Consider the following 72,089-nt stretch of genomic DNA (forward strand, 5'->3'; position numbering starts at 1 on the left):
AACTAGTCGTTTTTTCGAGTAATTATTAACCGAAATAATAATGTAAATAAATAAAGAATAAAGGACAAATCAAATTAACAAATAAAATAAAATAATTTTCAAATAATTAATTAGACGGAAAATATAGACAAAATTGCATAAAATTAAGTTTATAAAAAAATAAAAAATAAATAAATGAAAGTGTGAAGGCTCGTCTGCAAGAGGGAAAGTTAATCCTCCAAGAAACATCATAGACGATCTTTGTGGAGCAGTGGGCGTTCAGTTCCTCCCTCCCTCCCTGGGTCAGCGTGGGCGGCCCCGTGTGGCAGGAGGAGAGCGAAACACGACACCCCGACGGAGGAAGAGGGGGGCCGATAGAACACGAAGTGACTGAGTGAGTGGAAAAAGAAAAAGTGCGAGCCGGAGACGGAGCAGGGACGGACAGAGAGAGAGAGAGAAGAGCCCAGTTCGGTTCCTTTGTGCGGCGCCGCTGCTGTTGTTGTGACCGTCGGTGAGCCGCAGGGAGACGGACGACGATTAGGATGAAGACGTGGAGGAGGTCTCGACCATGCGACATCGTTCCAACGCGCCGGACGGACATTTAGGCTCGCCGCATTCCGTCGCTCCAGCACCGACCAACGGCAGCGCGACTCCTCCAAACTTTGACCTGCGCCATTCAGACCCGGCCGCCTGGATTTCCCCCCTCAACAGGCTTCGGGGCAACTTTTTTAAAACTCCCCCAGTAGAAGCCCCGCAGCTGAAAAACGGAGAAAAAAGTTTTTGTCACGATAGTTTTGTTAAAAAACGAACTCCGTTGAAAGTTAGCGAACGGTTTTGAACTCCTAAAGCCGGGGCAGGTTGTTTGAAACGAGCCGCTAGTGAGAACAACACCGGAGGAAGGAGTGGGGTGTCGCTAGCTCACTCGGCGGCTACAAGCTAGCTAACTGCCGTCTAAAGTTACGAGTCGACGGGAAAAGTGACCGAAGCGGACCACCGAAGACTTCCACGAAGATGAAAACCCCGGCGGACACGGGTGAGTACACGGACACGGTTGTTTTTTACAAGTTTTTTGCGGTTCCTCGCATGAAAACAACGGCGACTAGCTTCGGCGGCTAGCTGGTTAGCACGCTAACAAACTCCAAGGGAAAGTGTGACAAAATTATGGCGCTTAGAGCAGGATCCGTCCGAGGCTCCTGTTATTGTTTCAGCAGCCCCACAAACTCGGTCCCGCTCTCGGCCGTGTTGTTTCACACCGACGGCACACAATTGGCCTGCTGATGTTGTTTTAAAAACTTTATTTCCACGATGTTTGGCTTCAAACCGACGCTGCTGTGGAGTTGCAGTGAGTTAGCCTAATTTCCCGGAGCTGTGGTGAGGAGTCAGGGTCAGGGCCAAGATGCTGACCAACACCTCTGAGATACAGTTGGAGCCCCACAATGCAAAAAAACAACTAAATTTAATGGAAAAAATACGAGTTCAAGCTCATTTTGGCACTTTTTGCAACACCTGGTGTGTGATTTTAAGTGCCACAACTTCGATTATAGTGCATTTGTAGCCTCTTAGCTAAGGAAAAACTATCAAAGAGGTGAAAAAAAGTGCTTTTAATGACATTATTTTGCAGTGAATACACCACAGAAGGGTCCTGTAACTAAGTGGTGCTGGGAAAATGCAGTATAGAGGACTAAAGAGAGGTTGGTGTGAATAATCAAGGATCTAGGCCAGTGTAAATCCAGTTAAACATGTAGCTTATCCAGCTTTTGACAGACTTACTTTCATAAAGAAGTGGCACAAAGCAAACCACAAACTTAGCGATGGAGTTTTTCATGTTTTATAACTGACGCCAGCCCACATCTCCACTTATCACTGCATTAAAGCCTAAAGAGAAAAGTAGGAAGTCACTGCACGACTGGGTGCTGAGGTGGTTTCGAGTTGTCTATTTGTTCTTTCTTTCTTCACTGAAACAGATTTATTTACACCTTTTTGGCCCTGTGGTTAGCCGAGATAGTTTAACTCGCTCTGGTTAACATCCTGCCTGTGATTCTGAGCATAAATCTCGGGGTGAGTGCTTTTTAATGCCACTGTCTTCATCTGTGAACAGAGAAAAAGCAGACAAAGAGGGTAAGAGTAAGTCTTATTTTCATTATGTTGCAGGAAAAACCCCATAGAAGGAAACTCTAACAGAAAAATGAGGAAAATATGAAATGAATTATGTTTGAAGCTAGTAAAGTGAGCCTGGTGTGTATCATCAAGGATCTAGACCAGTGTAAATCCAGTTTAGTGTGCAGTTTATCCAGCCTTTGTATCACTTCCTTATAAATGTAAGTCTGTCAGAGAAAACCACAAACTTGGTGTTTGACGTTTTGATTATTTTAAGCCAACACCTACCCACATTTCCACTTATCACTATATAAAAGCCAAGATAGTCACGACATGATTAGATTGGAAATAGCTGAGGTGGTGGTTAGCCGAGATAGTTGAACTCTCCTGGTTAACATCCTGCTTGAGATTGTCAGCATAAATCAGCATAAGAAAAGTATAAATTCAATTACATACTCCATTAATACCACATGCAACAACTGGTGAGCAGACCACAGGCTTAGTGTTGGATGTTTTGATTATTTTAAGCTGATGCCAACCCACACTCATGAAAGCCTAAAGAGAAAGGTAGGAAGTCGCTACACGATTGGATTAGGAACTTACGTGTCATTGCAACCAAGGATGAGTGATATGCAGAAGAAAAACCATAAAGGAAATGCAATATGAGTCACAATTTTAATGTGAATGGAGTTTCTTTTCATTTGTTTTCCACAGACAAAACTGATAATGTGTTTTATGCTGGCGTCTCTCCCACCCAGGCATGTTCCTATACGTCTACAAATTATAATTTATAGGTTGTGTCATCTCTGTAGCACCACGATGCTTCAGTTTTATAGTATATAGTAAGACTTATTTACTTTTATCTTTTAATTGAAGCTCCTGCAGTTTGAATATTGGACCTGTTGATCATATTTTGATTAACTGCTCAGCCTTAACTATGATGGTGGACAGTTAAATTAACATGTTGCTTGAGATTTTAAAAGTAAGTCAGCATAGATGTTTTCATCTCTTAATTTCTAAAGTTTAATGTGTTATTTGCTTCCTACAAGACACTCTGTAAGTAAACCTGCATGGATTTGAGCCAAGTGAATCCAGCGTTGTTAACAGCTTTACTCGGAATTCAAACAGTTTACTTCAGAAGTCTCAGGCCCTGCTATTTCAAATTCCACCCATTTTTCTGGGACATTTTTTGGTTTCATTGAAATGATTATGATTTTCCACACTTAGGTTATGATTTCTCCCCCATTGTGCATTTAGGTGCTCTTAAACTCAGTTTAGTCAGAAGTGCTTTGCGGTAATCTTGGCCAGGCAGAACTCCAGAACCCATAATAGATGTTTGAGAGGGGAATGCCTCACCACAACACAACATCGTAATTAGAAATACGACTTTTCGATCCCTTTGATGACTGAGATAACTTTTTATATCACAAGACAGTCGCACAACCTAAACAAAAGCATCATTTTTCACAGTGGGTTCTCTTTTCTGAAGCTATGTGTGAGTGTACATGCAGTGTCTTATAGGAAGAAATGAAATACAGTTATTTTAAATGACCCATGAAACAACCTTTTGATTTTGACTGTTGCAAAAAAAAAAAAGCTCAACAGACTCTAAGCTATTCAGCGTACCTGATTTACACCCAGAAAACTAACTAGACAGTTTTTCTTTGGGTCATAAACCCGCAAATAAAAGTCTGTAAGTGGAAAAATTAAGTTTCATGAGATTGTGAAGATGCATTTGTCATTTTTAGGGCAAACCGGTGATCTATTTCAGACTTTTGAACAATGTATTTTCTGTTAATGACTTCCAAAGTTATGTTGCACTTCCTTGAGTTTTAAAAGTTGACCGTCTTGTTTTCACCATGTGCCATGCAGCAGAGGACGGCAGCCTTTGTCTGTGTAAATTATTTTCTGGTTGGGTTGTGTCGATAAACTTACAGCCAGCTTAACGGACTGTTGTTAGTGTGGTGGCCCAACTTTTAAGTAAAAGCCAAATTGGTTTGTAAGTTGTCAGTGGTTCCTGTTTCTTAGTGTTTGTAGTGTGATTCATACCAACTTCCTTGAGTTTCTAGGGATTGAAGTAAGTTATGAGTCATAACTCTAAATGAAGCTGTGTAGCTTCAGCAGTGACATGAAATAGGTGATTCGAGTTTGTCAACAAAAGGTTTTTGTAAGGAGGCCCATGCTAATATTAAAAGACCCTCTTGGGAGCCATGATCATATACATCTATATATACATATATGGGTCAAGCTCCACTCTCTTTCTGTCAGGAAGTCTGAAGTCTGGCCCCAACAGCAAGAGCTCCAATTTTCCGCTTGTGTTACTCCTTATATCAACAACGCGCCACATGTGAGACGTCACAGCTGTGGACAGCCAGGACCAGCACGCTTTGTTGCTCCCTGTATATATGTGTGTGTGTGGGAGCATGTGTGGAGTGAAAGGAGCCATACATGAGCAATTAGCTGGTGTTAAGTCTGGTAAGGGCATGGAGCCCTGCTGTTTATGACGGCCAGTGTATTTATGTGTTTGTGTGTTTGTGTGTGTGTGTGTGTGTGTGTGTGTGTGTGTGTGTGCGCGCGCGCGCGCATGCGCGTGTGTGCCCATATGTCTGTCACTGTGTGGCTCTACCTGACATTGATGTGGTCACAACAAAGTGAGTGTTTGACTTTTACCAGTGAGACCAAATTGCCCTTGAGGAAGACCATTTGGTTGTGGGCAGGTGACTCAGCCTGTTGTAATTACAGGAAGAGCAGCTAGACGTCTTTATGCAGATTCAAATGGTTCTAATAACACTGGTTAGACCAAAGCTAATGAGCCACAGGCTCATTTTGTTAAAGAATGATGCCGTTAGTTTCCTTTGGGAAGGACTCTGTTGTGTTACTGTCTCACCATTATACTGAATTATACCGTTGGCACCAGCAGAGACAGCACAATTACACTACAAGTCGGGGCCAAGTTGTTTGTCTCAGGGAAAGTTTGAGAAGAGGTGCTGGCGACTGACGTACAGCAACGTGGCTGTGCAGCCTGAGTTTCAGGACACCCTGTCCCTGTGGGATTCAGTAGAGATGCTGTAGAGTCATGTGCTGCAGGTCAGCTGCAGTGTGGAGAAAGAATGGATTACTGGCTATTATTTGTGCTTTGTTACCTGTGCTTTGTGCTGATTGGTCACTGTGCCTTGTAATGTGTGACTCAGATGCATAATACAAAGGTGCAATGTTAGATTCATTTGTGGGCAAGTGTAAGTGTATGTATAAATTTTCAAAATAGGACTAACTGAAATCAGATAATGAGTGTCATGTTTGGCAGCATCAGTCAGATCAGGGTTATAAACAGGTCTCAGGTCTCTACATTAGATAGTAAATCATAACAGGATCCTTTTGAAATGCCATAGCTCCCCAAAAATCCCCTAAGTGCTTGTGTTCCTCTCAGGATGTACCTTTTCCCCGGTTTTCCTCCCATTATATGCTTACTGTGAGTGATCAGGTCAACTCAAAGCTTGACCCGATCACATTCCTGATTACCACTGAGCCAAGCCCAGGCAAGCAGACCCTGGAAAAACTACAGCAGAGTGACGTCAGCATTTCTCTGGTGTGCTGTGAAGTGGTGGCCCAGGTCAGCGCCGCTGTGATCATCTCTCGATGTTACAGTGGGCCTCTTTTCCTGGAAGTGTGTATGCACAGTGGCTTTGGTGACCCATACAAAGCTTAGAGAATAGACAACAGGCTTCTCGAGCCGGGACATGCTGGCCACACAAACACAGAGGCCTCGTGCACAGGAAAGCCTGATAGTCAGTCAGGGAGATGAGTGGTGAGAGACACTAATGCCTGCGGCTTTATTTAGGTTGTAAAATGTTTAAAAAGATCCATTTTATAATTACGATTTTGTGATTATGGATTGCTAAAAAAGTCACATGTAAAGGCGAGTGTTCAGTGGCATGTTTTTAGAGGCACTGAAGACACCTATACATTTTGTTATTTATTAAGGTTTTCCTGCAATTTTTGATTTTACCATGTTTTCCCGGGGTATCGTATTGATGTCTGCTAAGCAAAACAATTTAGACAATAGGAAACAATTGTCCAACATCTTCAGTCCATGTGTCGTTGAGCTACAAAGCTTATAGATTTTACACATTTTACATGACATTTTTACAAGTATCTCAGGAAGCTCACTTGGAGGTTTTAAATTCTTTACCTAAGGGTACTATCAGGGGTTTTCCTGCCTCACAATAGACCGTTATAAGCATGATACAGGAAAGGCATCGACTCTGTGCTACCTTATTTCACAGAAATTAATTCATTTTCTTGTTATTTTTGGTCATCTGTGGGGGGAAAAAAATGCCATTTTGATTAAGTAAAAGAAACCACAATTAACAATGCAGATTAAAAAATGAACAAAAACAACTCAGTTCTTATCATTTTGGCACTAGTGAGTTTCCTTTGGTGTTAACTGCTAATTCTGTGAAAGGCAACAAAAATTCCTCCGGGCAGAAAAAAAGCCCTGACTTTGGTTGTTGTTGTGTAGCGGCTCTGATGTTAAAAGCATAATTCATCCTCTTGTACTGTGAAACCATTAGAATTTATCAATTTGTAATGTTGCACTACAGTAGTAACTTTTGATAAACTGTGGTAACTTCCATTTTTTGTACACACTTCACTGCTTCTACTGCAATTAGTGATCTCCCACCGCTCCCAGGTGATTTTTTAACAGCACTCATAGACTGCGCTTGAACTTGTAAAATGCAGCTGTGGGCTGCACTTGCAGGTGGAAAAGCAATAACAATAAAGAAAAACTTTTTCTGGTGGAGATTAAATGAGTGTTGCAGCCGTTACTCTAATTGGAAAGCATCTTGGGTCTGGACTGTATTATGGTCTGTTGAGGCTGCTGATGGAAGATATGTTGTTGTTGTGTGTGTCTTCAGTGATGGATTTCTCTGTGCATGATTGTTGGACATCTGTATGAAATGTTCAGTTTAGATAGAAGCCTCTGTTCTGATTTAAAAGCCGACACCAAAACCTGACATTTATGTCGATATTTAATAAAACAAAATCATTTTTTTATTGTCAGAAGCTGTGGTTGCACTAAAAATTTCTTGAAGTGATGCCACAGTGTCTCCATGTGACCAGTTATTCACAGGGAACAATAAAAATACACTCACAAAAAGAAGAGCACCCCACCAATAGTTGTTTTTTCTCCTGACAGTTTTAAGCTTCAGACATTAAACGAAATAGTAGTTTTTCTTCTGCTGAAGCGAGGTAGAATCTGGTGTAGTAACACTTAGGTGTACCTCAGGCTGGACAGTTATATAAATCATAATTTTGGCTTCCCCACAATTAGAATAACACAATGTTGACTGCAATGTTGACATTGAAAAGGCATCCTCTGCGCATAGAAAACTCCAATCACAGAGAACAGCCCAGGTAGATAAAATGACTTGCTTTCCACTTACATAAATCTGACATTTATTTCATGCTTTTAAAACTAATTTTTGGTCACACACCTGTCTAAGAGGAGACTAGAAGCTTTTCTGTGCACATCCACCAAGTTGACATCTACCTAAAGTTTAGCTTCTTGCCGGCTTTTGCAGTGTTTTGGGAAAACTGATAAATGGCATTGTCTGTTGATAATCAGGTTTCAGCAAGTGAAGCAATTCATGTATAATAATATAATGTATATGTTGCCCCTGGGAGATATGCTAAATGCAGTTGAGGGAGAACCCTATTTTTGATGCACAGATTTGTGCGTTAGCAGGAATGTAGCCCAACATGGAGTGGAAATCCGTACCCTCTTTATTTAAATGTGAAAGTGCAATAAAAATATTTGGTGCCTGAAGTCAGTGAATGAGTTTCCCCTGTAGGGTGGCTGGGATTAGCTTCAGAGATGGGATGAGGAGCTCGGACATCCGGAGAGAAGAGTTGCCCCTTCGCATGAAAAGGAGCCAACTGAGGTGATTTGGGTGATTAAAATACCTCCTGGGTGCCTTCCTGTGATGGTTTATTCTGGGCTCAGCTGGGAGGAGACCCTGGGGTAGACCCAGAATGCTCTGGAGGGATTACATATCTCATCTGGCCTGGGAACACCTCGGGATCTCCCAGGAGGAAGTGTAAATGTTGTTTGGGTGAACAACTTCAATCTGTTACGACCTGATTGTGGATAAGTTGATCTCAGTATAGATAACAGTGATAATAATCGTGATTATCAGTTTGGTTTCATTTGTGCTGCTCTTCGTTGTATTTTAGCAATAATTTTACGACTCTCAGTAAGCAGAAATGCAAGGCCAGCTGTGACAAAGTGCAGGCTTCCTCTTTATCTGTGTACTGTCATTTCTGAGGTAGAGACTCAATCACTTTGTCTTCCAAAGAATGTGCTCATCAGCTCAAACGTCTTTGTCAGTCAGCCTGCTGGCTCTGTATCTATGAGTATTTATGACTGAGTGAATCTGTGTTGGCTCTGTGACAGTTGACCCCCAGCAGGGCAGATGATTGCTTAGAGCAGGTCAAGTGGAACCACTGACTCGCTTCACTGAGCAGATAAGGAAGAGTTCTGCAGAAGGACATGTATCTGTGTAACACCTGACAGGATACTGGGTTTCCGGCTGAAGTGTTGTTCTTACACACACTTATGAATCTCTTTTGCGTAAACTTGCCCTCTGATGAGATTTTATCAGTGTTTACCGCTAGAGGCTTTACTAAGATGCAAATATATTTTGTATATTTGTTGGACTGAGTCACAGTATTTATCATTGCAATCCTTCTGAGTGGAGCCGCCTTGATAAATCCAAACAATGCAGACAGTTTTTGTTCACCCTTGGAGCTCTTTGTGGAGGTTTTTGAGTCAAACCAAGGCTGAGAGAGACAGAAGCTGCAGAGGTAAGTTTGTGTTTTGTCTGTGGCTGTTTTGACTGGAGTCATCCTCACTGAAAGAGGTATGGGGAGTTGTTCTGTGTTATGGCTATCGTCTGTGGTTCGTGGGGACTGAGAGGAGGGGGATTGGGGGGGTGTTCCCTGGTTGGTTCGGTGTTCTTTATAGCCAGAGGGATTGAGGTGGGCCTCCACTGACATCTGAGTCTGCCTTTTACATGCTGCAGAAAGGATAAGGGGACAGACTAGGTGTGGTCCCCTATGGCTTGGTGTAATGCTGCCCACACAGCCAGTGCCAGTGGTAAAGAAGTTACAACCATGTTGCTGTTGGAGCAAAAAATATCCACCAAGTGCCATCTGTTTTTAGGAGGTCTGTTTTAACAAAGAAGAGCGGTTAGAGGTGCCCTGCCAGGTTATGTTCAAGTAATTAGGGTGACTTGCAGTGGGTGGCAACATCTATTATTTTTCAATAAAATGGAAGCATTGAAATGTGCTAAAATCCAACCGTGGCATTTGTTGGCAAAGCGTTGCAACACCAGTGGAAAGTCTTCAATAGGAAAAAAAAGCGATGCAAAATAAATGGGATACTTTTTTTTTTTTTTTTTCCAAAGGAGACCACCTCAAGAGCCGCCGAGGGAAAACTCTACCAACAGGTCACAGTGAGAAAAGAGCACAGTTTGGTTTTGTGGTTGTTTTGACTGGGTTGATGCAACCCAGACTTTTCCTGAACCTACCCTTGTTGGCGTTGCACCTGCAGTTTTAGCCCACACTGCGTGATTGAAAGTGTGAACTGTCCAGCTAATTTCTTATTCATATTTTCTCAAATATACACCCTGGTGCTTTTCTAAATGCTAATTTCTACAAACCCCTTCGGTTGGGTGTGTTGCCACCTAAACCTCCATGAAAAATCAGGAGTCGAGCTGTGAGTAGAACTGAAACTGTTGGAATAAACATTTTTAAATCTTGCCAGAAATTCTGTTAAGTTGTGTGAGTCTGTCAGTTCTTTGTGGTGCTTTGCTGAGGTTATAAGTAAGGACTCTTGAGTTTTATTGGAAGGAGCAGACCTTGATTTGTTGCTTTCATCTCATCGGTATGGCATAACCCTAAATTAACTGAAGTCGTCTAGTGCAGACAGGGACACTTTTTGTTCACACTGCTTTACTTTGGTGGCCCGTTGCTTCTTTTTCTACACATTCACAGGTTTTATGTCAACCCCTGATTCTCTAAATGCCATTTAAACAATGAGTCTAGTTTCTGTGATGCTGTGTGCTCTTTTTAGTTTTCTTGTAGCTTAAGTTTAAACGCCTTGAATGAAAAATATACATCAATAAGCCACCACGTTAAAACCATTAATAGGTGAAACGCAATCTTATTTTAACACGTGTCATCCACCTAAACATTCTGCTAGACCAAGCAGACACACACTCCTAAAAATGCCCAGTAATGACTCAAGAAACACAACACAGAGCCAAATATATTGACCACACCTACAAACTCAACAAACCCCAACTGGATTGATCATAGATAGGAATGTATTGGCTCAAATCCGACCCACAAAAGCCCCACCAAAACTCAAGATATATGCGGCAATCGTCCCCAGAACCCCTAAAGGTCTGGTGTCCTTGTCTGTTAGGTCAACGCTGTTTTGGTGACAGAAGTGGTACCTACATAATATCAGACAGATAGTTTTAATGTTGTATTAGAACAGCGTAAAGGTAATACCGGGGCTGTATAGAAGTTTTTGCTGGCAGCTGTGACCTAAAGAGTCAAGAAAATCTGTCGTGGTCTATGCAGGAGAAAGAAATCAGCAGCATCTTCCTTCTCTTTGGTGTTTGCTGTCGTTATCGGTCTGTTGGGAGCTCTGTGGCTTTCTCTCTCTTGCTTACAACTGCCGCAACTTGTCCTGAGAATCTGTGTGTGGTGTGCTTAAGTTTGATGTGGCTCCATGTGTGAGGTTGCCTCACACCTAAAATAGTATATAATGTTTTTGTTACCTGAAGGCTCATTGCTTGAAAACGCTGTTTTTTTTTTTTTCCACACCTCACACCACACATACCCGTACGGTGGACATGCACACTTGCCTAGACGCCTTCAACCACGATCAAAATCTTTTGTCCCAATGACAAAAATGTAGCCTTGCACATTTTCTCCAGTTCAAACTCAAATACACACATACAGTGCACAGCAAATAGTTTTCCTCTGTGCAGATGAAAACAAGAAGCGATCGATTAGCAGCAGAAGATGTAAGAAAACAGATTTTAAGATGCTGAAAGGGTTTTCAGGCATAATCTCTTATCTAGTGAGCCACATGAGAGTGTTGAAGTTGCATGCCGCTGTGTGTGATTTTAATAACCAAGGCTCTTGAAAAATACACATATTTAACCTGTTTTTAATGAAAGCCACCAGAAAAAAAAGGGGTTTATTTTGAATTTCACCACTTTAACCTATTCGTCAAGGCATAGTGGTGATAATTTATTTTAACTGCATCGATGCTGTGATCCAGGGAGGGAGTACTGCAAATGAACTTTGCATTTTCGTCATGTGTTTTCATTGCATTTTCCCTCTAAAGTGAAACTCCTGAACATTCTGTCAAAAAAATGCCCTCACTGCTATCGATGAAGTGTCTATCTCTGTTAGATATCGCTGCTGTTTGATCGCCCTGGCCTGAGTTGACTTTATTTTCTCCTATCAACACATTTAGCACACCGTGAATAGCTAAAACACTCCTTTCTACTACAAGTGTAAACATACGAAAACAGATGGGAGTTCCTGCAAGATAAATGATAAATGGTCAAATGATTGAGAACCTATTCCTGGCCTCTATTCAAATCAGTTAACAACAGTTACATTCATTTTAGCTGCTGAAACAGTAAAGTGGAATGCAGGGTTGGGCTTGTCTCGTTGGCTGCTTCAAAGGTAAACCATAAATTATATTAGAGATAAGAATGGCCCCATTTGATCAGGCCAGCACCATCAATGAGCCATAAAGCTGCTGCTTCTCCTTGTCTGACCTTTCTTTATCACCCACAGCACACAGTCTTAGCTAATGTTCTTCATTGGAACATCAACTCCAAGCTGAATTTTTAAAGATCTTGGCAATCTTAAAAATCTGCTTAGATGACATGATGAACAAGCTAATTGAAATAAATGATGTGAACGAGAAAGAATGCTGAATCATTAACCACTGAATAACAATATCACTTTACATGTTGCATTTATTAGGCTGAGAGAGCTTCATTTGTTAACTCATGTGACCCACTTGGTGCCCCAGTAGATTGTTTGAAACCGCCAGACAGTGATGGACGAGCTGTGTCTCTTGTTTTATTGAAACGTGAAAGTCAGTCAGTCGCTCAGACACTTAGTCACTCATCTCAGCTCCTCGCAGCATGCACATTTTATTAGGGGCCCCGGACCCCCCACATGCCATGAAAACGGGAGATATCTGTCTTGCATTAACACACACGCACTCAGACACACTCTTTTAATTTTCTCACTGCAGCTCGCGATCGTGGCGTGCTCATTTGGGTTGCCATCTCCCTGCGGTGACGCCGTCGTGCCTCCGTCTTTAATGTTTTTACACAGGGAGCGAGCCACTCTGTCTAGAGACGAGAAGATCCAACTTTAATGCAATAGAGGAATTAAGACTGCGGTGACTCTTGCCATTGAGGAAAGGCTGAGTAACGAACCCAGACGTCACACATCTAGAAAGTCCCGTTCTGGCTGTTTTCAAGAATTCTTTAAGAATTTCGCGGACGCACTCATCCAGGGTGAATTACTGTCACTGTGATTGTATTATAACCCACAAGTGGTGGATAAACAATATGCGCCATTGCTAAAGAGTGGCAGGTTGTAACCACAGAGTTCTGGGAGTAATAATAACAAATCTTCATGTTCAAGTTGAGAAGAAAATGTAGAAAAAGTTTCTATTCACTGAAAACCTTCTGTATTAGGAGGCAGAGTTTACGGATGTGTTTGGGATTCTGTACGGTGTCCTTGATGGCTGCTGTTCAGTAGCAGTTTGAGGTGAATTAGTTGTATTTTCTTGCAGTTCGAGCCTCCAAACTGTTCTAATCAACAACAATAGCCACACAGAGTGAGTGAAAAGGTGATCAGGCAGGAATTAACAGGATTAGAAATGATTAATAGTGCTTTCACTGACGCCCAGGGCCAAAGGAAAATTACCAGTACCAAAATCAGAAGAACTGACGGAAACATCAAATGGTTCAGAAATAACAGGAAAATTGTAGATTTCTGTCAAACTGGGCAACAATGACTCATTGTCTTCACTGTTCACAGACCGATTATACTTAGTGTCTTGTGCAGTCACCATGAAAAATCCTGTAATATTAGGTGGACTGGTTGTAGATCATAATATGACCAATCTGCATGTAACATAGTGTCTTTTGTCAATGTCATTTAAAAAAATCTGTCTTACTTTCAGTTGCAGTTATTCAGTCACAGCCAGCTGCTGCTTTATCATCACAGCAAACGGAAGGAAGAAGATAGATAGATAGATAGATAGATAGATAGATACTTTATTAATCCCAAGGTAAATTCAAAAAGAAGCATCTGATGCTTTTGAAATTTGTTTTTAAATAATGCCCAAAATAAGATGCTTCACTGCAAATATATCATTAGCCAAGGGTTACTGTCAGTTGAAAACTAAATATATGTAACTCCATTGCTTTGCTTTGTCTCAAATAGTGGAACAGCAAACACCTCTGATCCAGAATGAGTGCTTTTCAGTTTTTGAAAATATCTTCCAGTATTCATGTGGATATAAAGAGCTAAAATCATCCACTTGTCATTGCAGACAATGCTCTCTCCAAACCTAGCTGTATTCTAATAACTTAAAGCTATTCTTATTAGATAGGCTCCTTACATGCTCGTTAATAGCCTCTGTAAAGAGTTGGCTCTCTAACTTTGACAGCTTTGTGTTGAGAACATACATAGACTCATCAGAATTAAGTTGAACGAATCAGTTGTGGTCAGCTCTGTGCATATCATGATCTCTGGATTGATTTTATTCAAGAATTTGGTCATTTGTTCATCTTCTCTGCAGGGAAAACTCCTTCCTCCTGATAATGTTTTGACTCGGAGTGAACATGAAGAAGAGGGGATATTCACTCATAGTCCTGAGGAGTGACTGAGCCGATCAGTGCTCTACATGGATATGGGAATTTACACATTTAAGTAGTAAAAAACTTTTGAAAATCAGAATGTGACTGTCAGTAGTTGGCTTTCTACTGCTGGTAATCGGACCTTTTAATGTTTTTAGTTCCAGTATGGTTTAAAATATGACAATATTGGTTGCGGCGTTAACTCAGAGTGCAACAAAACAACAAGAAATAATGTGGACAGAATGTAATTCCAATTCAGGCAGTGTTGAAGAAGACTATTCAAGTCACTGGTATTTATATAGAACTTTTAAGGCAACAGCCATTGTACCAAAGTGCTTTTCAGTAGGAAAGCAAGATTGCCATTAGAAGTTAATTTAACAGTCTATATACTGCAAAGTTTTTCAGGACTGCTTAGAGGTACGAACCCTGGAGTAGGTAGTTTTTTCTCCCTCAAAAACAGACTAAGGGCTTCTGCAGGAGCAATAGTTGCTTTCAGAACACGCACAACAGTTCAGACTGCCCTAATCTGCAAAATCCTGCATTGGAAAACAACCACAAGCATTAGACTTTCACACAATGACAGGTAGATTTTAAATTTGTTTTTAAAAAAAACAAAAAAAAAAGCACTGGATTTGAATTTCCGCTCACATGGGCTTGGTATTGGCAGGTATCCAGACTTGCGGCATCTGAATTTGTTTAGGGCCAGTAAAAGTTAGCGTGGTGTGTCCCTAGTTTGTATTTTATTTGCCTAATGTTGTCCTTCTGTTTCTCCATATTGGATTTCAGCCACCGCTAATCAGCCATTCCTGGAAAAATCTTTTCCTCCTTCGTTGCTCTTAAAGTGCTCTTCAAGTTCCTCACCTATTCCCTGGTTAGATATTTTCTCTAATTCAGATTTAGGGTTTAAGGATAGAGAATCTGATATCTGAGAGTGTCATATCTTTCTGACAGCTGAGAATGAGGTGAAACTTTACTCAGAAGAAACGCAGTCGAGTACGCATGTAGATACTTGGAATCCAGGTGTTAATTAGTTACCGAATATGCACATTGTTGTCTGATGTATTTGCTCTCGGCACTTACGGGTAATAAAAGTCACAATGCAATTTATCTTCTGACTTTGACTTTAGGGGAGTAAAGATACAATTAGAATTTGTGTCAAATGGAAATGCAGAGGGGAATGATTTGTTGATTCTTGATTCCTTCCCTTTCTTGTCATATCTCAGTCACATCTGTGAACTCTACTTCAAGCATTGTTGTAATCAACTGTGGAGCCTCTTTGTCTGTGTGGAAAGATGCTGAAAGGAAAATGGCATTATGAGAAAGAAGGGGGTTGGGGTGGTGAAAGGAGGAGCCGAAATTTGATTGGCAGCGACTTTGAGAATGAGTCACTCACCCAGCTCCCTGGATTTGGAGCTGCAGACCTATTCTGGGCTGCGGTGACACGTGTATTTGTGTGGTTATGTGCATGTATGCTTGCACACCAGTGTTCACATGGCTCAATCCAATAGCTGAAGTCACCAAATTTGCGTTTTTGGCCTATTCACCATGTGTGTGTGTGTGTTGGAGGAAAATGAAAGTAGTCTGGCGACCAAACCACAACACAGAAGCCAGATTTAAACACATTTATCTTCTCTCTCCTGCTCTGAAGTCCCCCAATAACACCACCACTCAGCAATTTACTCCAGCTCCTCAGTGGTCTCTGTCATTTTTTTAAACTGCACTTGTAAGTTGTGTTTAGAGTTGCTAGCTTTCATTAAAAGTAAGGACCACAGTTAAGTAACCAGTAAAACTCGCCATTAGTCATGCATTGTCAGTACAGCACAGCTTATCTGGTTGTGTCATTTGACCTTTTCATAATCACAAGAGGTGATCATAAAGTTCAGAGGTCGTGCCTATTAAAAAATCAATAACTGTACCTGATTTAAATTTGGCCTCATTCTCTGTCAAAGTAGTCTCTTTTGCAATGCTTGTGATTTTCCCTGGAAGTTCGGTTATGTCAGCATCTCAAATATCTGCAATGAGCACTGAAGTTTCCAAACAGCAATCTTTAACTTGAATTTCATTTTGGGCAAGAGGAGGAAGTCATTAATTGACATGCATTGTCAGTACAGCACACTTTATCTGGTTATGTCATTTGACCTTCTCGTAAACACAAGAGATGATCATAAAGTTCAGTGATCGTACTTATAAATAAATCAACAACTGTATCTAAATTTAAATTTGGCAGCAGTCTCTGTCAAAGTAGTCTCTTTTGCAACGCTTGTAATGTTTCCTGGAAGCTCAGTTATGTCAGCATCTCGAATATCATCAGCGATGAGCGCTGAAGTTTCCAAACGGCAATCTTTAACTTGAATTTCATTTTGGGGAAGAGGAGGAAATCACTGGGAGCCAACTGTAGTGAGTTGGGTGGGTGGAGCGTGATGGTTGTGTTGCTTAAAACCTGTGAATAATCACCGGACATCTAGTGCAGCTTGAGCTACCACATGCCATCACGCTACAGTTCAGGTTGTTGTTCAGGTTGTTTACACCGAATATTCTCCCTCAGACATTACAGTAGAGCACTGCCTTGACTGTCCGACCCTGGGGAATGAATCTCAGCTGCACAACCACGTGAATGTTGAAGAAAAAATAAGCATCCTCTCAAGGTGCTCCTGACCTGACGCGCCTTGTCTGACTCTGGAGTTTATGGCTCTTTGAAAACTGCTGTTTCTTCTCCTGGTGGTAGCTGCAGACCCACCTCTGGTGCTCAGTGATGAACCACCGCATGAAGTTAATTTCATCAGAATATATTTTCTTCTCAGCTTCAGTTTGCAGTTCGTGCAGAAAATTGTCGTTGGTACTGCTCACATGACCATAATGCGCTCCGTGCATGCACAACACCATCAGAATCAGAACTTTTTGATTAACCCTCGTACTTCAGGGAGAAGTTTTATCTCTTTTTGTATTTAGTGAAAACCAGTTCACTTTGTTTCAAGGTTACCTTTTTCCTCCATCTGTTGCCTTCTTCCAAACAAGGGCTTTAACATCTTTTTAGACAACACTTGAGGAGGCACAGTGCTTTGTCTTGTGGTAATTTGCAACAAAACCCTCCAGTTAAAGGGTGGTTTTCTTGTTCATTCTACCAGCTGACTGCCCAGTTTGATGTTATTAACTGTGGAGTTGGCCGGTTTGTTGGACTTTACATTGGTTGATTTCACTCTGCAGGGTGTCAACCGGCCTTATTTTCTGAAAGGCAGTGTATCATAAACATGCAACGCTGTTTTTGTGTGTAAACCATCATATCTGTTCTGTATTGGACATTCATACACAGAGACAGTCATTTACGTCTTTCTCTCTTGTCTTTCTTTCTTTTTCTTAGTCACACAAACACACACATTTCTCTCCAAATTCCACAATGACTAGGAAGTAAGCTAGAGATCTTCACTGAGGCAGTCAGGTAGCCAGGAGCTCATTACAGCTGAATGTTTTACAGGGTTGTCATTTTCTGGAAAGAAAGCATGCTCAGACGGGTTTCAGAGCACATGTACATGCATGTATGTGTTTTTCCTCTCAGAGAAAAAAGGCCTGAAACTGATAAGTCTCCAACCTTGGCTCAGGTGCTGCAGATTAGGAGATAGAAGTTTGAGCTCTGAGATCATCGCTCATGCAATTGTTGAGGATTTTGTTTCTCATTAAGACAACAGTAAGATAATATAGCGTTCTTGTGAAGATTGTCTGCTTTCCTGCATTTAATCTGCTCAGGCTTTTTATCTTCCCACTGGGGCTGCCAGTACTTAATTATAAGTCTTAATTAGATTGAAAGGTGAAAAAGATATTGGCAAGTGACCACAGTAACACGATTTGGATATCTTTAAATCAGCTGTCTAACCCTAAGGGGCCTGCTGAATGCAAAGAGAGCTTCTCCTCATATTGGAGTATAATAACTGGCTCATTAAATGCGCATTCACAGACACCAACCCAGTTTAATCACAGCCTTGGCTGCCTTCAAGGTGCTTTGGACTCCAGGACGCGACAGGTTTCTGTCTGGCTGGGCTTGGGCATTCGCCGTGTCACAGATTAAACTGGCTTAGCTGTCTCAGTTGTAGCAGAGATGATTTATACACTTAAAGGCTTTACTGCCGTGGCAAACAGTCAAACTCCTACTTTCTACTGCATATTAACTCTTTTCTGGAGACTTGAGCACAGCAGTGCAGCTGTCTCCTCTAAAGCTGTTCATCCCAAATGGCGAGGTTGTGTTTGGTTTGGATCGCTTGCTGTCTATGGGAAGCATCCTTCACAGCACGACCTATTTGGAAGCTGGTTCGCTGAGCGCTGAGATGGAAAGTGACCACAGGAGAACCCGTGGGCTGATTTAAGTCATGCAGTGCCACTTCTTTGGTGGCTGCTTAAAGCTCCAGCGGTGTTACCAAATCTGACACAAACCTTAGCATAACTTGTTATTATCTGAACAAATCCTCTCCTTCCAACTCAGCTCATAGGAAACGTTATTTGGAGACGTTAGCCGATAAAACCTAAACCTCTTGACCTGAATTTCAGAGGAAGCGTGTGTGCAGTATGTAGAGCTACAATGATAAAGCAATTAGTTGTCGACTATTAAATTAATCATCTATGATTAATTGATTTGAGTATTTTTTTAAAGGGAAAAAGTTGATTGTGGTATTCCTTGTTATATTTGAATGTTTTTGGTTTTCTTCCTCCTCTGTGACAGTAGATTGAATATCTTTGGGTTGTGGCCATCTTTGGTTTTGGAAAACATTGATTTGATTTTTAACCATTTCAAAATTTTATTGACCAGCAAGAATACATTGATTATTCACAAAAGAGAATAAACAATGAAAATAATTGTTATTTACTCAATCTGTTTTTTGTGTCTGTTGCTTCCTGCAGGCAGCTTTTCCTCCCATCTCGACTCTTACACAAGTCTCAGTTCCTCCATCGCTTTTCTAACTCATTTTCATTATTCTCTGTGATTTTTCTCTTTCCATTCGGTTTCCCCTTGGCGTCACTGTACTGTGTCAGTCTCTTTGTTCCTCGGTTTGGAAATGAACATGTAAACACACATTTCAGGCTCGTATCCGTACCCCATTCTAAGACTATATTGAGTTTTCCTTTAGCGAGATGCTTATACTCTCTGCTTCTCTGTGTGTTTATCTCCCTCCTCTCCATAACACTCCCCTCCTTCCTCCCCCGTCTGCTCATCCGTCTGTCTCTCCATAAGCCTTATGTAATGAAGGAATCATGTGAGAACCAAGGTGAGGGTTCACGCTGTGCACCTGTGGACCGTCGCCCTCCTTTCTCTTTGATCTCAGCTGGATTGTGTTTATTTTTTTTCCTTCTCCCCCTCTCTCTTCCACCTTTCTTCCTCCTCTGTATGTTTCCACCTGATTTCTTCCTCGTCCCATCTCTTTCTTCGGCTCCTCCCCAGCGTTAAGCCACTGGCTCCTCAAATCTAAGCTCCATCCTTTAAGGGCAATTATGAGATCAGCTCAGTGAGTTTTTAAACAGTAGTTTGAGGCTCAGGACTCCTCATTAAAGCACTGTTAAACTGTCTGTTGTGATTCCAGTGTTGCAGAGAGGTAGTTAACTTTGCACGCCAAAAATGGAAACCCAGACAATTTGATTGGTATGATAAATAGTTAATGTTGTTAAATTTAGTTGATTTACTACTAGCCTTTCATTTTACATAGTAAAAACTATACCTGGTTGATAGACACTAGAATTATCAAACTACCCTGTAAGCACCTAGTGAAAATATCAAGTTCAGTTGCATCAATGAACCTCAAGTGTATTCTTATGTGGCTTCCATGCAGGTCTCCCGAGACAAGCTAGCTGCTAGCTGCCTCTCGAGACCCCCATCTGCCTCTACAAACTTCCCCGAGTGGAGGCTATGATCAGCAGGGACAGTGGTTGCTCTTGTGAGCTTTGTACTCTAAAAACATCCGCAACCTTGTTTCTCTACCTAAGCAACCCGCTCCCAGTGTCCTGCTTTGATGGTTTGCAGACTTGCTGTCGGGTTGCAGGGAGTCCATCTGGTTATCTGATCTTGCCCAACCATGGGGAGCCTTAAACTCACCATGGTTGCCCTCTGTGCACCTCCGGGGATTTACTTTCTTTTGTTATTTAATATTAATCATACCTTTATCCGCATTTTTTTATGTGCATATTTTTTGTGTGTATGAACAAAAACAAAACTATTATCTAATTGGCTATTGAAATTGAGCCCTTGTTCTCTGGGTTTGTGTTAGAAATAGCTAATTAAAATGATTAGTAATTGTTATGAACTGAAATAAAGTTGGGTCGTGGTGGCTCAGTGGTCAAGGTTTTGGCTACTCATCAGGAAATTGGTAGTTAAAGCCGCTGCCACCTTGAACAATGCTACCCCCTGGCATAGCTTTTTTCAGCTTCCTAGCAAGATGGGATAAATTAAAAGACTTCATTTCATTGTTTCATTGTCTGTGCAGTGACATTAAACTTTAATGTATCTATCTTAGATTAAACATTTTATCATGATACATTTTTCAGCTTAGGATCCAGCCCTTGTTAAAACCTTTAAATCAAATTTCCTGAAGTTTTCCAGTTAAATATTGAAGTGAGACTGGGATCTTTTTTCTTCTCTTTGTTTATTTGTGTTTTCCTCCAAAATACGACTTTCTGCTTATGCCAGCACCGTTTACGCCCAGCGGAGATTCCCCGTTTCCTGCTCTGTACCCATTTATTTCCTGCCTTTCTGTGTTGTCCTGATCCCATCCCTGATAAACACCGTCCAGTTTTCAGCAGCCAGTTGGCCAGCCACTGGTCATTTAGCCCGGCCTGTTACCTCCATGCGTCGTTCTCCATGCCCCTGAATCATTACACTGCAGACAGACACACACCGACCTTTCCAGCGGCTAAATATAGACCCAACAAAGAATAGGAGGAAGGGAGGGAAAAATAAACGGGGGGATAGATGGATAGACATAGCGACATGTTAAAGAAACTTGCCGGGAAGAGAGAGAGGCGAAGCGGAGGAGGCCATTTGTGTTTGCACTCAACGGCTTGCGGGCCTTTTGGACAATACCCCAATGATCACTATCGGTTATTATGAGCCCTATTCCAACTGCGGTGACGTCAGAGTCCCTAAGAAAAGCAGCTCTGCGTGTTAAACTCGCTCACCCACTGATTGCTGCTGCGCGGATTGTGTGTTTCTCTTGGAAAGGAGAACGCAGGTGTCTTGGGACTGCAGGCTAATAGTAAATGAGTTTTTCTGCCCTGTTCTTGGCTATATATAGAAACCAGTGAGGCCTGAAATGGTGCGCTTCACCTCCTCCTGACAATCAGAAATTCTTCCTGTCTGCAGCAGAGTTTGCCAGATAGTACAAAGGCTTATGTCTTTGTCTCGTCTAGCTTTCACTGGCTTGCAGCTCTGAGTCCAGACCTCTTGTACCTTCAGCCATAGACTAATTTGGAGTAGCTGTAAAACAAGCAGGGCAATGTAGCCACACATTGATCAGCATTAACACTTGACTCGCTGCTGACGAGCGCTCATTCAAGTGACATACACAGTAATTTCTAACAGCTCTGCCACTTTGCCGTGTTGCCATTATGTTTAAAAAGGGTTCAAATCATTTTTTAAAAGGTTCGCTGGAAGATTGCCTATTTACAATACAGTAACACTTTGTACGGAGCCTGTGTGAATAAAAAGTTAGGCTGCCAGTAAAAGCACATGAGAGAGTACAATTTTACATCTGTTTTCACATGGGCACTTAATACAAGACACCATAAATCAGTGGTGGAAATTGGAGTGTTTCCATTTTCTTCTTTGATATTCAGACGCAAAAACTTTTAACTCGTATGCATTTATTCAATGCTTTAGCTCGAAGTTGCTTTGGAGATTCAGTCTAGTAATAAAATTAACAAATATTGAATTGGTTAGGATTTTTTTGTCGGTTCTCATTAGGAAATTCACAAACTACCCAGCACTATATAATTAATTACAATCAGGCTCACCTTTACCAGCTACAACAGTTAAATAATATGCACATTACCCTTTAAGACCTACCATTGTGCAAGTCCGCCAGGACATATTCTTACATTTTTACATACATAGTGCAATTTTTTGGGTGTATTTTTATTTGCTTTACATCAATATAACCCTTATATACCAAGTTTCAATAATATGTTTTGACTTATGCATTAACTACTGCAATAAGTTGCTTAAAAGTGCAACAAACCTAAAAAAAAAAAAGAAAATCGTTTTTGTTTTTTCCACATATATTTAAAAATACAGAAATTGCATAGCTGTGTCCCTCATTTGTAAATGTAAAAAAGTTGCACAATATCCCATGGTCTCATTTATAAAGATTTTTATGTGCGCTTTATTGTGTATTTTTACAAACCCATCACTGCAACGAAAAAGTGCTCTGAGACCTGGTGAATATGTGAAATGTTTGTGTAACTCCCCAGATTTTATATGCAAGAAGAATGATTGATCTATCTTGTCTGGTTTCAAATCTAAATCAAAAGTGAATATGCAATTGCAACGCCGGCGCTACACTGGGCTCTATAGTGTTAATGTACCAATTAATTCTGCACCTTAAGCTCATATTTCATTTTGAAGCTGCACATTTTGCAATTCCAAGCCACATTTACAGCAAGCTGTGTTACATTTCAGAAAATGAATATAAATTGGTCCAATACTGAATTGGAAAACTGCTCCCCCATATCAGTCATCAGTTTCTTACCTCACACATTATGTGTACCTTCCTCTGTTACATATTACTGTGTTGATGACAGCCCTGTGAAGTTTAAATGCATTCATCTGGAGCATTTTCTGAAAGGAATAAGGAAGTTAGTCGCTAGATAGAAGAATTTAGAGATTTCATGTCAAAAAATGGGCTAATCTTGATTGTAGTGGGCCTTCTGCTTGTATTTTAACCAAATATAGTGTGAAATATCAAACACTTTAGCCTGAGCTAGACTGATGTCCTCGCCAAACATTGTAGGTTTCTTCTTGTGATGATAGATTGTGTCTCTCGCTGTGTCTCAGCCCTAATTTCTGTTTTCACTCATATTACATTAACCACCAGCTGTAACAGATGCACCTCCAACTGGACCCTCAGTTGTGCATCTGTCAGAATGCTGCACTATCAGCTGTGCTGTCTGGCTGTCTGTATCTGGCTCTCTTGCTGTCATGAGGTGCCTTTTTCACTGCAGGAACAAGCTCATAATCGTCCCTTTTAGCCTTTATTTCATTTGCAAGATTGGATCCAATAGCTCTGACTGTGACATTACCTCAATGGAATAATGGAGGGTTTGTTATGTTGGCATATATGGAGAATTTTACATTGTTGATGGCGAAGTTAGAGGAACTGAAAAAATGGAATTCGTCCTCTTTAAATTCAGCTCATCAGCATTGACACCTACAAAGCGTTGACACCTACAAAGCTGTTTTTCCAGGGCCGCTCAATAAAACCTACCCCAAAGTAGGTACAGTTTTCTCCCCAAAAATGGCCTTATAAAGGTTCCAAAGGGACAGTTCTTGCAGTTTGAACATGCACAAAGTCTACATTCTAATATCTGAACTTCAGTATTTTGTTGTAAACCCCAAAAACATTTAGTATGTACCAATGGATAGTGTCAAATGTAGTATGCCCAGATTACCTGGATGTCCTACTGCATCTGGTTGGATTTTTGCAGTACTCAAGACAGCATGCTTTTCTGGCCATTCTGACCAACAGTTTTCTGCACAGTTACGGCACATACATCACGGTGTGAGGTCGAGTATTAACAAGCTTGAGCCACCAGGCGCACAGAAATAGATGATGGCTCATTTCGCTCTTCAGACTGCAATGGTCAAAGTCTTAGGTGCAATATCTGTGTAGATTCTGTCATTTATGTGACGCTGATCCTTGGAGCTCCAGTTAAAAAGCAGCTGCTCTGTTTGGTTCTTGAAGACGCATCATAGGTGCATTACTATGATGAAGTAGTATGGCCCAAATGTATGCATACGTACTTAAAGCAAGAAGAAAAAAGTGTATGATAGTGAATGCAGTAAAAGGTTAAGGCTGCCATAAAATAACCTGCAAGTTCCTGTACTTAAAATCAGCTCACTTTGGTCAAAAGAAGGACCCTGAATGTGACTGAACAGGTCCCAAGTTGGTCCTCAGTGCTTGAAGACCAAACTAATCTGTGTGATGGTGGAAGTGAGTGTCTGCGGTGCTTTGAGGACAGGCTGCAGCGAGGAGGTCTCTGCCGGCCGGCCAGGCAGCCTGAGACAGATCACACCCTCGCACTGTCGCTCTCTGGATGAGGCGCCCAAACTCTAAACTCTTTTGGCAAGTTTCTGTAATTGAATCATATTTTGTCTTGTTTGTCGTGACTCGGCCATTTATTTTTAGAGCTAAAAGCTTTTGTTGCTAGGAGACTGTGTGTCTTAGGAGAGGCAGAGTGAGGGAGGGACAGTATGAAAGAGAAAAAAGAAAGAAAGAAAGAGATGGCAGTGGTGTTGAGGGGGAGAAAGGCGGAATCTGTGAAAGCTGAACGACAAATGAACTAGCTATGAGTCAGCAGGGACATCTGCAACGCACACAGCCACACACACATGCAGTGGGCATGGTTGCTATTCCTGTGTTCTTTGTCTGTGTGCTCTGTGCACCCACGCATGAACCCACTTACCTCTCCTCACTAACCTGTGCTGTGTATTTGTGTACTTTGTGCGTGAGAGATATTAGCTCGCCCACTTTGATTTAATCCGCTCCTGCTGTGCGTCGTATGCGTCAGCGTGTGTCTGTGCATGTGTGTTTAAGGAAGTGTACTGCATGTGCACATGTGGATTTTTCTCCAGTGTACCCCATTATGCAGCAGCATGTTGTGTCTGTGTCACAACGCATAACCTGTACCCAGCAACAAGAGCCTTATTGTGTGGTGTATGAATCATATGCTCGTACCCCATTAGTAATCTGCCTTCAAATGGCTATTAGCAACTATCACAGCCAACTTGTCTGTCTTTTGGCTCTCTCTCCGAGCACCATAGGAGATCAGATAGCAGCATGTGGTTTATTAGTCATCAGGAGCGGGTCTGTTTTTCAGGATATTTTTTTTCTTTTCCCTAAGTTGCGTAACATTTTTTGATTGTGTTAGCTGCCACCTTCATAAAAAAGAAGTGCCAGTTTGTGAAAGTTAAGACCCACTATATTTGCAGATTTAGAAAGTGAAAGTCACGCTTCCTTTTATTTAAATGAACATTGTCATGTGTGAGATGTATTTTTTTTGCCATTTTGAGAAATCCCCATTATTACAGGAAAAACAAAGAGAGACTACAGTCACATTTAGCTCTGATTTCTAATACACAAGCCAGCCTGTTTCCAATAATTCGGAACAAATATGAAGTTGCAAATTTTTATTATAGATAGAAAGGTTTGATTTATGCTACAATTCAGTGAACTGAAGTCCTGCTTCAGTTCAGTATTTACTGTGTGATAGATTTAAAGCATGTGACAGAGCATTACCCACATGAGTTGCCATCAAAAGCATGACTGTCACACAAGGAGGATGGCATGAATTTCTGACTTTACAGTTTAAATCCTGGGTCAGACGGGCTGCATGACACATATCCTATAACGCAGCCTTTGTGATTTGTCAGTTGCAGTGTTTCAAATGGCAACTTTGATTTGAAAATTTGCATAATCTTCTAAAAACAGAAAACCTTGGCCATGCACGAGAGAAACATTCAGTCGACCGTGTTGTAATTATTCTTTGATGTGAGCTAGTGTCTGACGTGTTTCATGCTTTTCAGAAACAAAGATAACAAGAGAAGCGGAAATAGCTAATCAGTCGTGTTAGTTAAATGTTTGCTGTGTCAGAACTTATTTGCAGAAGGTGTTTCCATCTCCCAATGAAACACATTTACTGTTTTTGAACTAGTCGAATACATTCTTAAGTTGTTTTCTCATTTTGTTATTTCCGTACTCCAAAATGTGGATGAAGATGTGTTATGTAATGTGTTCTGTCATGCATCTGAACACTCATCACATTCCCAAAACACAAACAATATGAATGCTACATAGAAATGCAGTGGAAAATACATCAAACTACATCTAAAACACAGATTTAGCTTTCAATACCAGAAATGTTTTGGATTGAGGCAACATCTAAAAAATATCAAATATCACAGTAATTCCAATGTACAAAATGGATGACAAAATCAGTATGTTTCATTTAGTTTAGGGAATAAAGAAATGCAGCTCTGGCTCATCAAAGTTCTTGCAAAATTCAGCGTCTATTGGACAGCAAAACATTACAGCTTGAAACTCTTGAATCTGTCCTAAAGGGGAAAAGCAGATTACAGTTTCCCAACTGGTGTGTGTCTCGATTATTGAGCCAGACACTGATTACAAGGGAGCTCGTAGCAATGTCAAAGGCAGGAGGCCGGTGCAATAGTCAGATTTTGGTTGTTTGCTAAGTTTAAACTCCTCTGACAATATGAGCAGTTCTTCATGCACTGAAAAATCTGCTTCCACAGTTGAGTCGTACTTGACCTTTTGCTGTAATGTGGCAACACTGGATATTGTCAACACCAGCTGCTGCATTTACAAGTGTGTTTTGGTGTCTTGAGTCGTGTTGTTGTCGGTCTTAGTTTATGAATTGTTGCTTGTTGTCGTCCGACTTTGCCACTTTCAGCCAGTTACGCGTCACTACTACAGTCGACGCTTCTGCCACGACTTCCCCAACTGTGCATTTGCAGACACTTAGCTGCTCTTTGCACACCTGATAGCGGACTTTGGTTTCACTGCGTCCAACTTGGTTAGTTTTTCCATGACTCACTTTGACTCCATTTACACCTGCTAATAAAATCTGATCTGTATCTGGATACGGGAAAACACATGTTAGTTTCAGAGCAGACTGAAGACACGTGCACCCTCGTGGTTATGACTCTATCAGTGCATTGTAATAATTACCAGCAAAGTCAATTATTTGTGAGTCCAGGCAAGTTCAAACAGTGTTTCTTTTTTGTTTTGTTTTTTTAAGAAAGCACCACCCATGTAGACAGGGGTGCTAGAGTTTGATATCCACTCAGCTTCACAAAAAGATTCACATCAAGTATATTTTCTTAGCACGTTTTAAAACCACCTGGAGGTGACCAAAGATTTGTGCATGTTACAAGACAGGCAGCAACAAAGGAATTGTGCAAAATGGTGACACAGAAAACAGGATTAAAAACGTGAAAGGTCTAATTCTAAAGTGATTGAAACAAAATGCTAAAATAGTAATGCTTGCTTTAAAATGTCAATTTAGGAGGAACATTTTGACTCAAAGCACGATCTCCTTTACTTGCTAACCTCAGTCTTCTTACAGTTTCAAGCTGTTTTTGGGATCAATAGCTGTTTAACATTTAATAGCTGAGTTTGACGATTAAAATTACAGATATCAACAGCATAATTTTGTGCTAGCTGTTAATAAACTGTGGCTAGTTAGTCTGTAATTCAATTTTGACTTGACAAAATAAATGTCGCTGAGATCTCAAATGTCACTATTACTAGTCTGAGATTGGAAAATCAGTCCAGCAAAATATTTTACTGATGTTAGCAGAAGTAATCGCAGCTACCGTGGCGGATAAGATCACCAAAACATGCTGTAAAATAGGAAGAGGAGTTTGTGGAGGATGACAGCTTCATTCATTAAAGACTTGTGGTCAAATTTTACTAGAATTTTGGCTTCTGACTGCTCTGACATGGTGGTAAAACAGCTTGTCATATGTGGTTTACATTTGCCACAGCAACGACAGACATCTGCATTATTTCATCAAAACTCATTCGAGGTATCTGTAATTACATTTAGACTCCATTTTCAAATTTCTAAAATGTCATTCCAAATAGTTTAAGCTTAATTTGAGATGCCTACAATGGTCAGTGTCTTGAATTGAAGAGAATCACAGATATCTTGAACTACAACTCTGACTATTCAGAAATAAACATCTGAAACTAGAATTACATTCCAGTTAAACTTGAGCTGCAGATATCTGTAATGAGAAACACATGGATGGTAAACATGGTATCACTTATTCTAGGAAAAACGACACTGTGGATACCTTAAAAGTCCTTTTTTGACTAGGAAGACTTGAATTACGGATGTCTGCGATACATATCCAGTCTAGCCACAGGATGCCACTGAGACTTAAAGGTGGACTGAGGACAGAGAAGTTCTGAAATGTACCCAGAACCCAACACGTGCATGACTTCATAAATAAGACATTAGTCAGTTGTTGCACTTTTAATTGGTTCGCTGTGAATTCAAAGTAGCAAAAAAATGACCTTTTTGACAAAAAACACTGTAAAAAGTCGCTTTCTACTGATGATAAAAAACTAAACATCAGGTACAGCGTATAATTTTTAATAAACTGAAGCCTGCCGGTTGTTTACTTTGCCATTTTGCAGCCTATTCATCAATGAATCCAGCCCCAGTCCGCACACTGTGCAAACAATGAAAGCACATGTTTAGTAAATGGAAAAGTCATAATTGATTTAATCATCATCTGGGCACCACATACAGTTTACTTCACACAGGAATTTAGTAACCAGGTGTGTCCTCCTTTTTTTTGTTGCAACTTATACAACTCTTTTCTGTTTTTTTGTCGTCTTATCTGGTTTTCATCTGGTGTCATGCTTTTCTGTGGTTGTTCTTTGAGCTATTGTCTCCTTTTTATGAAGCTGCCCCGAAGCGGTTTCCTATCAAATGTTGACAAGGCAATAAAGGATGAAAAGAATAAACATTTGCCAGTTTTGCTGGTTGCATGCATCAGATGATATTTTGAGATAATGATCACATGCACTGTGATGCAACAACTTTAACATTATGTCAGCGCGTTTCAGTCGAAAGCTGGTTAATAGGCCACATCGCAGGACACTGTTACAGTCTGTCAGCCTTGAGCATATCATTGTTAACAGTTCACTGTCACTGCTATATAGATATGACAGGCTTTGTAGAGTGTGGGAAACTGATTGTAACCTTGGTATTTAGGATAGTGCATTTCTTTACAGTTACATAAACACATACACACACTAAATTCAGCATTGTTATATTGTGCCCATATGTTTCCCACCCTCCGCTTTCTCAGCCTGATTGCCAGAACACATCTGGTCCTAATAAGGTGTGTGTGTGTGTGTGTGTGTGTGTGTGTGTGTGTGTGTGTGTGTGTGTGTGTGTGTGTGTGTGTGTGTGTGTGTGTGTGTGTGTGTGTGTGTGTGTGTGTGTGTGTGTGTGTGTGTGTGTGTGTGTGTGTGTGTGTGTGTCACTATGCCTTTGCTATTCAGCCTTTCAGCCTCTGTTGAAGTGGTGTTGAGTCTTTTACTGCCACCCACTGCTTTACAAGACAAAGCCTATACTTTTAACTTTGTTTAATGGTGTGTGTGCTTTTGTGACTGTGTGTGCTGATAGTAGTTATAAAACCATAGCTTATATTTTGGCTGCGCATATTTCAAGGCCTGTTAATCTGTTTCAACAGTGCTGATTTTTCCAGCTTTGATGCAGATAGCGGGGAAGTTTTGATACGAGTGCAGCTGGTGGGAACAGATTTAACCAAAATGCTCATCACCAGACGCAGACAGAAATGTGTGGAGGATTTTATAATGTTTCATCCTTCACAATCTTAGTCTTTTATCCGTTCTTTAACGCTGCACTTTAACCTTACACTGTTCCTTTGCCGATTACTGCAATATGTCTGTACTCGCAGTTTAAAATCCCGACTGTTATTAGCTGTAAACCAAAGCAGTTTAAGACTATTGTGTTGTTGACCCGGCAACAAAATGGCTGCAGTTAAGCCGACCAATTAACAGCTTCAGAGGGATAATATTTTAATCGCATGCACTTCACACGAGTCAACACAAGACAAGATGGTAAATACAGCTTTTCTTGTCTGACCTGTTTTTTTTTTTTGTTGTTTTTTTAACATCAATCATAAAACATTTACACGGTCATCCACCTGAATGCCCCTTTTTCTGTTTCGCTCACGTTAGGGTTTGCTTTCCCAGAATGGGCCTATAAGCCGGAGTCGAGCCCTGGATCCAGGCAGATCCAGCTGTGGCACTTCATCCTGGAGCTGCTGAGGAAAGAGGAGTACCACGACGTCATCGCCTGGCAGGGAGACTATGGAGAGTTTGTCATCAAGGACCCGGATGAGGTGGCCCGACTGTGGGGTGCCAGGAAGTGTAAACCCCAGATGAACTACGACAAGCTCAGCCGAGCTCTCAGGTGAGGCTGAAGCTGCTAACACACATATTACATTTTCTACATTTTTACCAACACCTGCATTTTAGGAAGCCTAAATCTGAGACTTCTGGAAATGCTCCTCTAGTGTGAAAACTCATTCTGAACAGTGACTTTTGGAAATGATGACACAGACACCCATGTTTGCTTCCTGATTGGCTCTTATCAGCCGCTACGTGTACTTCCCTCATTCATCATGCCGCTAATCATTTATTTGCTTTGCGTCAACTCCCAATCTCTGTTATCCGCCGCCATGACCGCCTTAAACTCGTCAGTCCGAGCAAAGAAATCTCTGATCTTACTATTCACTGTTGCTTTTTTTTTCTTTTTTACTCCAAAGTATTTTCTGCATCTTAGCAACCAAACCTCTGCCTCCAATTTACACCAACAAGTGCAAGGTTAGTCCTTCACCCTCTGAAAGGGACAAATTTCTCTCTGCAGTCGTATTCAGGAGCATCTGCGACTGAGATGAGCAGAACATAAAGCAGTCGAAAGTGCAAACGTGAATTCATATTTGTGCTGCAACAAAAGGCTGAAATGAAAATCCAGATTTTTAATTTTTTTTTATTAATATTGAGATAATTCCTTTTAGTGACAAAATATTCACATACATTCCAAATTAAACGCATGAGTTATCAATCATCCAATGTAGCATAGTGCTACTACATTTTCTAGAACATTCACCAACATCTTCATCAATGACTAGAGTAAGCTTGTGTGTCATCTCATGGTCCTAAGGGTGGCATGATTATGGATGAAATGATAATCATGGTTATTTAACGCAGTTGTTTATTGATTTGTAAGGGCAATTTTTTTTATATTTAAATAAACGGAGCACTCCCTTTACTTCCATGTTCCTGTTAATGTCCAAATCTTGCCATCAAAATACAACTTGTGCATCCTCTGGAATCAGAATTGCATCAAATCAACCTTTTACTTACAGCTTCCTCTTCCTCATCGTATGATATTTTGTTGCACTGTATAGTATCGCTGTTGGGGCTTGGAATAATGTGAATACAGTGACGTTAGCGATGTTACACATGTGTTTGTTGTGTTGTTTTGCACATCTGTTTTTTGTTTTTACTGCGTTTTTACTGTTTTATGTAGTTTTAACTTTTTTAATTTGTCTTTTATTGTTTGCTTACTGGAATGCTTGTGTAAACTGCTGCAAAAGAAATCGCCCTTCAAGGGACAAATAATAAAGTTGAGTTGAGTTGATCTAATGCACTCTTTGCTAAACATCACTTGCCCAAAAATCCAAAATACCTCCATATGAGCTCTTCATCGTCTTCTCCAGACAGTTGAATTTTGCTTTGTGTGTTACTCTTTTACTTTGATTTGCAGCCACAACATCCAGGAATTTTTTGCGTTGCAGGGATGCATACTTCACAAAACTAAGGCCAAAACAAGTGATAACTCACTTGTGACTCCTGTTAGTTTAGGGAGGACGTAATTTTATATGCGGGGGAGTTTTTCTAGGATGTATGAATTTAAATGGCAATTTTGCAGTGATTTGTGCTTATTTGATTGCAGGAAATCATATCAAGATTCGATTAGTTGTCCAGCTCTAATTTCTACACGTTTAGAGTCTGCTGTCTTTGTGGCTTATTGATTACACAGATGATACATCACAAAAACAAGTCAACTTCAACAAAAGACCTTTTTCTTTCTCCTACAAAATACTTTAAGTTTAAAGTGAGCATAAGTTTAATCTAGTGTTAGTTTGCTGTATTAAGTTTCATATTTAAGGTCATATGTTCGCCATAGATTTTTTACAGTAGAGCAGTCAGACAATGGCCGAGACAGTTTCATCAAACCCAATTACAGGAGCTGGAATCATGTTTGTTTTGAACTCCAGCTGAACAGTGATAAACTCTGGGAGGCATACAGGATTGATTTTAAAATGGATCCGGTTCATTAGTGGTTAAGATAGCGGCACAGAAGACCACAGGGCTACTGATAACACCGTGTCTGTTCTCACACAGCAGAGTTTGAACATTATTTCTTCTTCTAAGTTATTAGCTGTCTGTCGTTCTGTGCTTGAAAACAAGTTGTTTTAAAAGGAAACCTGTTAAATTGAAGGTGGAGAATGGTGACAGAAGCTTTCACTGTGCTACTTTGCCATGACCTGTACTCGATTTTAGATTCTGCTGAAATATGAGGAGCAACTATAAACTGGAAAAGACACCATGCTTTATGCTCATATTCTGTTTTTTGTTAAATCAGAATTCATTTTCAAGCCATTTCGCTTCACACTTTTTAGTAGTGTTGTTTTTTTTGTATTTTAATATTTTGTCGACTTTTTTTCAGAATTTTTTTTATTATTGATGGTATATTTGAGCTTAACCCTTTACATTTTCTTTAAAGATAACCAAGTTTACACCATTTATCAGAGTCAGAAACTGTAAAAACAGAAAGAATTTTCAACCTCCCTGTGGGAAATAAACGTATCGTGATCTACAGCTCAATAAGCAAATATAATCAAATCTAAGCTTGTGATATTTCATTAAAATCACTTGATTCTACATGTTTCATTCAAAAAAATTGCCAAAAATAAATTGCGTGAACTGGACAGATTCTGTTAAAAAAAAATTAACAACTCTGTCCTTCTCAATGTCAATTAGAAGCAACTTTTGAATCTGCTATGACTAACAATCACGTGCTAATAATTTAGGAACTACAGTATGTGTTTTCACAGAAAATAATAAACATATTTAATAAAAGTAATTGCAGCATGGCTTAGAAACAGTATACAGAAGTGCAAGTTGTTGGACGATACATTCAGCATGGTGAAATATCTATGAATTGATAAAGGCTGCAAGAATGTAAATCATTCATGACATGACTACAGAAAAGACATCATTTAGTTCTCTCTACTTCTAGCCGTGGTTGTGTTGTTTCCATAGAGGTGCAGGACTTTATAGTGCATAGAAAATGAGCCCACAGTGAGTAAAAATGTGACAGTAACAAAGAAAATGCCCTTAAAAAACTGCTTGGAGTTCAGAGAGTTAATTCCAACCATTTGCATTGTGCAAGAAAAGAAGAGCGAACGTGTTGTTGTGAATTGTGCATCTGCGCTGCGTGCTGAAGCGCCAGGGTGACGGCGGATTTAGAAACGCACACCTTCACCCTCTGCAGAGCACATGTGGGATGCTGCAGAGTTTTATTTAGCTGCCAGTCTGTTCTCATCGCCGTGTACACAAACACACAATCTCATGCTCTCATCTAGTCATCAGTGTCGCCTCCTGTGTTGTAGGTTGGTGTGGGTTATAGTTTGCCATGGTGATGACTAGCTACGCTCCCTCGTCACCACACACACTCACGCACACGCACCCACAAACACACACACACAAACACTTAACACCTTGTTATATGTCAGCCCTCCTCCAGCCCATCTGTCCTGTTTGTTGCTGCAACTTTTTTTTCCTCAACATAATCGTATAACTGCATATTTAAAGACACACTGCATGTTCTGTGCAACTTGTATTTGAATATATCTGAATGCATATTTGTTTACAAGAATTCAACCCTCATCCTGCCAGCTGAGGTACCTGCAGACCCCAGACTTAATGTCCCTGTTTTCTGTTTTTGTTTTAATTGATGCTTTTTTTTAAAACACCATTATGTTGTGTTCCTTGGGGAGCTCGATCAAAAGCACCCGGTTCCTCTGATGCAGTTTTAATAGATGGAACTTTTGATTGAGTTCCTGTTTGCTGTGGGTCCTAATTCAAAGTAGCACATATTATCAGGGAAGGTAGAGACACTGTCAGTCATTTTAAAGGGGGCAGACACAGATCCTAAATCCTGTTTTTCCTCAAATAATCGTCAGAAATACAATTATTGCACAAGTAATATAACATCATCTCATGGTAAAATGTATTATATAAGACTCAAATATGCGTGTCATGCCTGTGATTGACATGCAGTCAGAGCAGGACATACTTTTGCCCACATTCACACTCTGTCCTGTTCTGACTGCACGTCAGTCATACGCATGACACACCACGAGTGGAGGGGGGAACCACAAAAATAGCCGTTTCTGAAAATTATGAAGAGGTTTGTTGTTTCTCCAAGCTCCAAAATATAATTGGCTGCAATAAATCTAGATTATATCTCTATAATATAGTCCTGAATACCATCAGTGTTGTCTGTTCTCGGCAGTGATGGCAAATGTTTACTTGAAATCACTTAAAATGAAATGATACCAGAATCAAAAGCACAAATCCTGCAATTTGCATTAAAAATAAGTGTTTTTGTTTCACATAAAATGCTCATTTGCTATAACTTTCTTCAAAGAATAATACATTTTTACAGATGACATTGATATCAGAACTAACAGTATTTTACAACGAAGTTAGTTAATATTTTGCTGTGATTCTATATTCCTTTTATGCTGATAGAATGAGGGTTAAAAGAGTTGTGTGAGATGCATTTCTTCTGCAGCATCATTTAGTTCTTCGTTGCTTTACTTAACGACACAGTTAAACACACACAACAATGCAACACACATACTGCATAACTAGCTGAAGCTGCGACCTCCATCTCTGGTTACAGATTAAAACGATTTATTTCAATTTCTTTACCTACTTCACATTTGATCCTGCAGTGCCAAGAACTCAATACCTCAGTGACTTAAGAAAAAGTTGAAGCACTTGTACAACGTTCAGTTTCAAACACTTGATAGTAACATGTCCTTGATATATTTTTATTATTTATTTTGCAGCAGTAATCTGTAAGTTGTAATTGATGCAGCTAAAGGAGAAACCAGGAGTCCTTGATCTCCCGTGGTGATCCTCAGTTATTTGAAACACATCAAACTTGTTGCTCGCGCACAAAAATAGACACAGAAATTAGATCTTCAAATTGAGTGTGGGCATTAAATTAAGAGAGAATTAAGCCCACAAAGGTTTAACAGTGTGTTGAGTCGATTTGATACGGGAGGAATTACTTTCTCTCTGGTTTCACTAAGTGTTTTACTTCAAGGACCAGCTGGAGCCAAACTCTGTTGTGCACGTCTTCTTTGCGGTTTGTAAACCTTTCATATGAACAACGAGCTGTTAATTAATTCTGACGTCTTTTGGAAGAAAAGTTCTCTTCATCTTTGATTGATGCTTCTCGCCGTCTTTTGAAATGAGCGCGCGTTGGTGCACATGTGTGTGTTCGCTCATGCATACACAGGGCATGTGTGCGTGGACTTTTTTTTTTGTTTCTCGTGAGTGTGTGTTGCTGCTCATCTACGTGTGTGTTCAGTCTATAAAGTCTATACAGTCTTTTCTAGTTTATTTGAAGGAAGTTCAAATGATCTTCAAAGAGCTTGGAGGCCTCGAGCGAGCCTGGCCTCGGTATGTGAGGCCGACTGTCCCATATTGACTCAGTGCTGTGTGAATGTGTGTCTGTGTTGCTTTCACATGTATTTGCCTGCCCCCCCCAACATTCAAAGTACCATCCATCTAACGCGTCTGTGAACATTATGTCCTTCCAGCTTTTACTGCATATACTGCCCTGATATTGTTAACACCCACACAAATCCTGCAGTTCACCTCAGACAGTGTGTGTAGTGTATACTGCGTTGTATTGATACTTTTCCACATTTTTTTGAATGCAGTGGATTTTACCTGAATACTTGCTTGCTGTTCACCTTTTAATTCCCATTAATATGTTCATTTTAGGGCCAATAGCAAATAGTAGCAGTTAAATTACATTAGAGCTACAATAATTAGTTATCAACTATGAATTTAATCTTCAACTATTTTACTCATCGATCTGTTTGAGTCATTTTCTAAATAAAAGCAGTCTAAATTCAGTGATTTTAGCTTCTTAAATGTGAATATTTTCTGGTTTCTTTCCTCTGTGACAGTAAACTGAAGTTCTTTGGACTAAACAAGACATTTGAGTAAACTCCGATCCACATTTTTTTTTAATTTTCTGACATTTTAGAACTAAACAGCTGATTAATGAATCAGTTTGAGTACTTTTTCAAGAAGAAAACGTCTGAATTCTATGACTTCAGCTCCTTAAACGTGAATGTTTTCTGTTTATTTCCTCCTCTATGACAGTAAACTAAAGATCTTCACCCACTAATTGACATTTTTCACCATTTTCTGACTTTTTTTTAAGACAAAACAAGTAATAATTTAATTGGTTTGAGTAAAATTCTGATTTCTTTCCTCTATGACAGTAAACTGAAGATCTTTGGACTAAACAAGACATTTGAGGAAACTCTGATCAGTGAATCCAGAAAATAAATCGAGGAGAACTGATTTGCAGTAAAAATGAAAATCTTGGTGTCAGAATTTTTTCACACTAAACTTCCAAAAATTGACTTTTTTTGAACATTTGTCCCTCCATGTTGATTGGCTGTTTTTCATGAAGTGTAATCAATCAAATAATGTTGTAAATAGTACTTACAGATAGAGTGAGGTTGCTGCTTTAGAACCAAAGTAGCACATTTTTAAATTAATTTATTTTATTGGAAATTTGTTTTTTTAAAAATAACAGTACCACTAATTGGAAAGCTGCTGAATATTGGATCCGATAATCACCCAAATTAAAGATCAGTCGACCTCTTTTCCATCTACACCTTAAGACCTTAAGGGCTGAAACACCTTTAAAGACATTGTTTTTGCAAGACTTCATATTTGACATCAACAGAGTCTCAGTGTGTGATAATCTTGCTTTGTAGATTAATGTTTGAGATGTAATGTATAATATACATTTAAATTCAGTACATTAAACAGACTGTAGTTCATCGATGAGCCATGCAAACAACATTCAAAATAAATTATAATGAGATTATTGTTACAGATACTGGGATAAGAGACACAGTGTTAACCTTAATGGCAATTTATGGCATTATTTTTCACGTAAAAGATGTAAAAATTCCATTTTTTGCTGTGTTCTGTACCAAACAAACATGTTTCTTTCCATCTGGAGGATATGATTTGCAGGCTGTTGCAGCACAGTACTTCATTTAAAATCATATGTTGTGACAAATATCACCTTTAACAAGAAACTGCAGCACCTGCGATCTGGATATTGCACTTTTCCATAGTGTCTCACTTATTTGGTCAACCATCCATAGTTTGTTCCACATGTGAACTGCATTAATTGTGAGTTTAATCATCCTAGTGTAAAAGACAGTTTCGCTGCCACCGTTACTCTTGAAAGTCGCAAGTAAGCGCACTTCTTTCAGAGCCAATCCTTGATCTTAAGACTTTAAAGAAAGTGATCTGGATCGTCATCAAGATTTAATTCCCCGTGCTCCACCTCTTCAACATAACATTTGTCCTGGTAGTTTTTGTATTATCCTGCTTACGGACAAACAAAGCATACCTTGACGATGAATAATCCCCTTAATCTTGATGCATAGTTGCAGTGTTAAAGCAGTTGTGTGTTCACATGTTGAAAAAATGCTCCTGTTGCTCTTGCTGATCCAGAAAAATATCTCATTCGTGACTCAGAAGGCGTGATAGCACCTGGACACTTGATTTTTTTCAAATGTTGATAGCAGACTACCTCAAAGATTCATGCAATTCTTACAGGTTAATGCTAAATAATTTAACACTCAGGGGAATAAAAGACCTAAATGCAGCTTCAAGTTTTAGTTTTGTTGTGTTTTCTTGTATTTACTTTATGATTAGTGGGTTTTTTCCATCACTGCATGCTGCTTAAACAGTTCGATACCTGCTAGTTGAGAGGATATCAACACTATGTGCTGTCAGATATCTCAAATTACCGCTCTAATTCGTTGTGCGTGTGCTCAATGGGTTTGTCGTCACTTGCATATGTTTTCTGCCTCCATTGTGCATTTGAGCCTTTGTGCCTGCTGTTTATTCGCCTGTTGTTGTGTGTGTGTGTGTGCGCCTGTATTACATCTGAGCGCGTGGGTGAGCGTAGCAGTCAGCTCTGTCAGAAGAGGCCCTTCACTCATTGAGTCATTGAGGGGCTGGATGAGCTCCTGGTTCACACACTCCGGCTCTACTTTGTTTTTCATTGTACCGAACTCCAGTGACTAATGTGTTCACGCTGGAGCAGGGATGCAGCTTTGTCGTTATGACTAACATGATCATTGTGGGTTTTTTTTGTAACTGTCACTACAAGTGTGACTGATTTTATGAAACCTGTAAGAATCCAGCCTTTTTATTACGTTTGGGCGTTCTGCATAAACTGCAGTTTCACCTGCACGTTATTAATGATAAACCACGTGTGTTGCGTCACATGTATGTTATGTATTTAGCCACAAATAAACTATTGATCTTGCTGGATGAATGGATGTATAAAGAAAAACAGATCGATGGGTGGATAAAGGGCAGTTACACAAGCTGAAATGCTCACCTGTTTGATTTTTTAAATTCAGCCCCCGCTGCTGCTGGAGAGAAGCTCAATCAGAAATTATTAACAACAACAGATTTATTATTCACTTGGATATATTCAGGTAAATCTTTATATACAGATACATCCAGTGGACACCTCTCTCCTTGACCCTAACATATTAGATTTCTCACAATGAAGCGGACAGCTGAATGAGAGACACTGATTTAGAAGTTTTTACATAAAGAAATATGAATGCGGTTTGGTCGGTGAGTCACAGGGAGCCATTTTATTGTCTTTTAGATGAGCCGCCAGTGCCGCGCTATTCACTCCTCTACATTACCCCGTGTATTGACGATGACTAATGCACTCATGCTAATGGAGCCGCCTGAGTAAGACTAAGTCTGAGCGGCTGTCTCACTTCCTTAAGTAATCACAGTCAGAGTTTGAATTCAGCCTCATGTTCACATTGTTAGCAGCTTGTTTAATTGTGTACAGCGCTCTGACTCGTAAAAATTACCATGCAGGTAGCGCTTTCAACAGCCACACTGCGGTTTCTGATGTTTCACTTTTGGCTTTTGTAACATTGCATTGTTTTGTTGCTTTAATGCACTGCAGCCACCTAAAAGACACTGATTCATTAACCCTCTAAACCCCAAGTAGTCTCTGGGTGTGTTTTCGCTCCTGTCACGTTTTTATTCACTATGGGGTCAATTTTTCACTGCAAGATAAAGTCCTGCACCTCCATGGAACACCACAAACATTACTAGAAGAATAGAGAACTCAAAAATGTCCTCTGTGCAATATACCACAGCTACAATGTTAGACATCATAAAAAAGAAAGTTTAATTTCCTTGATTACTCATTAACTACCGACGTGTTACTAATACTGGGGGGAAAGGGTGGCTCTGCACACTATAGATGTTCTCCTACATACGTCTTTAGTTTGTTTTCATACTTGCCTCCTATTTGGTCTGTAAACACAGCCTGCAGTTCAACCAAATAGCCTCTAAATATTTGGAACTAATGACTCCTCTGCTGTACTGAGGAACGTAGAATTTCTTGTTTTGTTTTTTTATATAGGACCAGGCAATAACTGTTTATTTTCAGTGAATTTTTAAATAAGACATGTTAAATAAATGGACTTTGATGCCCAAGTTTAAGGTTAGGTTTGGTCATTTTCCCCGAAAATCAGATTATTATTTGTGTTTTTATAGTTTTTGGCTCTGATAAATAGAGTCATTTTGGCAATTACTGTATTTTTTTTAACATGCTTTTCAAATCTGCCTTTCAGTTTGGGGTTTACAGGGTTCATTTTATCCACAAAAAATATTCAATATAAAAATGCTTCTCAGTTTTAAAAACATACTGGGGAACTGAAGGTTAGATGCAGTTTTTTTCAAGAGTCTCCAGCATGCAAAGAGCAAAACTATGCATTTTTATGGGTCACACAGGTGCGTTTACAATTTAGCAGGTCTGTCTGGGTGTGTCTCTGGCTGCCCCACCCAGGTAGGTAAACTCTCTTGGTTTCAAATCAAGTAATTCTGACATTTGAACACCTTATTTGACTCTTCGCACATCTGGCCGCCCTGCAGTAACTGAATGAAGAGACAAGAGGCTTCCCTGTGCACATCTGTCCATTAGCATCCACTGGTGGGCGTTTAGGGGACATCTGTACATTTCAGTTTTAGAAAACAAACTGGGTTAGACTCTCTAAACTGCGAGAGTCTTGGCAAGCGTATCGGTCACGCCGCGCCACCCACCACCACATGAAAATTCTCAACCTGTGGGAAACACTGAGATGTGAAAAAGCAACCAAACAAAGAGTGCAGCCAAAGCACGTCTGGGAACGGAGCTTTTGGCGTCAGAGCATCAAAGTTCTAAATTGAAGTACTAAAAATGTCTCCAAGGGGCTCATCTTGTGCTTTGACAGACCAGCCTTCCTCCCTGCTGCGTTTCAGCACCAGGCAGCGTCAAACCGAAGCAGCGAGGGGTCAGAAATAATAAATCTGGCACTGTTTACAGCATAGCCAGAAGAAGAGCTACTGTTTACTAACTTAAAGTCCCCGATCATTCTTATACAAAAGAACAAAACATTTGTCTGCACCTTTTATTCCTGTTTACAATAATTTACATAATGTGTCGAGAAATTACTGATGTGTGCGGGAATGGACAAAAAAGGTTAACACTTAAAATGTGTTATTTGGCACCAAAGGGCAAATCCTCTAATGCCTCAAATTATCTTTCCATCCATTTTATGCTGCTATGCAGAACCGCTCACACAGTTACTGCTTCACAATGGCAGAACTGGAAGAAAGTACAGAACTGATTGACTGCTGATTACTGTCTCAGCCAAATGGATTGCTAAATGTCCACATTTAAGCCAACTATCCTCATGTTTCCAGGTTCAGAACAAAATGGTGAACTTTGTTGATGGTGCTTTTCAATAAAAATCACTGGCAGGCTGACGTTTTTATGGAACTCGGTGGTTTCGACTGGGAAATGTGCGTAAATAAGCATACTTATCGGTGGTTTCACTTTTAATATCAGGCTAGAACAACATGAAGCCATAGTCAAAGATGTACTGCATATTGCTTTACAATAACGCCCTTTCTTTGCTTGTCTCTTCAGATACTACTACAACAAGAGGATTCTTCACAAGACCAAAGGGAAGAGGTTCACCTACAAGTTCAACTTCAACAAACTAGTGCTGGTCAACTACCCCTTCATCGACATGGGCTCCAGTATGTATATTTCGCCCACACATTCAGTCTTACTTTAGAAATCTAAGGGCAACGTACCAACTTTAAACCCTCAGACAATCTGTAGCCTTTCTTTTTCACTTCCACAGAGCTGTGTGAACTCATAAACTGAGCCTTTCACCAGTGTTTTTGTTGCTGGAGCTATTGAAAAAAGAACTTGCTAGCATTATTTCACACCAGCTTTGGAAGTCAGCGGAGTTTTAACCTTGAAACGACAAGAGTCACACTAGACAACATGGACACAATGTGTGTGAGTGTTAGCTTTGGGACTGACAAAAGGTTTTTGGCCTTCAGACGTCTGAATTTAGAGTCTTTCAATGTGCTGTGTGACTATGAATTTGGCTTTATGGATCATTGGCTGACAGCTGTAAAGTGTAGCAAAAAAACTTGCTGTGAAGCCAAAGTTTTATCAGCCAAAATAGCTGTTAAACACAATTGGTGAAGATATTGCAAATTTTGATGCCAGAAGCTTGTTTGCCATGAACAGAAGTTTACTTGATACTTTGAATCATAATGTCATTTTTGTTGCCCTGATTTTGGGTTTACAGTTGGAGACCCAATGCTTTTGAGCACACATTGTAACTGAGACGTTCAAATGTTATTGTCTGAGAAGGTTTCCAGTCAGTGTGGTGGGTGCCTTACTAATTTACGTGCCAGAGACAAATGTTAAGGCCAATTCGTGCTTTCCACTTTGATGTGAGCTTGACGTCATTTCGACATCTTTCCTAATCCATGAGTTTCCTCTGCAGACGTCCATGTGTAGCACAAAATTTATTATCGCACTGAAATAGGGTTGTAACTGATGTTTTTTTTCATTGTCAAATAATTTTGAAATGATCATCCGTTAGTAGTTGAGTTTATTAAATGTCAAAAAAAGGTGAATGGTGTCAACCAGCTTTTCCTCAAACCCCAAAATGACAAATATCTTGTTTTGTCTGCAACTAAAAGATATTCAGTTTACTGTCATAGACGAATATAAAAACGAGAGAGTATTAGAATTTTAGAGGCTGGAATTTACTCAAACAGATATAATTATCAGTATCTTGGTGATTAATTTAATAGTTGACAACTAGTCAAATATAGTTGCAACTCAAGCGCACCAGCTTGCACTTCACTGCACAAACTGTATGAGCATGGGACAAATGGAAAGTCTTGAACCTTGAAATTGTGCATTTACCAGCAAAACAACTGCTGCCCTCAAAAATAGTCATTATGATGAGATACAGTTAGCATTCTCTGTCAGCCACACCTTTCTAATTCATCAGAAAAAGAAATATAATTGAAGTACTTGCGACAAGAGGTAGATTTATAGCAATATGCTTTAGGTCAACGATGCCCAAACAGTGAAACTTCTAAAATCTCCAGAAATCCTGTCCTATGTCTGTGTGCTTAGTAAACCTCAGGAATAATCACACCGGCAAGGTGCTACAGTTCATTATGTAACCAGCTGTTATATCCAATAAAAAGTGTACAATCACAGCCAACCTTTCAGCCACTTACCTCAGTCAGTTAGTCAATTAGTTGTTGCAGGAAAACAAACAGTTGTCAAAACAATTGCTTGTTACGAGGAGAGAGTGTGTCGGGGGATTCTCTGTTGCCCACACCTTTATAATTCATTATTAAAAGAGTTGTTGAATTAGTCAGTTTGCTGGACTGTGGAGGTGTTGTCATTTGTAGCAACAAGCTTTCCATTAATGGTGCCCAAACATGGTGGGAAGATCTAAATTCTCCAGAAACCTTGTGCTGTAGCCGCCCACTGCTCATTCATGATCACCATGTTTTTGGTTCCAAAATAGGTAACTTTGTATAAAATAAGTTTCTGGGGGGGAAAAAACAATCCACACCAAATTGAATATTTAAGGACCTGTAATTAACGGTGCTCAAACATTGTGAGTAATTCTAAATTCTCCAGAGACCCTGTGCTGTAACCGCCCACTGCTCATTCATCATCTGCACCTTCATAATTGAATATTACAAGACTTGTAATTCAAAAAGTCCAACTTTAGAGGTGCTTTGATTTGTAGCGACACGGTTTAAAATTAATGGTGCTCAAACATCGTGGGAAGTTGTAAGTTCTCCAGAAATCCTGTGGTGTAACCGCCCACTGCTCATTCATTATCAATATCTGTTTGTTCCAAAATCATTAACGTTGTATAAAATAAGTTTGTGGAGGGAAAAAAAACAGCAATCCGCACCAGATTGAATATTAAAAGACTTGTAATTTAAATAGTCAAACTTTAGAGGTGCTTTGATTTGGAGCCACATGATATCCATTTACGGTGGCCAAACATAGTGGGAAGTTCTAAATTCTCCAGAAACCCTGTGCTGTGTCTGCCCACTGCTCATTCATTATCCACACCTTTAAAATTTAATATCGAGAGAGTTGTAGTTGAAATAGTTGGACTTTGGAGATGCTTTTATTTGTACCTGCATGATTTCCATTAACGGGTCCCCAAACATGGTGGGAAGTTCTAAATTCTCCAGAATGTGCTATGTCCACCCATGGCTCATTCATCTTCACCACCTTTATAACTGAAGATTAAAAGAGTTGTAATTAAAATAGTCAGACATAGTCAGATGTTGGAGGTAAATTGTAGCTTCCTACTTTCCATCGACAGGGCTCAAAGACAGCAGGAAGCACTAACTCCTCCAGAAATCCTGTGCTATGTCTGCTGCCTGCTCATCTGTCATGCACACCTTTAAAATAGAATCTTGAGAGTTGTAATTGAAATAGTTGTACTTTGGAGGTGCTTTTTGGTTTTTTTGTTTTTTTGTAGCTGCACGATTTCCATTGACGGCGCCTAAACTTAGTGGAAAGTTCTAAATCCCGTGTTATGTTCATCAATGACACAGTGCTACAGTCCAGTATGTAACTAACTGTTATATCCTGTAAAAAGTGCCTTTGAGACACTTCCTCTGGAGATCCACTTCTTTTTCTGTGTTTAATATGACCAGTGCATATGTATTGTAGTGTGAATCGAACAACAAACATGGCAGATGTGGAAACCGTGAATTGGCCTTCATAGGTAAAGACTCAGACGGTTCTGCATCCAACCTTGGTCACAGTGAAAAGAGGTTTTTAGATGGATGCTGGAGTAGTTAAAGAACTAATCAGAAACTAGACAGATTTTGTGCGGTTGTGAGTGCACATACATGTGTCTGCATGGTTACTGTATGTGTTGAAGACATGAGCGTGCCACGTTTATCCCTCTCTTCCCTCCTCTGAAGTCGTCTCTCGTTCTGTTCCCGGCCACCCAGTGTAAACACAGCCCATATGGAGCGTTGGATACTGGGTGACATAAGTGCAGCACGAAACTTTAATTATAGCCACTGTGTGATGTGGCCCACACACTGACATGTTGTGATATGATGGTTTCATACGATGGTTACACACACAAATGCCCACGTCAGTCTGGATTGATAGGCGAGCAGAGACGCCCACAAATGCACACAACGGATAAACACACCGCTTTTCTCCGCTCATCATCTCTGACACAAATGCTTTTTAAAAGGGGAGACGCACACAGACACTCGCTCAGCAGCTCTGGAAAAAAACAGAGGAACCCAACCCATGTTTGTGATGGCAGTAAGAGCGACTTTTCCAATATTTAATTCTGGCACGTGCTTGGATGCCAAGAATTTATTGCAGTGCCACAGTCTCCCTGGCAGAAGAGGCAGAGCGAGGAGGGAGGAGGGTTGAAAGAGAAGGGAACTTGTGGCTTAGTGTAGCCCGCTGTTTTCTTTGTGTGCGCCTGTAACCCTCTGGGTAGAATAAAACCTACCCTCATTAGTTACTTTTCCCATTCTCTTCAGTTTTAAGGACTGGTTCATCCAAATTTAGAAATAAAAAAGCATTTTTTTCGCTCCATGCAGACAGTTTTTTTTCTTCGCTGTCCAGACTTTATCTGTCTGAGATTTCTCCTCACGTATTACAATTGTGAAATAATTTTTTTGTACACCACTGACCAGCAAGTTGGAAATCCATGCAAAAAAATCTCCCAATCAAACCATTTATCAGAGCCAGAAACTGTAAAAACCAAATGAGTCAAATTTTCAACCTGACAATCTTTCTGCTAATCATCTGTGATGTGTTGTTTTGTCAGAAAATTTTAAAGCGGGATTTTTCATCAAAATCACTCCATTTTGAGTCTCCTTTAAAATGTACCAAAAGGAGTCACTTGCTCTAATCAAAATTTGATAAACAAGAAAATTCTGTGCAGCCTGGAAGCCTTCGGTTTCTTGATTATAACCGGCTGTTGTGTCACAAAACTTTAGGGACTTTTCGGCTGAACTGCAGGCAGTGTTTACACGGGGGAAATAGGATGGCAAGTATGGAAACAAACAAATAAAAATCCAAGCAGTAAAATATCTGTAGTAAGTGGAGCCCACGTGTTTGTTCCAGAATCAGTAACTTGAAAAAGATTTGCATATGTTGTTTCAGTTTTTTTGTGTTTTTTGCAAAATAATCAAAGAAATTCAGTTTTTGTTTTTCAGTTTTTATAATGCATGTCTTTAGAACCATTTCATAGCACACAGTAGACATTTAGAATTCTCTTTAATTCAAGCTATGATTATACAGTTTTCATAAAGGTGCAGGACTTTATGTTGCAGTGAAAAATGAGCCCTCAGTGATTAAAAATCTGGCAGAAGCACAAAAAAATGCCAAGAAACTGCTTGTGGTTGAAAGGGTTAATTTAATAGCACCACATCCATAATCAGTGTTTCTGTTCCTGCACAGTACCACAGAATACTCCCAGTAAACATTTGTTTTTCTCCCTTGCAGGTCGAGTCCCACAGAGTGCCCCTCCTGTGCCAACCGGAGGAACCCACTTCCGTTTCCCTCCTTCCACCCCATCAGAGGTCCTGTCGTCCAGCGAGGAGCTCCGCAGCCCGGGTATGTTCAGCAGCGTCGCCCGCCGCATGGCCCGAGGCTCCGTGAGCGACTGCAGCGATGGCACCTCCACCAACTCTGAGCTGGAGGAGGCTGTGGGCGCCGAGGAAAGAGCCGTGGGGCAGGAGAGGGCCTTCAGGGGTCTCCTTCCTCCCCGTCTGCCTCATGATTCTCTATTCAGGGTCTACGGAGGGGCTCCAAACCCAGCGGGGCTGCCCAGACCTGCCCCCAGGGTCCACCCAGAGCCTCTGTCCCCCTTCCCCGTCTCACCCCTGCCTGGTCCTGGAGGCCTGCTGGCCCCGACTCTGTCCCCAGCCCTGTCTATGACCCCCACCCCCCACCTTCCCTACACCCCGTCCCCCTCTCTGTCGTCCCCCATGATGGGCTCCCACTTCTCCTTCAACCCGGAGGACATGAAGCACTACCTGCAGGCCCACACCCAGTCAGTCTTCAACTACCACCTCAGCCCCCGAGCCTTCCTTCACTACCCCAACATCATCATCCCACAGCCCCACCGCCCCACCCCCGAGAAACCGGCCGCCCATCACCTCCATGGCCCGCCCATGTCGCTTTCTCATTCGCTGAGCCAGCAGCCCGGGGGCGGCGACGACGGGCACCAGCATCCATCACCGTACAAGTTCAAGCTGCAGCCGCCGCCACTCGGCCGCAAACAGCGGGAGGCAGGGAGCTCATTGGCTACTTCTTCTTCCTCCTCTTCCTCCAGCCAGTCCTCCTCATTCACAGGGTCTGGTCAGATGAGCAGTTCTGCCCTTGCTGGGGGGCCTCCTAAGATCAAGGTGAGTCTGCGAAATAAAGATGCTAATGATTGATGGTTAATTGATTGAATGCTGCTAATAATTAAACTGATAACAAATATATTGGCTGACAGGGCACAAGATGAAGGACAGGCATGTCAGAAAATATATTTTTGTTTATTTGATGTAGTACCTGGTTGCACCACCAGGTTTGCTGAGGATTTGGTTCATGCAGTAAGGCAGCACTGCTGTCTGTACATTAGGGACAGTTCTCTGTCCTTCACGCAAATGTTTAACCAAAACAATTCCACCATCAGTATTTTGAGGAAACAATGAAGCTGCCTCCTTCACTTAGCTCAGTGGTTCTCAAATTTTTTCTGTCGGGCCCCCCTTCGGAGGACAAAAAACTTCCGCACCCCCCCACCCATAACTTTGTGTGTGTGTGTGTGTGTATATATATATATATATATATATATATATATATATATATATATATATATATATATATATATATATATATATATATATATATATATATATATATATATATGTATATATATGTATATATATGTATATATGTGTGTATATGTGTGTATATATATATATATATATATATATATATATATATATATATATATATATATATATATATATATAAATAAAAACTGTTTTAATATTAAAACGTGAATATGCAGGGCTGTGTTATTTTATCTGATTCCATTTTGTTGTTTTTCACAGTAAAGATCAGGGGTGTCAAACTCATTTTAGTCCAGGGACCACATAAAGGGACCAGGGACCACATAAATCCAATCTGATCTCCAGTGAGCCCCACCAGTAAAATCACAGCATAATAACCTATAAATAACCACAACTCCAACTTTTCCCCTTTGTTTTAGTTTTTTTTTTTTTTTAAAAAGTACATTGTGAAAATATTCAGAATTAATGAACTATCTTTTTACAAAACATTATGAACCTGAAATTTCTTATGGAAAATACGTTCGGTTTCAACAGTAGCCTATTATGCCTCAGTTCGTCATTTACACATGCATTCTAACTGCCAGATAACAGTTTATCTACAAAAACACAAAACATTCAGTCACAGCTATCTGGAACTGAACAATCTAGTATTTTACTTTATGATCAGAACAACTTGTCAAGGTCTAGAAATTATTTTAAATTTACAGTTTTACAAATTTACCATTTACAGTAATTTTTATCCGACCTGCGGGCCGAAATGGACCGTCTGGCGGGCCGGTTTTGGCCTGCGGGCCGTATGTTTGACATCGCTGGTAAAAATAATCGGAGGAGATGAGCCGAGTACGTGACGTGATCGAGTACGCTGGTGTTCCGACTGCACATTAACGATGCGTTCTCCCGTTCTCTGGAGTCTGTACTTCGGAGTCTGAACGGCCAGTGCATATACCATAGATATATATAGAAGATCATTATTATTATTATTTATATCTATGGCATATACAGTCTATGGGGTCATCACAATTTCAGTATTGTACGCCGCGAAAAACATGCCGACGTTAAAACAATAGTTCAGCTAATTAGTTCCGTGTTGAAGGACCTTTTCCTCCCAGTCGCTCGCGCCCCCCCTGACATGCCTCTGCGGCCCCCCAGGGGGGCGCGCCCCACTATTTGAGAAACACTGACTTAGCTGAAGATGTCTGTGATTGGTTTAATCCAACTCCACTTAACTAAGACAAGTTGGGATCTTTTTAGACATTAGTGTTATCGCCCAGTGACACATAACTGAGCTGCTTTTCCGACCAACGTTGTGTACATTGACAAAAACAGTAATATCAGCATATGGAGCGATGTTCACTGTACTCAGTTTGTATTATTGTTTGATTATTGATTGATGACGCTGCCAAATGTCAGTTTGAAAATTATTCAGAATATCCATTCTTACTCTGAAGATACACAGAGCACATGAAGTTTCTGCTTTGTTTGAATTGAACATATTTTAAGTACAGCATACATGTGATCGGGATTAAAAATATATAAATATTCTTCCAGGTGGAGCCCATCTCAGACATTGAATCTGAAGAAGAGGTGGAGGTGACCGACATCAGCGAGGAAGACGAGCTGAATCACAACAACGAGCATGACGAAGGCGACATCTTCACCCCGACAGCTCGCCACCGTCCCCATCTGCTCAACAACCACCACCAGGCCAACGGAAACAGCAGCAGCCCTTCTGCTCCTCTTCCTCCTCTGCCTGACGACGACGAGGACGAGGAGGTCTTTAAGACCCCGGCCACTCCTCCTCCAGGCAGCGGCGGCCTGGCCTTCCCTCTGATCAGCCTGAAGAGCGAGCCGGGCCAGCCGTCTCCCATCAGCCCCGGGGGCACTCGCTGCATCCCACTGAAGCTCCGTTTCAAACGCCGCTGGAGCGAAGACCAGAAGATGGAGGCGGACGGAGAGAGGGACGAGGCAGAGGACAAGAAAGTGAGGGCCGAAGGAGAGGAGGAGGTGGCGGGGAAGAGGGAGGAGGCCGGGAGGAGAGAGGGCGAGGTGGAGAACGGAGGAGGGAGAGGCGGTGGAGTTATTCTGGGGCTGATGCTGCCACCAGCTCCCACCCAGCGCAGAGCGAGTTCAGAGCTGCACAGGGCCACGGCACAGCTGTCTCTGGAAAACACCGGCTGCTGAGCTTCAAGCACACAAACACACAGGGGATCTCAGTCAGACACAAACACACTTCTGGAAGTCTGTCAACAAGTTCAGTAGCTTCAGGCCGACCATAAATTCTTGTCAGTTCTTGCCGGCAGGGAGTTTTTTTGATGCAAAAAAGTAGACAAAACCTCCAACGTCATCATTCTGAACATGTACATGTGTCATATACAGAAACTGCATTTGTGCAATAATTAAAGGAGTTGTTGGTCTCTGTTAACTGACCTCACAGCTCCTGAAATTAACAGAAACATGATCTTTTCCTACATATGATACATCTACATGTTCACATCAGAGTAGAAGACAAAGTAATGGGTTTGTTGTACTTTTTTGCAGCAACATGATTGGTCAGTACTGTCGGCAAGCAGCTGCAAGAAGCTATGATCCCTGTAAAACCATGAAACATAGATGTCCCTGTGTTGCCTCTAATGTACAGAAAGGAAGTGTGTGTCCACCAAAGTGTTTATTCCTGCTGCCTGCCATTTTTTTTCAGTTTTTACAATGAGAGCGCTGCGTATTTACAGTGTAGTGAAGGCGTTAGGAAGCGGAGAACGTTTTTTCTGATCGCAAAGAGTTGAAAAATGTTTGACTTTTGAGACTTTACAGTGGAGAAGGGGCGAGACAAATACCACACTAGCCAGTTGTCATGTCATACTTGTACAAATACTGAACAGCAGCTAAAATGCAGTAGAGAAGTTAATACTGCTGCTGTCCAAGTATTCACATCTGCACCACGTAACATTTCAGACTACAACAATAGTAGCGTAAAAAAATAACAGAATTAGCCGCAAAACAGAACAGCGTGCGTGGAGTTGCGTCCAGTTTTCGGACTCAGCACGGTTCTGTAAACCTTCAAGTTTGTGTACTATTTGTAAACATCAACAGACTTCAGTAGACTCTGTAGGTGATAAAATTACTCAGCAACAGACAGCTGGTCCTGAAAAATAAAAGCAGAAAATGTGACCAAGACTTAAAGTGGAGGAGCTGTCTGGTACTAAGTAGGCATTTCCTGGATATTGGTAGTTTCATTTCTTTTTAAAATACAGACACAGAATGACCCGTTTTTGTATAAAAGTGTCTGGCTCACTTTGCGCAAAAAATACAAGTTTTTTTTTATTTTTGCAACGCACCATCTGCATGCTGCTCTCGACTGTTTCCAATGACGCAGCAGCTGCTTTACTGACTTAGAGAGTAAATCTAATAGTAACATTTTTACAGTCGGCTGGTACTTGCATCACATTACATTCTTGGATATTCAGCATCAGAACAACCAGGTGAGAAAACTTTGCACCTCCAAAGTGCTTCCAACTGGAAGCATTCGACTTTATCAGCAGACAAGAAAACACTTTGGTGGCCACTCAGCCTCCGTCAAGACACCTTTGTGCCCCTGTTATCTTATCAAACGCAGCAGACAGAGTGCTGTCGCTGTGACTTAAACACTACGAGATAACCAAACTCAGATTGTACATTGATTTCTGCCCGTTTTCTTTCCAAAACATCCGAGCCCCACAGAGAGGGAGTCTGCTCTTAATATCCGTCAGGAACTACACACTGCCTTATCAAAGCCTCCTCACCCTCCTAGTGCCAGTAGCTCTGCCATCCATCACCTCACATCACACGTGTGCCCGGATCATCGTCATCTTTAAACGCATTCAGTCGGTCTAACTTGTTTGTCTGGAGCAGCGAAACTAATTTGCATCCTGCTCTAAAGAGCACAAAGGTGGCCTGAATTGTACAAAAGTAGATAGAAAGAGTTTTAATGAATTTCTCACTCATCTCCGGTTCACTTGAAGGCGGTGAGCGCTCCTCCTTATCTCCCCCTCGCTTCTCTTTCCCGCTCCTTTGTACTCACCGTAAGAGACAGACAAATCCTGATGTTACTAAGAAGACTTAACAGCCCCGATAGAGATTATAGAAGTGCCTCTCTGTCTGCACCCATCACCATGCAGTCGTTTACAAGATGGAGGGCAGTGAGCGAGAAAAAAAAAAAAAACGAACTCACTCTGAAGGATCTTACAGACTGAAGAGGGGTTTTTTTTCCTTTCAAGTGGTGATTAGAAAGAACTCTGCAATCAGTCCTTTCTGCAGGAAACGGCTCGGACACTGTCGGACTGAGTGTCCTCCTCGTCCTCAGCACGTTCACTACAGACACATGAAACGACAATGAGCTGTACATCTAAACCCGAGGAGGAGGAGACGAAGACTTTGACCTCTCAAACCGACCTGACTCACGGACATCAATGGACATTTTCAGCGTGATTCTCGTTCTACAGCGAAACCAGCCGGCCCTCGGAGGATCTTTTCCCTCCCGTTTCTCTTCGCAGGAAACGAGGAAGCAGCTACGAGGAAGGCTGTAATTACAGACACACTTGTTTCTCAGAGTGTGTTTGGACACGAAGCTGCTGCCTAAACATCTGGCCTCGGCTTCTCGTGTCCCCGCGTGACTTCGCACAATCTTTGAGGGGATTGGAGGTTTGAGGGCATTTGTAGTTGTTTTTTTTGCCCTCAATCGTACAGATCAACAGCTCTCTTCTGCATTCCCCCGCTATTTTGTTAATTGTTTTTCTTTTTGTTTTGTTTTTCTTAAATGACTGTACTCTTTCTGTCATCCGACGTTTGTGCCTGTTAAGGACGTGGACAGTATTTTAGGGCATTTTGCAGTGATCTGAGGGCTTTCTGTATTTTGGATATAATCGCCAAATCTGTTCACGTGACGATTGAAGCCAACCGATTTGTCTTGGTGGGGGTGGGGGGAGGGAGAAAAGACGTGCCCATTTTAACGAACAAAATTTAGAATGAGATTGTGCCTTTTTTTAAAGCCAACTTTTATCAAATACCCCCAGCAAAACGTTATATCACACACTACCACCATGCCTTCTGCTTTTGTAAAAGAGAGATACAGAATAAGCAAATCTACACATATATATTTTATTCAAATATATATTGAATTCAAATATTATATTTCAATATGGTCATTTGATACAAATCAGAAAAATCCTACTATTTTTAATGGTAAAGATATGTATATATTCTAGCGGGCATATTATTACCAGTATAATTCAGCCTTTGCCTTCTCACCCTTGCCTTCTCTTGACCGTTGAGCTGCGATGACAAAGGCCACCGGTGTCAGAATTTTATATTTATATTGTAAAAACAAAAAAAAAAGTGTATTCAGGGGAGAGAGGGGTGTGACGGGACAAACAAGCGAGCGCGAACATTTAGCCAGACCTGGGTCGGACCGTGTTTGTTTTAACACGCGTGGAGCGGCAGCTGGGTGGAGTTTACCACGTCAGAACGGTCACAGGAAGGTATATTAGTTGTATTTTTGTGTGTTTGGTTCATTTATTTCCTGCTTGGTGCGCTCCACCCGCCTCAAACTGAACTCCTAAATTATTTGCAGCCACCGTTTAACCCACATCGGCTGAAAAGTTTAGGGGAAAAAAAAAAAAAAACACATGGAGGCGCAGGTGAAGCGTTCTGATTGGGCGACACAGATGTGCAGATACGACTGGACTTTGGTTTGAGCGTGGCCTGTGGACTGCATCGGCTCGGTGTGAACTCGTGGTCTGATCTGAACCCTCACAGACACACTGTCCTGGTTAGCAGCGAGGCTTTACTGTGGCTACAATAAAGGGAAACGTGACATCACGTGTGACATCAGACGCCCCCGCAGTCTCTCTGGAGGAGACGGTCCGACCATAGAAACTACACCCAGTCACACACAGCGAGGAAATGGCATCACTAAACCTCAGAGCGCCGCGGAGAGAGAGGGACTTCCCATAATGTGACTCGCCCGCTCTGGCTGCTGTGTGTGTGGTTTCTATGGTTATGCCATCTACACACAGAACGTTATTCAACACGGCCTACAGAGACTCCTGGTCCGAGTTATTTAGCCCCGTTTTTCTTGTCCAGATCATCCAACCAGCTCCAGTCTCATGCAGTTAAACCCTAATTATTCAAAGCCGAGCCAAAATTTGATTTATGGTGATATTTTTATTTGACCAGTAAGGTTTCTTCTGACTGGAAATGACATGAACAAGTGACAAAGACAGTAAAACATTGTGTTAGGGATGTTAATGATGAGTTTTAACTATCTTGTGCTGTTTTTTTTATGCATTTTTACTAAAAATACCGTCTTCTCAGTAATCAATCTTGAGCACAAACATGGTTCTAAGAAGCTTTTGCATGTTTTCACAGGAATTTTGGACATTTTGGCCAAAAAGTCAGCATCTTTGTTCAGTGTCTGATTGAGATGCTGTTTCCAGAACTGTTCAGATTCAGGGACAATTCTCCTTGGATTCTACTATTCTTGCCAGTACAGGAGTCACTTCTGGTTTCCAAGCAACCTCTTTAAGACTTTTGACAGTGTGGAGCTCCTTGTACACTTTGATTAAGCTTTGCACTGTGGCTACTTCCACTTTAAAACTCTTGATAATGACTTTATAGCTTTTCATTCCCTTGTGTCAAGTGATATAACAATGTTTTAGAGATTTTAATGATACATTTTAGCAATTTCTATGTTTTTTTTTTTAGATTTGTACTTGAAATTGCCTCAAACTTTTGAGAAAATGCACCTTCAGATTATGATAGAAATTGAACCATTTTGAATGAGAGCATTGAGCATTTAAATGTGCTTTAAGTTGAGAACAACTCATGCAGTCGTGCTTTGGTCAGTTTTTAATCAATTTTAAGTCATGGCTGAAACCAAAGAACTCAGTTAAGACCTCCAGTTGCACGTTGTGGCTTCTCACAAGACAAGGAAAAGCTTTAAAACGTATCCAAGTGTTTGTAAGTGCAAGCGGCCACAGTGACAAGCAGAATTAAAAAGTACAAGAAGTTCCACAAGGGCTTCAGAAAGACAAAAAGTGGCCTCTGCTTTGGAAAAAATGGTAGAATCCAACGATTAACACCAGGAGTATCCTGATGAATCTGAGTCAGGATCACAAAAGGTCCAAAATCCTACTGGAGACATGAAAAAAAGCTGTTTGCTGTGGTGGCAAAAAAAGGCTTTAAAATTAAGCTTGAATACATTTTTTGACTTTAAAAATGTTAAATAATCCACTTAGAAACAATTAAGCTTCATTGTGAGCATCTCAAACACAATTTTCTTAACAACCTTTGTCACTTTTTTGTGCCGTTTCCAACCAGAAGAAAGCTACAGCTCAAAGAAAAATGTACTATAAATCAAAACTTGTCCTGTTTTTGAATAGTTTTTAGTCTTTAACTGTATCGCTGTCTTTAATTTCATTCGTTTTCTTCACCAGGCACCAGAAAGTCTCACATCTATCCTTCTGATCTGGATTTAACCTGAAGATTTGTTAAACTGTGCCTGCAAATCCATTTAGGGGACTTTAAGGACAGATGTAGCAGTTAGCAAGCGTCTGTTAAAGGAAGTCAACACCTGAACTGTCACACCTGTGCTGCCTTACCTGTCGTGGCTTCAAACTACAAACACAAGAGAACAACTGTTTCCCCGCCAGGTCGATACTCTCACCCCTCGACTTCACCGATGCTGTTCTTATCTTTTGTTTTTTTTCTCCTGTATTTTTTCAGACATATTACTGTTACTCTTGTAATTATTATATTATTAACATTTTTTTGATTTTGTTGTACCCTCTTGCCATTGGCCCGGCCTCTTCTCCATGAATTCCTGGTTGTTTTTCTGTGAGTTCTTGTTCCAGTTTGCACTCTTTCCTCATGAACCTTAACTAGTCGGCTTCAGCGCAGTCTCTTTTTGTTGTTTTTTTAATTTTTATTTTTAAGCTCACGCTGATTTTATAACCATGTTACTGTGGACAAGAGGAGGGTCACATGATTCCCACATGATATACAAGCGAGGGGAAGAAACAATTGTTTTCTTTTTTTTTGATGTTGTGTATATATATATTTTTTCCATTTTGGAGGATTCTGTAAGAAAAGAAGAGCATTGTACTGTTTAACCATTGTATTATTTGACATGCGTCCCTTCCTGTCCTCTCAGAGCGTCTTCGTCTCTCCTTTCACCTCGGCGGTGAAGTTTCACTCCAGAGGAGAGACGGAGGCTTTTGTTTTTATCACGGAGGATCCACCTGTACTTCTGTTTCCCTTCTATCTGTTCATCTTCATTTGTAATTAAATAATAATCAGGGTTCATTAAAAAAGGTTAAAAATGGTCACTTGTCCTGTTTTTATTTCATTCATTCACTTTCTTCGCTCTACTTTTAAGTGTTCCTGGGGGCATAACAGTGTGTTGTACTGGTGTTGAAGGACATTAAATTAGCTAATTAGCCAGTACAAACCAATCAACTGTCGCCTCTTATTCCTGAAACCACCTGCCAAATATTGGTCCCTCTTGCTCGATTGGTTTAGGTTTTGGGGGAGTTTGGATTTAAGGTCAACGCCTTGGGCTCTTGGTTGTGTTCCTCAAGCCTTTTCTAAAGGCTTCAGGAAGACAAAAAAGTGGGTATCTGGGCATCTTTAAAGCAGACTATAAAACTAGTATAACAACTACTGTCCATGTCTACATCCACACTAGTGTAGTTCAGGCTTAAAGATGGTGTTATGTGATGCGAATTTCGTCATCTCACCAAGTCCGCTATAATGCCGGCATCAGTGCTGTAAAGTCAGCAGTGCATGTGTGGAATCCACAGATACGACCTACTGCGCATATACACAACAAATTCTTCTAAGCTGGCTAGGAAAATTTTATAACAACAACTATGCATCTGTAGGTGTTGTGCGTATGTCCAGAACAGACTATAATCTAGGTTTATCTCCCAGCTAATCCAAAAATGAGCTAAAAGGTGAAGCATGAGTGTTGCTGAGGTGAGCCAAACAAATGTCTCATGTGGAAGGACTGTCACTTAAAGCAGCCACACCCTTCGTCATGCATAACTAAATCAAACAGGTTAGTGATATAACAGTTCACTCTTTCTACAGTGGTCATGAATGTGGAAATCAGCTATAGAGACCAAAACTGCTTCCTGTACTAGGCTGTAAACATGTTTATTTCTGCTGTAAAGCTGAGCATTTTAACATGGAAGTCTGTGGAGATTGATTCTGAGCCTCAAGTGGACATTTGAGGAGCTGCAGGTTTTAGAATTTTCGCATTGGCTGTCTCAGAAGTTTCCACATGGTCTGTAAGGATGTTTACGTTTGTGGTTTGTGTCAAAATAACATCCACATTAACCCCAGGACCCAAAGTTTCCAAACACTGCATTTTAACAACAGGACTCACAAGTTTTTGGTGCTAGTAAACTGAATATTTGGCGAGTAGCAATCAGTTGGAATCTGTCTAATTGGTTCTAATACACAGTGAAAATAATCTTCATTTGTAGCCTGATTTGACACAAAGAGGAGAGTTTGATGCTAGTTACTAATACGTCTTAAAACGGACCATAAAACTGTTTTTTACACACTCCCAGGCAGTAATACAGTCAGATCAGTGATGTTTTTCTGTTCCACCACCTGCAGCTTCTGTTTCTCTGAATCCTTCATGACTCAAATCATGTCAACAGCAAGTCAAGTAGTTTGTGTTCGTCAAAGTCCTGCTGCCTTTTATGAAGCCATCCAGAGGTAAACATTCTCAATTCAGCTCAAAGCAGATGTGTGATTTTCCTTTAGTTATCGTTTCAAAATCTTAATGGGATGAATTTGATTCTGACAACAGGAACCTTTGAGGATAAAGGAGGATGTTTGTGTCAGCTGTCTGACAGACTTTAGTTAGTTTCTGTTCAGTTGCAGAAAAGTCTTGTTGGATTTTATTGTGTATCAACACCTGCAGAGATTTAGAGGATAATATGATTCTATAATATGATTCAGGATGCCATTAAAATCATACTTGGTGTCTTTAAAGACATTGGTTTCATATATTAGCTGCAGAAATGACTCATATTTGTTCATTTCCATTTGTGAGTTTTGCTGTTCCTGACTGCAGCAGCAGAATCAACACGCTTCACTTCTGAGATCACCGGCGTTAGTCACGACTGGCCCGACTCAGTGCTTAGAACTTTAATCATTCTGATGCTAATTGTGTCCCAGATGACACCTCGGCGATCCACCCACCTCGTGTTTTTACTTCTGCCGACATGGAAGTTTTAATTACTCACCAGACTGGCAAATCTCTTTCATAAACGACGTGGGTTTATCTTCTGCTCCATCTCAAGGTTTGAATCAGAGAAATGTTGGTGTCGCCTCACAAACTTTGGGTGCTTTTGGTTCTACAGAAGTCGTTTCGGTTTGATCAAAAGGTCAGAATCACTTTTTGGCTTTAGTGCAACAGTTTCAGGGTTTGTTTAACCAAAAATGTTGCATAATTTATCCACAAAATCACAAAGATGTTCAATTTACTGTTGCAGAAGGCTACAAAACCTGCCACAATTCCCATTTGAGAGCCTGGTACACGTTAATTGTTGCCTAAAAATGACTGAAATAGGAAACACCATTCAGTCATACTCACTGGATCAGAGATCTAATGCAGGTTTTGTAACTAGAGAAAGTTAGATCCACTTGTACGGGATCGACTGAAAATTCTATAAGGCCTCACAGCTGTTCATCTCGCATTTTAACAACTGCAAACTGGATAAAACATCTGGTGGATGACTGTCTGAACTTGTGTGTTGCTCAAACACTCAAAGTTGACATGTTTGATTGTAATATGACAAAATGTGCAGTCAGTTTGATCGGACTACTGTTGAAAAGTGGCCCTCATATAAACTGTGGAATAAATTTGTATTTTACTTCCTTTTCTGTATTTATTACATTTCTTTTTACCCCTTTGTTTTTTAATTTCATTTATTAACTCACTTATTCTCTTCACTGAATTGTTTAAGTTTGGTTGACATGTTCACTGTTCTGCATATCTGATTGCTAAATTACATTTTTTTTTTTAAAGATAAAAACTTTTAGAACTGAAATGACCGAAAAAAAATATGCAGATTATCAAAATAATGTAGAAAAGCTACCAACTTTCATCGAAACATCCCACGCAGTCAGTTTGATGTGTCAAAAATGAGGTGAGAATATTCAAAAGAAACATACTTTATTAAGTAGAATAAAATAGATGAGTGGATAAAAAAAACAACAGGAGAATGACAAATGAAATGTAAAAGCACTATATATGCATTTTGTGTTAATAATGAATAATTATTTGTCATATTAAGTGATGTTAAATAGTTTATTCCTCATTTTGTGACATGTATTCACATACTGTCCCTCTCATAATACAACCTGTTGCTTTTCATTGTTGTGTAGTTCTGTGCAGTTTGGCATAAACAAATCAAATTTCTTAAGTATTTTATTATATCCTTTGTGTTTGGTCAGAATCTGTCTCTGCTTTCCTTCTCTGACAGTGAAGAAATATTCTTTCAGTTTTCTATTTATAGTCTAAACAGCAGTTGAAGTCACGTGTACAGATTTTAGAGACTCTCTGCGACCTCTTTATGTTTAAATATGAACAAATTAAAGCCAACATACCGCCTGTTTTTATGGGCAATGATCATTTTACAGCGACTAAAGTCTGCAGGAGTTAAAACCTGCCTCACTTTCCCTCCTGGTTTCTGACTGGAACTCTGCCTCCACCTGCTGGCCGTCAGCAGTAATGCAGCTTCATGAATCAAACTCTCGCGATATTTCCCTGAACCTCTCATGACGGGCTGTATAATTGACTGTTTGTCTGAACTCTGTTTACATGAAGATGTGAACTCATAGTTCAGTCTGGACCGAAGTGTCGCCCATGTGGAAACTTGTGCTGAGGGAAAATCCCACTGTGGAGATAAAGGAATGAAAATAAAAGAGAGTTTAAGATATATTTAGATTTTTTTCAGTGTGAACTTTAGTGTTGTAATTTACATAAATTCAGGTGTGGCAGCCTCCCAGGTGACTCGTTAACTCAGCAGGAGGTTGAAATATTGAATACAAGCCGGTTAGATTAGGTTTATAGGCTCAGTCAGTTGTAACAGACAATGAAAGCTGTATTTGTTTTTTGTTTTTTTTTTACTTTTAGCACAAAAAGTAGCTAAATATTTAATAAGATTACATTTAGCTGCCGTTTAGCTTAGCTTAGCCTAGCTTACCGATGAAACGGGAAACAACTAGTTTTCTCTCTCTAGTGGTAGCAAAATGTCTTTAAAACACCACCAAAGCTCTTTAATTAACATTCTTTATGTTTATTCTGTTTAAATTACACAATATTAATAGAAAAGTGTGACAACTACAGTTGAAGAGTTGCCAGGCAGCCAACAGAGAGTGCAAGAAGTTAGCTAGCTGCTAACTGTTAGCATTATTGTCATTTTTCGGTGAAATTATTGTATTTTTCAAAACAAATTAGGTCAAATGTGTTTTTTACTGAGTTGTAAGTGCTGTTTCGCAGATTTTGTTACCTTTGGACAAAGATAAGCTTTTCTATTTCCTTGTCAGGCTAGATAGATAGAATTCCAGTGTTTTATCAGCAATTTACATATCACAAAGCTGATATAGCTTACATTGAGCTGACATGACTTAGCTAAAAGAAAAAACACGTTAAAATATATATACAAATGTACATAAAAATTACTGTACTAGATTTAAAAAACATTTTGCATAAGATGAAAGTCTCACAATGCAAACTAACTTCAGTGTGCTCATTATGCTAAGCTAACCACCTGCTTGCTTTAGCATTGTAATTATAAAGGGTTAGCAGTCCTGATTTTCAGCATCAGATACATCAGCAAAAACACTGACATGTGAAGTGAATAACACTAATTATCAGGTTACAGTGGCACCTGTGAAGAAGTCAGCTTTGTTAGGCAGCAAGTGGACAATCAGTTCTTGAAGTTAGTGTTAGAAGCAGGAAAAATAGGATCTGAGGGACATGTTGTTGGGTTGTTTAAGATAAACAGTGGTTAGTGACTTGCCTACAGTGGTTTTAAGACAGCAGAAGAACTGATGACAGCAAAGAGATGGCAGCAGGATGCACTATGAGAAGAAGATTAACCGGTAGAGGCAGTGTGATGCTCTGAGCAATGTTCTGCTGGGCTTTCTGTTACGTGATCATGATACTCATTAGATTTTATACAGTTAACACAAATTTTAATGCAAAACTGAATTTTAGTTGGCTTTTCTTTATGTTTTATATGTATAAAGTTGTATAATTGACTGTTTGTCTGAACTCTGTTTACATGAAGATGTGAACTCATAGTTCAGTCTGGACCGAAGTGTCGCCCATGTGGAAACTTGTGCTGAGGGAAAATCCCACTGTGGAGATAAAGGAATGAAAATAAAAGAGAGTTTAAGATATATTTAGATTTTTTTCAGTGTGAACTTTAGTGTTGTAATTTACATAAATTCAGGTATGGCAGCCTCCCAGGTGACTCGTTAACTCAGCAGGAGGTTGAAATATTGAATACAAGCCGGTTAGATTAGGTTTATAGGCTCAGTCAGTTGTAACAGACAATGAAAGCTGTATTTGTTTTTTTTTTTTTTTTTTACTTTTAGCACAAAAAGTAGCTAAATATTTAATTTAATAAGATTACATTTAGCTGCCGTTTAGCTTAGCTTAGCTTAGCCTAGCTTGCCGATGAAACGGGAAACAACTAGTTTTCTCTCTCTAGCGGTAGCAAAATGTCTTTAAAACACCACCATTAAAGTTGCATTAACCAATCAATTAACCAATTAGCTCTCAAATATCGAGTAAATTGCCAACTATTTTGATGATCAATTAATTGATCTGAGTAATTTTACAAGGAAAATTCTCTGATTGCAGCTTTTAATTGCGAATATTTTCTTGTTTCGTTCCTCTATAACAGTAAAAAGAATATTTTTGGTTGTGGACAAAACAAGACATTTCAGGATGTAATGTTGGACTTTAGAGAAACACATTTTTGAACATTTTCTGACATTTTATAGACTAAACAACAAATCAATTAATCAAGAAAGAAATCAGCAATGAAAATAAGTTGCAGTTCCATTTATGTAGCAGCTTTATGTAACTCCCTCTGTGATGTTTGCTGGTACCAAAATGTTATTTTCTTCACATTTGTAGTCTTTTTTTCTTTTCTCATTTAAAATATCCTGTTAATCATTCCATCACTTGTTTGAATCTCTCTTACTCTCCTCTCCATCTTCCCTGTAATGTTTGGCAGCTTTCATCGGCTGCTGATCTCAACGGGGGACGAGCTCCATTAAAAGGCGGCTGACTGACAGGCTGTTTGGCCTCCAGCAGAGAGGGATTGTTGTCTGGCTGAAGACCGAGGTCAGAGGTCACCATCCAGAGAGCCCGAGACAGAAACCAGATCACAACAGAAGGCTAATTAGCATGCATTGTTGCTGGACTCCTGCTGGGACTCTGCCTTCACTTTCAACAGCGGCTTGCGCTGAAACTCCAGACCTCCAGCATGTAAAACCTGGTGAGACACATCTGATTAATATAGTATTTGTTGTTTATGAGTTACACTACTGTTCAAAAGTTTGGGGTCATGTAGAAATGTCCTTATTTTTGAAAGAATAGCAGTTTTTTCAATGAATATAACATTATATGAATCATAAATCCAGTGTAGACATAGTTAATGTGGTAAATGACTATTGTAGCTGGAAACGGCTGATTTTTAATGGAATATCTCCATGGGGTTTCAGAGGAACATTTCCAGCAACCATCACTCCTGTGTTCTAATGCTACATTGTGTTAGCTAATGGTGTTGAAAGGCTAACTGATGAATGTGAAATTATGTTAGCACATGAATAAAAGTCTTTTGTCTGGGTGAAACCAAACCTTTGAACGGTAGTGTAAATATCTTCTGAGAGATAAATTGACTTTAAATGTTTGTGTGTGTAGTAGATTATATATAGAATGCATGTAGATTACCTAAAAACAAAGACAATATATTTTTAGAACACAATATTTTAAATAAAATTAAAATAAGTTGTATTAAATGTTGACTTCATATCATCTAAAGCCAATTTTGATGAGTGTTGAATTTTTATCATCGTATGTTGTTAAATAACATAACTTAAACCAACATTTAAAAGAAAAAAAACATTTTGACAGTAAATGAGATAAAATAAATAGGATGTATAATTATGTACAACACCTCTGTCACTTCTTTAGATGAGTTCTGTACTCGCCTTCTAAGCAAGAAGTTTACTTGAAATGTTTGTGTCTATAGTAGATTATATGTAAATTTATGTAGTTTACGTGAAAGCAAAGACTATTAATCATTTGAAAAAAATTAAATAGTTTTAACAAAATTTTCATACAATGCTAAATATTGACTATATATAAATTAACATCAGTGTTGATAAGAATCTGCTGAGTTTTTATCATTAACAAATTTGCAACTTGCTGCCATGCACCCTCAGGCAATAAATAATTTGTAGTTAGGTTAAAAAGGATGTGAAATTATGAAAAACATCGGTACTGCTTCTTTAGATGAGCTTTATACTGAACGTCTTTGAAGCTGACTTCAAATGTTTGTATATACAAAACATTATATTTAAATTGTATCTAGTCTACTTAGAAACAAAGATAGTCAGTGAGAAATGATATAAGAAAATATGCCAAGTTGTCCATCTGTTGGGTTTTTATCATCATAAATTGTTGAATAACATAAATTGCAACATTTTAAAAACAAAATTCTACATTTCAAATACATTTTTTTGTCTAAAAAAACCCCCCCAAACCCCCCCATCTGTACCACTTTAGATTTTTGTTCCTAAAAATACAACTTTACAGAGAATATCTAGGTTCCTCTGTAATTTATAGTGGTAAATATACAAAGTTGGCTATTATTTTAAACACAGAAACCAGAGTTCCAGTTGAAACCGGAGCTCACGGCTGACTTGGTTCAGGTCTTCAGTGAGAGTGTGCAGGATTACATGCATGTCTGCGATGTATTTCTGCAGGCAGATTGTCCTCGTGGCTCAGTGAGCAGCGTCCTCGGTAATAAGGACTCATTATGTGCAGTCATGAGAAGACAGCGTTTACTGACGGCTGCTCAGATCTTCTGCTCTGTCAGTACGTTTCCATCTCATGGACTTCTTAGACTTGAATCATATCCAAATGAAGCTGAGAATGTTTCTGTAGACCTCCAGATTTTAGAGAATGAGCCACAGTTGGGCTGATTAACCTCACATGCTCTCTAAGAATTCACATCATGATTTAAGAAAGTCCTGTTGTTGTCCGGTATCTTTCTTTATACATATAAAAACATTAATATTTACAACATCTGGCCTTCTTCTACTGATCAATAACCTATAAACTGGCTGTAAATTTAAAATATGTGCAGATAATTCAATTTAAGCTCTCTATTTAGTTGTTTGTGAAGCTGATATTCAATATTCAAACTGTGATGATATTCTTAGATATAAAAATAGAAATTCACAGTTTACAATAGTCTCCACATGACAACAACATGACAAAAGCCGAGAACATTCAAGAGCTCTTACTGCACGAACATTGTAAGAGGAGACAGCGCCATCTACTGAGCATCACCTGTACCTGCTGCAGATACAGTAGAAGTCCACAAATCTCCCTGTTCTTTCACTAATTTCAGTTCATTGTTTGTTGTCCAACTAGTCTGTCTGCTTATCTGTGTGTAGGCACTGCTGAGTCACAGCCTTCACCGATATAAATAGTCTGATTCTAATTCAGTGCCGAAAACCAGAGACAATGCAGAAATGACGGTGACGTTACAAGGTTATAGGTTTGCTTTTCGTCTTATTTAATGTACACAAGAGTGGCTGCATTGTGCTTACATAAGAGGAATGAGCAAAACAAACAGAAGGATTATTATTATTATCATCATAAAAGCAAGTCATGCTGATATTAGGCTATTTCAATGTATCAGCTGCTATGAGAATAGCATAATTATTTTTTGCCAGTTAAGTTATATTAATCATGTGAGGCCTTTTTTAAGAGGCTATTTGTGTAGCCCTTGTGTTTTTCTACAATGATCAAAGTCAGTAAATTTTTACAATATCAGCACTGGACTGAAATTATCCAGTTAATGAGTGGATATGCATTGATCCACAGTGCAGCATTAAACTAAACAAAGGTGCAAAGTCCTATTTCTGTTGTGCCAGTGGAGGTCAACCAGCACTGGGAGGACATCTTAATGACCTTGTGTGGTGTGAATTTGAACTTGAAGCTTATTTCTTGAGCTTGGAAAAAGCAGTTACGAACAACTTGGAGTGTATTAGAGGTGTACTGGTTCGGTTTTATTTGGGCTGACAGCGACATATGATTATTTATAATCAAGAAGACTAACGGTAATATTTGGAACTGATACACAAGCGTTCAAAAGTTCACTCAGACAATCTCATGTTTTCCATGAAAACTCACACTTTTATCCATGTGCTAACATAACTGCACAAGGGTTTTCTAATCATCAATTAGCCTTTCAACACCATTAGCTAACACAATGTAGCATTAGAACACAGGAGTGATGGTTGCTGGAAATGTAGATATGTATGTATGTAGATATTCCATTAAAAATCAGCTGTTTCCTGCTAGAATAGTCATTTATCACATTAGCAACATCTACACTGGATTTCTGATTAATTTAATGTTATCTTCATTGAAAAAACTACTTTTCTTTCAAAAATAAGGGCATTTCTAAATGACCCCAAACTTTTGATTGGCAGTGTGCATTTGCAATAAAGTTGAAAATCTTGGTGTCAAAATTTAGATTAGCACACACTCCAACACAAAAATGCATTTTTATACCTTAGTATGTTTTATAAATGTTTAAGAACACTTTTCAGTATTGATCCCTCAGTATTGATTGACTGTTAAGCATAAAGAGTAATAGACTGTGCACTGAACAGCAATTTTAAATACATTACTTTCATCTGGAATTGGTCAAAAGATATAACAAGAAAAGCACTCAGAGAGCGCAGTACTCCGCTAAGGCTTCTCAGTTGTATCATTTCTGACGGCTTAAATCTTGAAAGAATTCATAGCAGAAATAACGACACTATAGATTGTGGCCATTTAACATAGATGTACCGACAAACAAAATGACCTTGCGCTGAGCACAGGTGTGTGTTATGCATGTCTACGTTATGTATGGATACCGAATCGTATGACCTAAATATGTAGCGGGCGGTGGGAATTGATGGGACTCAGAAACACCCCCACAATTTAATCAATTGTTCTTTGTATCATTTCTTACGGATAAGCCCCAATAAGTCGGTGGATTTGTAGTAGGATTGGAATCATGTGATCATTAGTTGGCAGCTGACGCAGTGTTCACTTGTTGTCATAGTTACAGTGATGCCGTGCCACTATCTCGCAATGATTCAGAAATCTTCAACAAATCCGTGGCTCTAGTCTAGGGCTGGACCCGAATATCCGAATATGCGGTTATGACGGTGGTATCCGAATAGTTATTTTGAGATCAACTTAAGATCCACTTACTGGTTCTTTCAACCATGACAGCTCCATGTGCCTCATCCATCACTGCTCCCAGTAAAACACACGTAGAGAAACTTCTGTATTTTAATCTGATGTGACATCAACGCTTTCAAACATCTGCATTATCTTTCTTTTGTTCACCTAAAAGACTGTATCATATCAGTATTTCTACACGTAGAAGAATCCTCTGCAGTATCGATATTTTTTACATTCAGAGGAATCTGTGCAATACCTGGATTTTCTACATATAGAAGAATCCATACAATGTCGAAAGTACTTCTTAGTGCATCTTAAAAAATTAGAACATTGTGAAAAAGTTACTTTTTTCTTTATTTAATTCAAAAAGGTAAATATTCGTGTGTGTGTGTGTGTGTGTGTGTGTGTGTGTGTGTGTGTGTGTGTGTGTGTGTGTGTGTGTGTGTGTGTGTGTGTGTGTGTGTGTGTGTGTGTGTGTGATTTTTATGAGCTATAAGCCATGGTCATCTAAATTAAAACAAAAAAAAAAGAAAATATTATGTATAATCATATAATAGTATGTATAATCTATAATACAGTAAATTTTCACTTCCTTTAAAGATTGTTGGACAATATTACAGCTTTTTTCATGATGTTCTAATTTTTTAAGATACACTGGTATATATATTATTGTTTTTTACTGACATTTTTGTGCTATAGCCTTTGCTGCTTTAACACCACTGTGAAATGAGTAAAGGATTATCTTAGCTTAGCAAAGCTTGACTTTATGTGTAGTGAGTCTAGGATGTATAAAACTTTAGCTTTCTTAAATAACTGATGGGTATAGTATAGTATAGTATCTAGTATGTATATTTCTTGCTTTTTTCACTATCCCCTTTGCTGCTATAACAACTCCGTGACATCAGTAATGGATTATCCTATCTTTACGTGTAGATAGTCTAGAGTAAATAAAATTTGCATTTTTTTTTAAAAATAACTGATTGAAGATATTAAAATAATTTAATGATATTCTAGTGTTTTTTTAATGCTCTAGTGTGTATAGTTCTTGCTTTTTTCCCACTCTCTCCTTTGCTGAATAGCACCCCGTGAGATCAGTAACATCTTATCTTATCTTATCTTATCTTATTTTATCTTGTCTTGTCTTGTCTTGTCTTGTCTTGTCTTGCCTTATCTTTACGTGTTGACAGTCTAGATTAGATTAAATTTTCACCTAAATAACTGGTAGAATATATTAAAGTTTTTTATGATGTTTTAATTTTTTTTTTTAATTTTTCTTTCTTCTTTTTATATATATATATATATATATATATATATATACATATATATATATATATATATATATATATATATATATATATATATATATATATATATATATATATATATATATATATATTTGTTAACTGATGTTTCTCTTGTTCTGCTGTAACACCACTGTGGGCTCAGAAAAGAATCATCTCATGTATCATACATCACTCAGTGTCTGGTTGACATGATTTTCTGTTTATTATAAAGGCCGCTCCACACACTTATATAATTGATAGTATTTCAGTAGAAACTGATTTGGGACGGCCCACTCAGCTGACACTGGACAGTTATTTAAAGTGCTTCTGTGGATAATTATACATGCATTGGCTGTGACTGACTGCACACTCATCTCACACTGTGTTATTCACACCAGGTGCAGGCTGCTAAATCCACTGTACTCATTCAGCTTCAAACTGTTCGCCGGGGTGGAGAGGAGTCGGACTCATCTCACTCTCGATTTTGTTCTTTTTTTAAAACACGCACACACTCTCACTTGAATTAGAGCGTGTTGGAGTGTTGGGTCAGGCACAGTGCAGCGTCCCCGGAGCTGTTTAGCAGTTAAGTGGCCGTAATGCATTTAGTGTGAAGTGACTGGGATTGGGGGGGCTTAGCCAGCAGCTCTTCGCCTCATTCTTAGAAAGTGCTCGGAGGTGCTAATACCAGCTGGATTTATGGCACTCATTCACAAACAGCTCGACTTCTGCGGCAAAGAATCACCCCTCAGTCTGAATCTCTTCATCTCTTTGTTGTTTCTGTCACTTGCATGAGTCACGTCTTCCTCTTTGTCCCCGTTTCTTCAAATTCGTTCACCTTTTACCACCAAACTCTTCTTCACACTTTTTTCCAGACGTCGCAGTGACTTAAATCTTGACTCTCTCTAATGTCTCTCGATGGCGCCTTATGAAACCAGCCGCGCCTCAAAGTGGCACTCTACTCGCCCTACATTTCTGAACGTCTGTAGTGAATGAGAGGCAGACAGAGACTGCAGTGCTTCACTATCAGGGGTGTGGATGTGTCTGGAGATCCCACTCGCTTACATGTGTGTGGGCATTTTCACATTTACGAGTCACAGGTTGGACATGCCACGGCCGTAAAAATGTGTACACTAAATACACGAGTGCAGAGCTTGTGCTGAGGGCTTTTTCCTGCGTAGCACTAATAATAAACCTGCTCTTGTGCATGTTTGCATGTTTGCATACACAAAGAGGGCTGTATAGTCTACACAAAGCGTATGTGTGTGTGTGGTTACACAGGGTTCGGCGCAATGTGTGCATGCTTCAGCACACGTACAGCTTATGTAACGACCAGGCATGTTATAACTTCACTGCGCCTGCTTATGTGTGTGTAGGTGCTCACTCGCATGTGTGCGCCCAGTTGTGTGTACCCGCCTTTGTGTGTGTGTGTGTGTGTGTGTGTGTGTGTTTGTGTGTGTGTGTGTCTGTGTGTGTGTGTGTGTGTGTGTGTGTGTGACTGCATTGCCGCAACCAGCCAGCTCTGTATCATCATGGACCAAACTCGCCATCTGTGCCTGTAAGCTATAGAAACAGTGTGTCGCACTGCTGCACGGCGATCCACACACACACACCATTAGTGTCTTATGAAATCACAGCGGGATGCCACTGTGTTACTCATATCTGTGTGTGTGTGTGTGTGTGTGTGTGTGTGTGTGTGTGTGTGTGTGTGTGTGTGTGCAGTCATGCGTGTTCTGCATGGTGTCATCCACTCCTCAGTGTGTTACCTGCTCACACACATCATGCACGCCACACTGGGTTTTTTGTGTGTGTGTGTGTGTGTGTGTGTGTGTGTGTGTGTGTGTGTGTGTGTGTGTGTGTGTGTGTGTGTGTGTGTGTGTGTGTGTGTGTGTGTGCACGCAGGGAGGTCCATAGTGTATATGGGTCACTCTCTGAGGAACCATAATCCCACGTTTGGACCAACTTACTCACTGGGGTTTCACTCTTCCTGTTTGGCCAAGCTGATGGCAACAAGCACAATGACCTCACCACAGCACTCGGTCATTGGCCTGCAGACCCCGGGCCTCTCAGCCAATAGCACGCCGCTCTGGTGACGTATGGGCTCCAGCGGCTGCTCCGATTGGTCGAGGGGGCGGGACGAAGGATCCTGTGGCGCTGGGAGCTCCTCTGATTAGCTGGGAGAAGAGTGCTTGTGAGGAGGGATGGCATGAGAATTTGGGAGTTGGTGTTCTTTGTGGCTCCTATTGAAACTACACTCAACCTGTGGCTTATAGTGGAGCCACAGGAGTGCAAATACAGACATTTAAATAGCACACAGAGAGCTTACTAGTCTCGTTAAAGCTGTTTTGCAAGCATGGACTGGAATTCTATGAGGCTGATATTTTGATTTTTATGAAATTTTATGTCTTTCTAGTGCATTGACTTGGTTTTAATAGACAGACAGGCATCCCCACTTCCTTCTACGCCCCTGCCATGTTAGCAGACAATTGAAGAGGGGATGATGAAGATAAAAAAGACAGAAAGAGGAGGAGAGAGCGGCTTCGTTCCTGTCCTGCGTGCCTCTATAAGTCGCAGACAAACCCACATAGCAGCTCTATTGGCCGCCGCAGCCTCGCTCTCCCAACAGCTGTTCTGTGTTTTCCCACACTGTGATTGGCCAAGACGCGCCGTCCGTCAATTTTACTTTGACGTGCAGCCCCGCCCCCTCCACCCAGACGCGCCCTCCGATTGGCTACTGTACGCGTTCGTGCTCCGCGATTGGCCGCCCGGGCTGGTTGTCAAGGCTTTGGGGTTCCATTCACCATTTTGCGACTGTAGTGTAGAATGTACAGGGCAGTAGTTTTTCCTCCTTCTAAGTTGCTTTGCCGGAGAAACATGAACGGCCGCTAACTGGCAGCTGCGGACGACTGGCCTCCCTGCCCTGTTTTACCCGGCGGACTCGGCGGAGAGACAGCCCGGGCTTGCTGTCCGTTAGCTCCGGTGAGTAGAAGCTGCCTACAAATCTTCTCCTGCAGCACTGCAGTGGGGCTTGTTGTGCCTTTTCGCCGAGGTGCTAACGTTGTTCATGCTTACTGTGGCCACAAACAGAGCCGACGAGCGGCGTCTGGGTGGCCTACGGAGAGCGGTACAGGGCGGAACGGGTGTCTTGTGCGAGAAAAAAGGGAGCGGTGCGACGAGACGTAGTGATCCTGAAACTTTTCCACTAGAAATTAATTCAACGCCATAACTGCCGCTGGACTTTCCCCACAACAACTGTTATTTCTCTGCCGTGTGAAAAACTCCTCTGACACATTTTCTGCCTCTTCAACGTGGCCCTTTTCATCCACATATTGACACTTTGTGGCGCTAGACGACGACTGGGCTGAATAGAAAAGTTAGCCGGCTGTATTTTCACACGACTGTCACTTTCCGATGCCGACTTTGTGAGGTGTTTTTTTTTCTCTCTCGCGCGCTGATAAAAGTCTGCTTTGGGACGTTTCTCTCGGTCGTGCAGCTCAAGGAATAAGGGCCGTTTAAGGAGGCATTAGGGGTCAATATGCCCGTTAAACCGGTTATTTTCCCGGTACAGTGAGTTGAGGATTTCCAAGCGGCCTTGTGTGTGTAGTCGAGGCCTGGTCGCTACACGCCACGGCCTGCAGTGTTGTGGAGTAAAACTGGTAGTAATCGCGGTACTACGAGGGCTTGACACGGTACTATCCAGCTAAACCAGAGGTGACGACATCCCCGCTTGTTGTATGCATTTTCTGCTTTAGGCCCTGAAGTTAGCAGCAGTTATCTAGCAGGGATTATGATCATGTATGTATTTATACTGCCCTGGCCTGTCCTTAATGCAGCTCTGTAGTAATCCTGTTACAAAGTTTAGAGGGGAACTTTTGCATGTCATTCAGCCTCACGTTATGGAGAAATAAGCACCACAGCAGGTCAGAAAGGACTGAAATATCTATTTAAGTTCTACCCTGTGGGATTTTACATCAAGGTTTGCAAAAATGCATGAGGTGCATGTTTATAGCCATAGTATAATCAAGTTAACTCAATTTATGCTTGATACAAGCGATTACATATTCTTCGGGCGTGTTTGTGGTTTAAAAAAGAGATGAAAATGTGACCTACACCGAACAATCGTTATCTAAACTGAATTATGCATTCAGAAAGGCAACGGTTCATGCTGTTCTCACCTCATATGACTTATATCAGCTCGATGCTGCCAACAGTCATGTTTACTATGCATGCATGTCAGCTTATAAAGCTCCTTTCCTGTTCTGCAAATAAAATACGGTTGACCTCACTGCCCTGGCCTTCATGTGTATGCGTGATGATCAGTGAACAAGCAACATAGAAGACACAGGCCTACTTTAGCTCCCGTATGGGTTTCCTTGCTCCATATTTCACTGGGAGGAGTGTGTGTTGCGTCAGTTTGCCTTTAAGCTGTTATCATAAGGCCCATGACTCTGACACCAGCTGTTGTACACAGTGCACTACTGAGTAAACACATGTAGCATACCTCTATCGTGACCAAGTAAGGACAGCTGCCAATATTTTATGGTGGCTGCTGTCCTAAATAGGGATTTACATAGAGCACAGTGATGGCTGTGAGCTCTCAGGCTCTGTGTGCACTATCAACTATCATCACACAGATGTTTGCTGTGTGTGTGTGGCCTTGAGACAGGCGGCACTCATCTTTGGAAATGGATTTTCTCTCCAGCCGATATGATGTGGCAGATATTAAAAGGACCTGAATGAATGCGAGCCTTCACAGACAAACAGGAAGGCAGCAAAAGGG

At 40.3% G+C, this 72,089-nt stretch overlaps 2 protein-coding genes across 4 annotated transcripts in view; both read left to right on the plus strand.

Annotated features, from left to right (window-relative positions):
• The first annotated feature begins 310 nt into the window (after positions 1-310).
• On the plus strand, positions 311-55,838 carry erf (Ets2 repressor factor). 2 transcript variants are annotated; one of them, XM_023262144.3, is made up of 5 exons: positions 311-1,012; positions 30,056-30,275; positions 41,232-41,344; positions 46,146-47,050; positions 49,034-55,838. In XM_023262144.3, exons 1-5 carry the CDS (start codon positions 991-993, stop codon positions 49,664-49,666), a joined length of 1,893 nt encoding a protein of 630 aa, XP_023117912.1. In that variant the 5' UTR covers positions 311-990; the 3' UTR covers positions 49,667-55,838. The 2 variants fall into 2 exon arrangements, with proteins under 2 accessions (XP_023117912.1, XP_023117911.1); XM_023262143.3 differs by having other exon boundaries at positions 312-1,012; positions 30,041-30,275.
• A 14,273-nt stretch (positions 55,839-70,111) lies between these two features.
• cica (capicua transcriptional repressor a) overlaps positions 70,112-72,089 on the plus strand; it is a 55,315-nt gene continuing 53,337 nt past the window's right edge. For both annotated transcript variants that reach the window (XM_023262134.3, XM_023262135.3), the window contains exon 1: positions 70,112-70,288. The gene's annotated coding sequence lies outside the window, so the exon portion shown is untranslated. The remainder of the gene's footprint in view (positions 70,289-72,089) is intronic.

Source organism: Amphiprion ocellaris, chromosome 15 (genome assembly GCF_022539595.1).
Source record: "Amphiprion ocellaris isolate individual 3 ecotype Okinawa chromosome 15, ASM2253959v1, whole genome shotgun sequence".
Classification (NCBI taxonomy): domain Eukaryota; kingdom Metazoa; phylum Chordata; class Actinopteri; family Pomacentridae; genus Amphiprion; species Amphiprion ocellaris.

Bases quoted from the DNA above. Each gene is read 5' to 3' on its own strand.
- erf (XM_023262143.3), top strand. From the start codon at position 991: ATGAAAACCCCGGCGGACACGG. The intron at 30,276-41,231 runs GTGAGGCTGAAG...TTGTCTCTTCAG, and splicing joins AAGCTCAGCCGAGCTCTCAG to ATACTACTACAACAAGAGGA. The intron at 41,345-46,145 runs GTATGTATATTT...TCTCCCTTGCAG, and splicing joins CTTCATCGACATGGGCTCCA to GTCGAGTCCCACAGAGTGCC.